Source organism: Pelmatolapia mariae, linkage group LG6 (assembly GCF_036321145.2).
Source record: "Pelmatolapia mariae isolate MD_Pm_ZW linkage group LG6, Pm_UMD_F_2, whole genome shotgun sequence".
NCBI classification, from domain to species: domain Eukaryota; kingdom Metazoa; phylum Chordata; class Actinopteri; order Cichliformes; family Cichlidae; genus Pelmatolapia; species Pelmatolapia mariae.
In genome coordinates this window covers 32294071-32366159 of record NC_086232.1, presented here as the reverse complement: position 1 = coordinate 32366159, position 72089 = coordinate 32294071, and the positions used below count along the sequence as shown (strand labels likewise).

The following is a 72089-nucleotide window of genomic DNA, read 5'->3' as shown; positions in this document are numbered from 1 at the left end:
GTGTAATAGTTAAAATTACACATCTTGTTATAGATGGTTGAACAGAAAAATCATTTCAGTCTCATTTCTCGGTTTGTGCAGTAGTGGTTTTTGATACGGGCGACACGGGCGGTTGCATCATGGTGGGGGGCGGCATCACGGGCATCAGCAAAAAAAAAAAAAAAAAAAAAAAAAATTGCTCGTACTCATGCTGCCCCAACATCAGCCCCTACGCCCATTTGCTGGGAGTAGGGGCGCCCTCCGTTTGCGAGGTGCGCCTGCTGCTTGCGGCACAGGGAGGAGAGGGCGGGGCTGCGGGGGATTCTCTGGCTGGCTGGAGCAGCATCTAATAACCAACTCGCAAAATAAAACAAAATAAAAACAAAACAACAAACACGAAAACACCAGACATTATGATACTGACTTATAATTTGCACCGATATTTTTTCGAAATTCTATCAGCGGAAAGTGAGCGCGAGAGCCCTCGGTGCGCCTGCTCGCTGCTGAAGTCAAAGTAAACTTTATTGTCATCTCCGCTACATACAGACCAGTATATGGAGAGACGAGACGACAAGGATCCAGTTACAGCAGTGCAAGTAAATAAACAATAATAAAAGTTCAAAGCAATCAGGTGCTCAGTTTAGAAAAAAGAGAAAAGAAGAGGAGGAGAAATGAGCAAAAGATACAGGTAAGCAGATGTGTCATTGGATAATGGCAGGTCATGTATCCTGAAACAATTAGAATCATAATACTTTATTAATCCCTAAGGAAATAATGTGGATTACAGTTGCTCCAAAAAGAAATGGTAAAAATAGTAACAGTAACAGACTAAACTCCAAACAATACATTATATTACAGATTTTAATATTAATTAGTCATTGTCAATTGTTGATTTGTCCTGTTCTCATTGTATGACGAATTATGATGGCTGTTTGGTAGCTGTTTGCATACAATGCATACTCTCTCTCTCTTCATGTGTGTGTGTGTGTGTGTGTGTGTGTGTGTGTGTGTGTGTGTGTGTGTGTGTGTGTGTGTGTGTGTGTGTGTGTGCGCGCGTGCGTGTGTGTGTGTGCGTGTGTGTGTGTGTGTGGGGGGGGGGGGGGGGGGGGGGGGGGGCGCCAGAGGGAGTGTTCGCCCGGGGCGCCAAACAGGCTAGGACCGCCACTGGGTTTGTGCATCCTTGACTTCTTTTCTTCCCTTCTCTCCTCTCTTCCTCCTTACTGCCTCTCACCCCATGTGAGAGGAGGTGGTCAGGAAGAGCATGGGGAGAGAAACTTTTATGCAACGAGGGTTTAACAAAATTTGATATATTTTTTCTTTTTAAGATTAATCACGCATACAAATAGTAAAGCACAGAAAGTTTAGTCCTGGATTGGAATTATATATTTATTTATTTTTTTCAGTATTTTTTGTGTTATAATTGTGTGCCATGCTCTTTGTGATACAACAAGACTGAAAAGCAGGTACATCTACATCTGGAGGATAAACAGATGCTGAATAGAATTAATAAAAACTGAAAATTAAAACTTGATTAGAAAAAGCTTCTGAAATAGATCAATTTCAGCTACTGGAACACCCATCTTTTGGTTTTTTGAATGTGATTGAATCATTTTTTTTAGTTACTCTTTCTTGTTTTAAAGATCCAGTGATGGCAGGATAACAATGGAAATGAACTGAGAACAGTGATTGTTTGCTGATGCTTGGCTGAGACACTCCAGATTTGCTTTTATGACTTACTGCTAACCGCACATCCATATTAGACTTTGCTCCGAAATGTACTATCTTTGTACAAACCAAAGCCATACAGGTGGAGGTGAGTAAATATACCACAGAGACAATAAACCCAGCTGGTATATTTGACTTGCACTAAATTGTATCAAAACATTTTTAAGGTTGTTCAGTTCTGTTGAGATTTTTGTGTTAAAAACAGAAGGCAGCCTTTTGAAAAAAGAAAAAAGAAATCATGTGTTTGGTGATAAGTTTCAAAAACACAATATGCAAACAGGTTGATGTAAATTCTACAGTAACTTCCTGGCAGCCAGTTACTATAAAAATGCTCACATTAAATTTACAGTAAATACTTTTTACAGCAATAAAAATATTGTGCTGCTAACTTGAATTTACGACAATTGTTAATCTTTTTATTTAAAGGGAAGTTATTGTAAATGTAATTACAGTAATTTATTGTACTTATTTAATGTATTTTACTTATTTATTTTATTTTATTGTACTGCATTTTTATTTACACTTTTATGCTACTCACTGCTTGTATCCATCCATCCGTCTGATCAATTCTCTTCCACTTATTGAATTCAGAGATGCAGGGTCAGCTACCATAGGGCGAGAGGCGGGGTACACCGACAGGTCATCAGCCTGTCACAGGGGCAACACAGACAGGCAAATAACCATTCACCCTCACCCGCACCTGGGTGGTGGGAGGAAGACAGAGTACCTGGAGAGAACCCATGCAAACACGGAGAGAACATGCAACTCCACACAGAAAGTTGGTCAGATGGTGGATTTGACCCCAGGACTTTCTTGGTGTGATGCAACAGAGGACATCCAGAGGATAATAAAAAGTAAATGTAGGATCCATACATAATAATTGATATTTATTTTATATTTTTGTGACTCTGCTTTGTTTGTTGACACTGAAATGTTTTTACCATTTGGAAACAATGGAAAATGTTGGCTAAAGGTTTTGCGGTTTCAGTGAGGAATGGCTACTATTCCAAAGGGCAAGGAAAAGACTTTTTCCCATAATGTGACAAATATTTGGTTAAAAAAAAGGAGAAAAAAAACACAAAAGTTCAAATGTCGAAGCAAAAAATTGAATCAAATCCTCATAAAAATCTTAGACTGCACCACTGCTATGAAACCCTTTTGGCTTATTCCCGTATTTCTTGTCTCCGTATGACCTGAGGGCCAACAAACATATTATAGCTGACAAACACAATCTTTTCCATCATCATTTTTAACCCTCTATTCCATGGGACAGCTGACAGATTTTCATGGTAGCAGCTGCATGTCAATACCACAGCCTGTGTATAGAAGACTTTAAATGTCACAATAAAACCTCAGCTTTTTGTCAATATGAGAACATGCGGGAGATGATAGGGTTTCACCAAACAGATGCATGTAGCCTGTCATACCTTGAGAATGAAGTAAAGCTAATACTGAGACATTATGTGTGCTGTATGTGCCTCACCGCTGAAAGTGAAGCTGCCTCCATGCCACTGAGGAGACATTTAAAAAGGGCTAAATCTAATAAAATCTGAGCTGTGAAGACTCCTATTTGTCAGAAGTGGAGTATTTCATTACCACAGGATGCTTTATCTGCCCTTGGCATCACTCATATGCATGTGAACCAAACCTGCCAGAGGGCACGTGATCAGAGAAATGGAGATAAATGCTGAAAGAGCGCAAGAGGGAAAACCTTTTATTGGCACATCAAGTGAGTTTTTTGGAAATGACTTATTAAAAGATATATGTGAAGTCTATAATATTCCGCTCTGCAAGTTTTTATTGTATTTCAATAATGATCTCTGAGACTGTCGGATAATTTGGAACAAATGAAAGCACTTTTTGAAATAAAGAGAAATATGAAAAAGTGTGATGTTTCTCGTAATTAAAGAAAGTTCGCAAAATTTCTGATTTCACCTTTCACTTTAGTCATTCATCAGCAAGTCTTCACTGTTTTGCATAAATATTAAAATGTTCTTCCCTTGTAAAACTTGCTAGGAAATTATGACACCTCAGGGTTCACCTGAATTTGTCTCTCTTCTGCTCAGACAAGCCTTTGTTGTAATCCTCTCTCTGCTCCAGAGACCTGATAAATTCTGTGAGGCGGCCTCTTCCTTTGCCCATTGATTTTCTGCAGCAGCTTGTGGTCTAATTGCCCTTATCAAAATCATGACCTGCTAAATGATGGCTGCCTTTAATCGCCTGCACCCTTGCCAGCAGCTATCTGACATTTAGTACAATTAATTAATGCAAAGACAGCAGGGGGGTTGGTAACTGGTCCATTTGGCTATGATGGTAGCTTTCTTTGCATAAGAAGGTTAGGCAAGGCTTCAGAATGGGGGGAAATTATTAGCTGATATCTTACTTTCAGAAATACTGGTCTCACACAGAGAAGATGCTTAATCAATATCGGCTGGTTTGAGTGGAGGATAAAGCAAAGAGTTGTATAGGAGTAATGCTAGAGGCTGAGAAATGATCTCCAACTGAATGTTTCTCCAAATGTCATGTTTTAGAAGTAATTTATTTATAAAAATTGCCCAGTTGCTGACAGAAATGTGAGGCACACTGGTAAGCAATAAAAATAAAAGGCTTTAATCTTAAATTACAGATGCCCAAACCCATTAAATGAAGATGGTAGAAGGTAGAAGGAAATCCAACAAAATAATAAAGTTAAAAAATGATAAAAGTAGAAAATGGAAAAGGTAGAAATTTTGAAAACACAATAACAAGCTAGCAAAAACTGAGAGAAGATACACACATGCCAGGAAGAAGTGATTATAAGGCACAGATATTAAAGAGGGTGGCAAAAAGTGAAAATACACAGGAAAACTAGTTTCAAAATAAAACTGGTAGTAACCAGAGGATAAAGTGAGTCCAAATGATCTGGAACAGGATTCCACCATCTTCAGCTAATGAACAATTAAACAGATAGTATGATGCATTAACCTGCCTGAGCCTAGCACTGCTTCCAGCTGATAGCATGGAGACACTTTCTGAGTAATAAGAAAATAATGACATGACCTGCTTAGACCCTCAGCATGGTCAGCAGATCTTGTGCAGCACTTTTCAAAGGCAAGGATTGCCTAGCAAGTTACTCTAGAAATATTATTTTTCATTTTATTTGTCATTTAAAAAATTGGAAGTTTGAAGCTTTTAAATGTGAAATTGGATTTATACATGATGTATTTTTGAAGTGTGTTTTTTTTCTTCATATTGTGTAAAGTGGAGTAAATTGGAGTGTAATAAGTTTGTCTTGGAAAATAAATTAAATTCCAATCTCTAGCAGATCAAAGGTAAGGCCACTGACTGTTGTGAACACCACACAAATCTCTTGTCTCTTGATGGATGGTTTTGTCATATTTCGGAGAGCTGCATGTTAGGACCCAAAAGCATCACACACACTTTCAGAATTCGAAACAAAGGACAAAGTTTTATTATTGCTGGTAATCCAAAACAGAGAATAGCAGGAAACCCAGGGAAGCATACAGTGCAACAGGCAGGTAGGGGAACAGCACAATGTGGGAATTCAGGCAAACTGAGGCTACTTATACACACACAATGTAATGAGGGAAGTGGAGACAGCTGGGCCAAATTAGCACAAGCGTAGATAATCAATACAATGAGGCAGGAGTGGAAATAGAACTGAATTAAATGTAGACGCTTACCAAAAAAAACCAGGACGTGAGAACTAAAAACTAAACAGGAAAATGCACAAAACTAAAACGAAAATGACACAGAATGAAACTTAAACAATAGGCAAAATGCGATTCACACAGAGGATATTAAACAATAAAGTGAGCTTGAAAGTCCAAGAACACAAAACACTGGGTCAACAAGGCAGGACCATTGCAGTTTCAGGAGGCAGGGAGTCAGCCCACAAATAAAGTCGCTAAAAACTTGTTGAATTTTCAGCCAGTTTTATTGTTATAGTGACTGCTCCACACTTGTAGCAATCCAAGGTCATCAGAGGGTCTCATCTCACATCAGGCAGTGCAGCGAGTGTACACGTGTCTTGAAATTGTCATTGCTGTCACTTTGATCTGTGTTGCTTCATCGTTACTGGTGTAATGATCTGCACAGTTCTTCAGAGCTCCAACTGTCGTTCACATTCCTGTGGTACTGCTCAATTAATCATGCACGAGAATTATTACATTGTGAGTGATATTGGTTACGCAGTTATTGACATTGTCATCACTGACATTTGTCTGATGACTCGATGCAAATGACAATATTTCTGTGAAAAACTACTCACATGTTACTCTTGCGGGCACTGGACATGTGGTGGTGCATTAATTACCAAATGTTATATTTGTCAGATAATAAATTATTCTGTTTCTTGCTACAAAGATTACTTAACCCCTTCATTCATTCATGCATTAATTATGACCACCAGAGGCCATTTTTGTGTGTGTATCTATGCACAGTATATCTATGAAAATATCAATGTTTTAATACAGAAATTGTTTCAGAGAGATTTCAGTAAAAACCAACCCAAACTACAATGTGGAAACTTTGCACTTTTAAATTGGTATAGCTTACAGAAAGAAACAGACAATGTCTCACTCTTAATGCACAATGCACAATACTAGTCTTAGCATTTCTTATAAACACATTTTACATTTGAATGGAAAGGATGGTGGTAATGCAAACTCTACACAGGAACGTCTCAGCCCATCAGATGATTCAAACCTAAAACCTTCTTCCTGTGAGGTGACATTGCAAAGGATAGCACCACCACAATTTCTCCCAAATAAATAACAGAGATAAATAACAGAGAATGAAGAGGAACTGAGTAATATTACTATAGACAATCTCATGCCTGAGATTAACCACATGATATTAAAAGGTTAAAAGGCCACTGAAAACAAAACTAACCAGAGGGTAAAAACGAAGACAAATGAGATCGATTAGAGAGCGCAGCGCCCCCTGAAGGACAAAGGTTATACAAAAACTGATGTTTTGTGATGTTTTTATTACAACATACTGATGTCAACCTGCTTTTATTACATTATGCTGATGTCTAACCTTTGACCTACAACCTTGAAGTATTACATACCAAAAATTATACTAAAATGATTATCTTTATCCATGATTGCAGCAGAATTGTCATTATCACATTATCACATTATCACAGCTAGCTACTCATGTCCCTCAAGGCCTAGTTGTGATTTTTCCATATAGAATTTTGATTAATAGAGTTTTTACTGATTTTGACATTTGGTGTGACCTTGACCTTGATCCACTTTTCACCCAAATTAAATCAGCTCGAGCTGTTATTGGTATCTACAATCACTGGACACTGAGATGCTAACAAACAACCCCCCCCCCCACAAAGCTCAACACTTTACTGCCACACGTCCAACCTCCAAACGTGAATTTTAATGCTCCGTAAAAGAAGACCATTCAAAGAGATTCACAGGTGAAGTTTAAATCAGGGGACATGGAAATAGCTTTGACTCAAACAAATATACCTTTAAATCTATACTAAACTAAACAGCTCAGCTGAGCCAGAATATTTTTTGAATAATGAATAAGAAGAATAGAATAGAATAGAATAATCCTTTAATTGTTCCACAAGGGGAAATTTGGTTGTAACAGCAGCCAGAAAGACACATATACAACAAACAGTACACAGAACAGAAACATACACAATTTTTCTTACATATTTACATCAAGGACAATGGTTACTATAAACAGAGTACTGTACAGTTATTAAATTAAATAAAATTAACTACAGATAAGAGGCAAACCAGGTTGTAGTGCGAATTGGTTGATTAAATTATTGCAGTTACAGCGCAGATGTAAACATCTATGATTGTTGGGAGCAGTTTTGATTGTACAGAGAAAATATAACTTGGTTGCTTATCACAAGGAAACTCCACTGGGCCTCATTTGCATTTTATATTTAATTATAATTAATTATTAATAATATTCACGCCAACGATCTTTACTGCACTGCTTCTCCTTTGCCTCATGTCTAAGCATTATCACAGCTCTCAGCAACTATACATTTGAAACCTTTTTGAAGCATTTTCATTTAAACTGAGCTGAAAAATAAAATGCATCACAGACAGAAAAAGAAAACTGCTTCTTCTATCAAATAAATCTCCTCTGATGTCAAATTTATGAGTAGAATGAAAGGCAAAACAATTAAAAAGCCACAGAGCAAAATCAGTGACAGTACTTTTTTTTAAACCAAGATTTGATTGGTTCATATTGGTTACATGAGAACTGATATGAGCTAAAAGAAATGACTCACTGGGGAAATTAATATGACTGTTCCATCCTAATATTACAGCCACAGGCTTGACACTGATGCGGTGCACATGTTTGTTCAGAAATCCAGGCATTTGAAAACTCTGCAAAATCTCATCAAATTTTTGTAGATTGTTGCAAACGTTGAACAGGTGTAAGTAGCAATTAATGCTTCATTAGTTGTGTGTTTGTTTCATTGTGTTCTGGCTCTGTCTGCTTCTGCTGCTCTCCATCTGTCATAAACAAACACATTTCCCCTCAGGTGTGAGTGGCCTCTTGAGTTATCTCTGTTTGTGGTATCTTCAGGTGCTTCATTTATTCTGCTTAAATTTGTTCTTTTGATCTCTTTTTACCGTTTTTTCCACTGTTTGCTAGCTGCATGGCTTCATTATGCAGCTTGTCTGTCCCACTTGCCCTCTGCTGAGTGTTTAATTGGTCTTTTATATGAATCCCAACATGTTTCTCCAAAATGAAGAGAACATTTTACTCCCCAGGGCATGGCAGTTTGTTTTTTAATCTAGTAGCCTGTGTGCTTACAAGTTTTTAAGCATTAGCATTTGTTTTACAATGAAAACAAATGCTAAATTCACATCTGATACTTGTCTGAAGACAGGTGCTGTGGCCAACACAAATGCATTGTCACAGCAGCTCGCGGCTACAAATTCAACACAGATGCTGTTAAAGTTTGATTGCCTGCTGAAAGATGTAATTATTCGCCACATTGCATCTCGCTCCTTTCTGAGCAATTTTAGTCTTGCACTGCTAACCAAGGATGAAGCCAGTCCTACTCCCAATCTTTGTTTGAATGTTTCATAAAACTTCGATTTCTAAAATCACTCATTGCACAAAAGAAATGGAAAAATAGTCCCCGTTGTGCACAGTAATATTAGGGCAGGCATGAAGTTAAAAGTTGGAAAGAGATGGATAGTTACAGTGCACAGTTAAAATTCAGCCAGGAAAAACCCTAAAAACAAACCACACCAATGCATATGACTGTAAGTAAAGTTGTGCCTTTTTTAATACATAAAGACAAAAACAACAAGCAAAAAAAGACCAAACTGAAAGCCAAGCTACTGCTCTGGAAGCTGAAGTGACTACATTCGAGGACCATCTGCCAAACAAACAAAGGAATTAAAAGAATGTTTTGACCAAAATGGAAATCTCTGTTCTCTTTAAGTCGCCACTAAGTTAGTGGAGAAAAACAACATTAATGGATGATGGTGCTTGGTGAGTCTTTTAGCCTCTTTTACTATTTTTAACTGTTTTCATGACCTAATTGTTTTAGTCACTGATCATTGTTTTCATGTTTTCTGTGTCATTAAAGGAGTGGCAGATGCTCTCTGTGATAAACCACCCACCTTTTAAAGAAAATTATCCACATCTTTTGTCGAAAATCAGACAGACAAATGCTGCTCAGTCTAAATGGCAATTTCGCTTAGCAATGTTGGCTTCAAACCTTTTTCTGTTGCTTTCAAGCTTGTTAACCAAATTAAGTAGAAACACATCAGAAAGTTTGGACTTTTCTGCTGAGAGTATATAATGTTGCCATTTGGCTGCAAGGGCTGGAAGTGGGAGATTTATTAATGCCACAGGAGCAACCAAAACCAATTGTTTATTGCCTGCATTGGGACCGAGCCTACATGAGTATACTAAAAATGAGGAGACATGCTTGTAATGCCACTGAAACAATAATTGTTTTCTCTTTAGCATGCAAAACTTCATGTTGTTCAGTAGCTATTACCTGGGGAAACAGCACCCTAGTATTCAGAAATTTCTCTTGAATTTAAAATAATTTCAGTCAGTAAAGTCAGTAATCAACTCCTTCAAAAGGATAACTGTTAATTTACACACAAGCTGAACGCATGTTCATGTGTCCGCTGTGCGTGTGGCACAAATTTCCGTGCTCAGTTTGTTTTGAATCAGATTAATGGCTTTAGTGAAGCTCAATATGTCTAATATGGCCTTGCTGAGGATTGCTGGAAAAACAGAAGAGACATCCAAATGCCTTTTAATTATGTCAATATATTTGTCTTTGTGCTTTGGCAGGAACTTTGTCTCTTTTTATTCATCAATTTTGTTGACTACCTTCTGCCTCTTTTTCTGCCTCCCTGTATCTTTCTGGTTTAAAATTCAAATACTTGTAGAACATGAAAATTTGTTATTAAATGTTCAGCTTCAGTCACTAATCCTTTTTCACTTCACCTGCACATTTAGTGCAGTTTTACACATTTAAATTTAAAATAATTAATACTGGATAAAATGAGCATTTCCCCCATCAAAAAATATTCACAAACATAATGATGACAGAAAAGTTTGGTTAAAAATAGTGCTGTCAGCGTTAATCTTGTTAAAATGATGTTAACGCCATAACCGCATTACGGTTAACGCGTTAGGGAGTTATCGCGGATCGCCCCGTGCGTGGGGCTGGATGGCGCTAACGCGTTAACGAGGGATGGCTGTAGCTTAGGAGGTAAAGCAGGTCATCCACTGATCAGAAGGTTAGTGGCTTCCTCCAGTCAAGTGCCAAGTATGGGCAAGATACTTAGCCGATGCATTCATTGGAGTATGAATGTGTATGAATGGAAGGACTAAGAAACTTAGAGACATGCGGCATGTTGAATAGAGGACTTTGAGTACTCCGGGCGAGTAGAAAAGTGCTAGAATCAGTCCATTTACCATTTACGAGCTAACCACGCTGTGCTGACACCGTGCAGCCCCATGCACGGGGCGATCCGCGATAACTCGCTGACGGAGATTTGCCTCGTTATGGCGTTAACGTCATTTTAATGAGATTAACAGCACTAGTTAAAAATCAAAACTGAAACACCTTAATAACAAAACGCTTAGACTCTACTCTAGATTTCTAGATGCGTGCTCTTTGATTTGCTAATCACTTAAATGGACTGAATAAACTGGACAGAGGTTGGAAAGATTCACACCTGTGTGCACGTTTCCACGTTCCCTTACATGTCAGGATAAATCTTGAGGCATACATTTCAATTCTTTGAAATGACCTGATGATGAAAATGCGGGGAGACACAAATCAGAGAGAAAACTATTTCTAGAGCTTTATTTTTTTTTCTCAGGAGAACATCTGCCTTAATAATTGTGATATGGAAAGAGTTCATAACCAGAAATCTTCCTAAAGTTGGCACTTTGTGACAGACGTGACTGATAACTCTCACTCTGTCCATGGCAGAAATTGAAGAAGCTGCCAGAAGGATAAGTGTCTCAACAAAATCAATCAAATCTTTATAGCAGGAAGAAGAAACTATAACTGAAAGGGACATGGCAGCCTACTGGAAGTTAGCCAGACTTAACTATTTGTGCAGAACATTTGCATGGCAGTAGCAGAATCAACTGTAGGTGCTCCTCAATGAAAAGAACCAAGAGACTGCTCAGAATCCAGGGGGAGATGTTAAAAATGCAGCCAAACACAGAAAGATCTCTGAAAAAAACTCCAGATGATAAAGACCGGAGAGTAGGGCTAGCGTTCAACTTTCTGCATACAACCATGTGAAAAAGTTTTCACAGGACTCTATGCAGTCCTGTGAAAAAGTAAAGACACATTACTGCTTCTATAAAAACAGGAGAAGAAAGACGGTAATTATCATCAATTTGCTGATCCGGGGCATTCAGGTGTGCGTTAACACAATGCTAAAGTTGTCTAAGACATCAGCAGCGACCTTCGAGAAACAATTGTTGTCAGTCTGGGCAAAGTTAAAAGGCAGGCAAAAAAAGAGATACATATCAGACTCTACAGGCCTCATCTAGTGTGGTAAATGTTAATCACAGTACAATTGTTCAAGACTGAAAAAGCACGGCTTATTTGCAAGGGTTGACAGGAGAAAGTCTCTTCTTTTTGTAAACAAGGTGACAGACTGCTTAGGTTTTTGAAAGTTACATCTAAATACACCACAAGACACCTGGAACAATGTTATTTGGACAGATGAGACCAAAGCAGTGATGCGGAGAGGTTTTGGCCATAATAAGCAGTGGCATGTTTGGTGGAAACCAAACACAGTGTATCAGCACAAACACATCAGACCAATATATATTAATCCAATCTCATGAACTGACAGTATGAACGTAATGGATTGCCCACACCCAGCCAGTAAACTTACCCAAGGAGACTGGAAAATGGCTTCTTACAAAGTATTGATTAAAGGTCTGAATACTCAGGCAAATGAGAAACCTCATCTTTTTATTTTCAATTTATTTATAGAAATTTCAAGAAATATGCTTCAGTATGATTTTATGGGCTACTGAGTATGGATTGATGGGGAAAATTGTCTTTTGTGTTCATTGTCTGGAGAATTCATGGCATTATAAGTTGTGCAACAAATGAAGGTACCTGAATACTTTTTGAAGCACTACAGGGAGCAGTAGACACTGCATGGCACAGTAGCCAGAAATACGACACTGTGAGTAAAAGTTTTTTGCTTTTAAATCAATACAAGTCTTTGGAAAATATATAATGTATATAATGACAAGGAGCATAAAGTGCAGTTGTACTACTTCTAATCAGAACCCTGCAGTGACCACCGACCAATGTGTACGTCAGCACGACAGGTCTAAAGAGAAAAGCTTTTTCCTAGAACGCCTCAAATCAATCTCATAAGGGCGAGAGGGGAGGAGGAGGAGGAGGAGAGCAGTGGAGTGGGGGAATCACAGAGAAAGCAGGTGGGGCGGGAAAAACATGTTCGCAATGGTTTCATAAACCCAGGTAGAAAGCAATCTTGAGAATGCTCCTCACATATCGAAAGGTGCCCCTGTTCTCACTCTGCCTGCTCTGTAAAACACCAAATGGGCAGATTGCTGTCTTATGAGGTTGTTGTGGTCAGACAAGCTCTGTGCCTCACCGAGGTGAAGATCAGAAGAGAGGTACTTAAACAATACAGGGTTATTGTGAGCTGTGGGGACTTGTTACAGTGGAAGGTAAAAAGAACGTGTACGGACTGACGATAGTGCAGGTGAACTAATAGTTGTTTGGATCTCTGAAGAAAGAAAAGTGGCTCTCTCTAAGGACAGGGAAGGTTCAGAAAACAAAGCTACTACTAATTCTTTTCTGTATCTTTCGGCTTTTAGATTTAAAAACCAAGAAGGGAGCTTTTATGTTTATTCGCTTTGTAAAATAGATTTCTAAAGTAGCTTATTAGCTTAGCTCAGCATAAAAACTAAGAGCTATAACGTCTTCTATGGGTGCCTAAAAGGTACTACTTTTCACTTGGGAAGTCACACCTGTCTTATCCAATTCATTTGACATGAGAGATTGGCAGCCACGGGATCCTGGTGAGCAGGTGGGTTGGACTCACAAGAGACTACAGCAGTGGCGTGGGATTTAGCTAATTTAGTTAGTTGAATCAGTGGAAGAAATGGCAGCTGTAATAACCACACAACTTATGTGATTTATTTATTTAGTTATAGAATGGTTAGGCAATATTACACCCATGAACAAAGAGTTATATTATTAGATGCAGTTTTAAAGAAAGACCCATCAGATTTGAGCTGATGGGTCAAATCTGATGGGTAAAGATAAATCCAGATAAATCTGTGGTGTTGTCTTACCAATGTGTTGGTCACATCACTCAGGAGAATAAGCTGTGGCACTGAAAGTGAGAGGTCATTAGTTTTAGTGGTAAATCTTTCTTGTTTCTTATTCTTGCCATGAGCTAGATTTTTGTTTGTTTGTTTCAATTCTTGAAAAAAGTAATAGCCACACAGTTTTGAATAAAAATGTCCAAATCAAGGATGCTGAGCAGACAGCAATGCAACACAAAGTCAGAGCATATGCAAGGTTTTCATGGAACTACAAAGCAATCAAGCTGAGGCTTAGAGGAGCCTCCGGAGAAGACAGTCCACTGTTTTCTGTGAGACAATAAGTGTACAATTTAGTTTTTGGTCTTTCTGTTTTTTTGTCTGACTTTATTGTTAGTAACGTTCAGGCGGCAGCTCTGAAGACAAGAAATGCATAGTACAATTACAAGATTCATAGTTTAGTCAATTCACATATCAGAAACAAAGAAATGAGACAGCAGAAACCAAACCTTTTCTTTTTACAGACCTGCTGTTTTTTCACAGTGTTGCCACTTACAAGCTCGGTAATGATCCAACAACAACAGCAACTAAACACAAGCAAGGACAGAAACCTCACCATCTGAAATTATGTTCATACAATAGCTTTTTTAGTGTAGGCTGATATTAGGGAAAACTCTCTTCTTACTATACCTAACTATTAACTATATAAGTAACTATATAAACTTTCCTTGAAAGGCATTTATGGAAGTCCAGCTATAAACATGTTACTGTCGTAGCCTTCTTCCATTTTTCCAGATTTCATATTAAAGCACTGCATGATATCAGCTAAAGATATTACGAGAACCAACACTTACAATATGTTCTGATGCCGAAAATATGAAAACATGTCATTGTTTTTGGTGCTCACATGTGTACCAAGGCAGAAGTGGAACTAAAAGGGCCAACACATACCGACAAGTGCTCTAGTCTATTGCTACATGCTGAGGAAGAAGAAGAAGAAGAACAACGCTCACAAATATAGGAAAAACTACGTGTGGAAGATTGTGACCCGTGCAGCTGCTGCGAAAGATTTTCCCCAGCTTGTTAAACATCTGGCACCACCATGCACCTGATTTAAAACACTTTTTAAAAAAAAAATAAAATATGTTCAAATACAAATGATAATGTTGTTTTAGTATCAAATGAGTTGTGCCATTCTACTATATTAGTAGTAACTACTAATGTGACTACTGACTGATGGTACTGTGACATCCCTAATATCAGCTCACTCTGAGCATCAGCAGTGTTGAGATCATTTATTGTAGAGTGTAGATTTATTCTTTTGACATTATGAACCACATTAGCCTCAATTAGATATTGTGATAACGAGTACGGAAGACAGGAGAACATGTGACTGGAGATTTTAAACTGGTACGTAAATATCTTCTCCAAATTCAGCCCCAGGTGTAACTATCATAATTACATAGTAACTACCATATTTACTTGGGTATAAAATTTGTAGCTACTTATTAAAATATCTCTCTATACTACAAGGCAACATTATTATAACGAATATAGGACTACAGATTTTTTTTTCTGTTTGTCCTCAGGCATCAAAAGCTGGGACACCTAAATGTAAAGAATGAATGATGTATTAAAAAAAGAATAGAAAGAAATCTAATTCTCAAAAAGCAACATTTTGAATGACAGTAAAAATGTTTGCACACAAATATCATTTTATGGAATAATGTTAGGGCATTTTTGACTTGGCATACTTAAAATAAATGAACAGTAGCAAAACAGGAAATGTGCTGAAATTCTTCATGAAAATCAGAAATCCATCACTATATCCATTTTCATGTATATTCATGCAGTGAGAAGGTGAGCCATAATTTAGCAGAGTGAGATTGCCTCTCATTGGCTGAAGTATATTAAAAAGCAGGATTCAAATCTGGAAACTCTCTATAGCCTCCAGAAGCTGAGAGGTGGGCTGCTTGGCTTTGCTGTCACGCCTTTGTGATTTTAAGAAACATATTTTTCATGCAGAAAGAAAATAGATTATAGGACCCTGTTTGAGAATATGGTGAGAGACGATTTCGAATAAGATATTATTCACTCACTCCTCACACGGCTTCCACACCTAACGATACACAACTTTTTCCTCTCTGCACATTTGCATAATGATATACAGACGGTAGATGATGTTGCATAAATTTTAAAAGCTCCTCTTTTGCTACAGTGTATTAATTCCAGACCAGTTCAGGATGGCACGATGATTGAGTAAAAACTATTTTACTGCTTTTTTGAAAATGTGTCTCTGTCATCTCTTTCAGTTTTCAGAGCTGCCGAGTACACCGAAACACTTTGTTTTCAGCTCATGAATGTTTTATTCACCCATGGTCAACTTCACCCAGGGGGAAATGTTGACTGAATTATTACGTGTACAAAAGCTGATCATCAGAACAGGTTTTTTTTTTCTGGATCAACCTTGCGAAATTCATGACTTCATGTTCTCACTGAAATGAAGCAGTAATGAGTTACGTGGTAACACTGCGGATGCCATCTGTTTTCAGCAGATGACACCATGGCGCTGCAGTCAATATTCAGATTTTACCTGAGGTCAGATGATTTTCAATTTATTTGCAAAACATCAGTAAATCAGTGAAAAAAACAGTTCCACTGTTTGCATAACACCCTTTTGATAACACGTTCGGTGTTTGGTGAATGGATTGATGAAGCAATACTAACTATTTAGCAAAACATAGTGAACATTATGACTGATGTGCAACATTGATGAAAGATTCTCTCTCATAAAGGCTGTAAAACTCAACTTTGCAGTCCTTGACGTCTTCGTCACTTTGCAATTTTGAAACCTTTCTAAACACAGCTTAATAGTTTTACTCTACTTTGATTTAATATAGTCAGCCAAAAGCTTGCATAATATTTCTTTATTGCAAATTTATTCTTAGGCATCAAAGTTTCCCATTCCTGTATAATCAAGGACCACATTACTATGGGTGACATTTCATGATTCCTATTTATGAACCCAAAGAGATTTACAAAGACTGCAGCTTCACACAGTGTTATAAAGCATCTTTCAGCTCACGGCTGTGTTTTACAGCCCACAACTTTACTGTTTACTTGCTGCCTCCAAGAGGCCAAAAGTTTTGCAAATGCTGCTTTAAATTATATAAAGCACTCTGAAAGTTTTCCACCTGTTTTAGGCACATATTTAAACAGTTTTAATTAACCTTCAATCAGGATCTGCATCCATCATTGAAAGCTTTGATGACTGAGTGCTGTTTAGTGTGCAAATATATAACTGAAGCCCACACAAAAAAAGAAAAAACACACACACATCAAACACTTTAGGCTTTGTGATGTGTCTTCTCCGAGGATGATGGTTTATGTTGGTAGTTGTAATTTATAACCATTAGTGAAATGATTTTCCTCGACACCAGATTTATCATTGTTAGGAAGATTTATCCCACCATCATGCAGAGAACAGATGAACTGGAATCAAAGAGAAATGCTCCTCGCTGTCATCTGGCGTTGCTACATTACAGTATATATGAACATGCATCATGCATGTGGGCGACACAAAATCTTGTCAGGGACCTGAGAACCCAGACTCTCTGTACACTGTGTATTAAATGCAGCCAAAGCTTGTGTTTGATAGTATTATATCATAAAGGCATTTCTCAGTACCTGGTTTCCCCAAAACATGGTGGAGGCAATTGTGACCAAAAAGTTCAATTTGTATTTCATCAGATGAGAAGTCTTTGCTTGTTATGTTCTGAGAGTCTTTAGCTGTCTATTGGCAAACTCCTAGCAGGCTGTCATGTTCCTTTTAGTGAGGAATAGCTCGTGTCTGGCCACTCTGCCATGAAGGCCTGATTTGTGGAGTGCTTCAGTAGTGGCTGTCCTTCTGTAAGTATCTCCATAAGCGAACTTTGGATCTCAGTCATCGTGACTTGTCTGACCACATCTTTGGAACACTTTCAATTTTGTGCCTTGACACACTCCTGTCACTGATGTACAGAGAAATCTCTTAGCTTCAGAGCTTCGTCTAAATGCATCCTCAATCATCCAGGTGTTCATCTGGACACAGCATCGAAAACACTACGTCCAGGCTTCAGAGCTTAGGTTGTACACAGCATAGACCATTGACAGTGCGGCCTTCTGCTGACAGGTTCATGTTTTTCCTTCGTTCAGATTAATTCAGTAGTCACAGGTGGCCTCCATTTAAGGACCACTGATAAAAGTGGGAGCTGTAGCACAAGTGATCATGTGAAAAAAGAGTTAATCGAGTTGATATTAAGATGAGTCTGAAAGAGACCTAAAAATCGAAATGTTCTGTAAACATGAGCTTGTCCTGAGGCATGACAATTAATATTTGTCCTTGAGGGAGCACGTGCCTGTGAGCTCTTAGTCAAGTGCCATTAATGCAATATATTTGCATCCTATTGTACTGTCGTGTCCTCATGAAGTTGTACTGTTGGGGCCCTCTGAGATGTTCTGAGTTTACTGTTATTTATATTCAATACTTTATGATAATCTTAAATGCAATTTAGTAAGTTTTCAGAAATGTAGTTTGATTCTAACCCCAGAGCAGTCTATTCTCATTCTTGGGACAAAAATATTACAGTTTTTTCAAAGTCCCTGTAATACACTGGACTAGGACAAAAGCCAGGCGGCTCACCTTGAATAATACATATATCGTACATTGTTACGTCCCTCTGCAGCCCCTAATCTCCTCAATGTTTTCAGCTGGTGCTAATTGGCCACACCTAGTCAGGTGTGGATAAAAGCATACCTGAGGCAAGCTTCCCGGGAGCTCACTTGTCTTTGCCTTGGTGCCACCAGCCATTTTAGCCAACCTGGTATTCCATTTTAAGATAAACCTCTTGTCACTAACACTCTGGTATTCATCTCTTTTTTTTTAAATGTATTTTGCTTTGTTGTTTTAATTTGTTGTGTTTGGTGGCTATCCTGGGTGGGGGTACGCTTCAGAGTTTGGTAGGAGACTATATCTCTGGTCTGCTGCCTGCTCTCGAGTTCGCGTTTAAAGTTGCCTCGAGTCTGGTACACCACTGAAGACTAGGTAGGGTAGGTAAAGTTAGGGCTTTATTGTTTTTAGCGTTTTAGGCTGGGAGTTGCACATAGTAAATCAGTGGCACCAAACTTGGCAGGAGGTTTGAGACCATTCATTAATTATGGTCTGTAGCTGAGGCAGGTAGGTCGTTTTTAAGTTGGCATAGTGTGTACACCGTGTGTGCATCTAATATGTCAGTGTTGATGGATGCTAATGAGATCGTCGTGTGGTGAGTGTTTTGTGCTGTGACCTTTAGTGTTGTGGGGAATATGGCTACTTTTGTTGGATCACTTGTGAGTGTTGTTGGCCAGGTGATGGCAGTAACACTGTGGGGTGCTGAGTCACCCTTGATGTGATCATTGTGTGGCCATAGCTCTCCATTTTGTGGTTGGTCATTAGTATGCTTGCTTTACTGAACCTTGTGGATTAAAGTAACTTGTGGTATGAGGCCACTTGTATGTGACCGTTTGTGTGGTGGAGACCACAGATCGCGTGTGTGTGTGTGTGTGTGGGTGTGTGTGTGTGTGTGTGTGTGTGTGTGTGTGTGGGTGTGTGATTATTCGTGGCTGCTCTCATTTTGTGTTGTAGCAGGTTAAGTAATCATTTTCGGTTTGTGACTGTGCTCCTTTGTGTTGGTCACATGTTACTTTTTGTGTGTGTTCAGTGTGGCAACTTCAAATCCTCATGCAGGGGCATCCATGCTTAAAGATGCCAACTATAATGTGAACACTGTGCTTCTGTTAGCTTTTACTTTTTTCAGGTTTGTGGGTCAAGGACCTGAAGGCTTTAGAGGGGCTTTTAATAAATTTAGGGGTCCTAGAGGAACCCTTTTGAGGGAGGTGGTGTTACGTCCCTCTGCAGCCCCTAATCTCCTCAATGTTTTCAGCTGGTGCTAATTGGCCACACCTAGTCAGGTGTGGATAAAAGCATACCTGAGGCAAGCTTCCCGAGAGCTCACTTGTCTTTGCCTTGGTGGCACCAGCCATTTTAGCCAACCTGGTATTCCATTTTAAGATAAAACCTCTTCTCACTAACACTCTGGTATTCATCTCTCTTTTTTTTTTTTTTTTTTTTTTTTTTTTTTTTTATATATAAATGTTGCGGCCTTTGAGCCGGGTCGTAACATCATACACATTATGTATAGATTTCATTTTGTTTGACTATTGAAAAAGGTTTTAATCCGGTTGGTACAGTTGTTGTTTGGTTAGATCTTAGTTGAACTGCAGCGCGTGGCAATTAAACGACATATTTTAGCTATTAGCAGTGGTTCATGGTCAAAGTAGCCATTAATTTTACCTGACTCCTTGAATCTCTTCCTTCCCAATTATGTACTTCCTCTGTCTCGTCCTCACTTCTCCACAGCTGGTGCTAGCAGCAGCAGCCTCCTGTGACTGTGAGGCCTGATTATTAGTTGCTGCTGGCAGAAGTCGCCAAAGTTCAGAGATTCTGTACTTAAGTAGAAGTACAGATACTTTGTTACAAAATGCTCCAGTAAAAGTACGGATTCAACTTCTTTACTTAAGTAAAAGCAAAACAGTACAGTACTCTAAGCAAGAAAGTTAAAAGTAGCTCCTTTAACCTCTTAAGCCCCAAGCCTACCTGATCTCCTGCCTTTTGCCCCCGTATCAGGGGTCATTGGGGCTTAAGAGGTTAAGGACAATTCTACCATCTATTTTTATGCAAATGTAACTGGACCTTTTGCTATACAAATAATACAATCATTTTAGTACTTACTTTCAAACTTTATAACTTCTCTTCTTCCTCCTTGTCTCCCGTCTTTTCTTCTTTCTCCATCTCTGAGTGAAGTTAGCGCTCATTGTTTTCTCTCCCTGGGAAATACTGCAGCTGGAGATTTAGCTAGCAACACACTGTACAACAAACTGTTTCTGATGTTTGAGATGATCGAAATGCTGCAGAAATGTTATGTTGTATAGAAACATTACTCCCTTTATGCTCATTCCTACTGTAGCTAAAAGCTGACTACAACATATGGACCCCTGCACTTATTCTGGCCCACTTTAACCCCCGAGTATAAACGCTTTAGATAATACGGCTGAAGTAACAAGTCTGTTTTGAAAAAGTAGAAAGCACAGATATTTGTCTTAAAATGTAGGGACTAAAAGTAAAACGTTATCTGAAAAATAAATACTCAAGGGAAGTACAGACAGCTGACACCTCGGGTTGCTGGTACTACAGTTAGTTCAGCAGCCCCAACAGCTAACAATTCAGTCAATTTGGCACATTTTGCTGCATCTATTATTAGTTTATTTTTATCGTTTTCTCTCAGCTTTTCAGCTCCACCTTTTCGTCACTTCTTCTACACTAAATTTTTCGACAAGGTGAGTGCCCAGCAAAGGTAGAAAAGGGACTGGTCGCATTAATTAGTTTGATTGGGCGATCCAGTGTCAGTAATGAAAATGAGCAAATGGGCTGTTTACAGTGCTTGTAAGGCTGGTGTTAAAAACCAGTCGTCTTTCTGCAAAAATAGAATCCATCAACACAAATCTACAAATACAAAAAAAGACCATAAGTGGTTGAAATAAAGCCATCGGAGGCTTCTGTGATAAAAATGACAGCAGAACATTTCGTCTCTCTGATTTTGATGTCCAGAAGCAATGAGTGCATCAAGCGTCAGTCTGCTCTAAAGACTCTGTTTCTGAGTCTTTTCCTACCAGAGCCACTAGTAGAAATAAAACAACTGTCCCCCACTAGTAGAAAGAGGGGGATATCATTTTTTATCTTATCTTACTTGTCATCTTAGACAGTCAGCTTTGGCTGTGACTAGTTACATGCACTTGTTCAAACCTTCTGTTTTCGAGGGCCACAAGTGAGAAGATGGTTAAACTAAAGAGAAAGTGTCCTCAGATGGAAAGGAGCTGAAATGACATGTAAATTGAACTGATGGGCTGCTTAAATTCACAGTACAAGATGAAAAAGGATTTACTGAACTATGAATAATGCTAAGCTGTTCTAAGAAGTTCAAGAATACAAAATATTAGAAGTAAGCATAGTAGTTCCGCTAATTTACATTTTTGTGTTTTGTGTGTCCCATTTTGTCTTTTTCAAAATTTTGATGAAATAAATGTTTTCAGAATTCTAAAGGAAATAATGTGAAGTTGAGTTCACCATAGGTGGTTTATAATAATGATTAAAAAACTAAAAATGTAAATAAAATAAAAAAAACATACTACAATATGTAGTATAAAGGGTTTTTTTTTTTTTACATTTTATTCCAAGCACAGATCTTGTGGCGCTCTTAGTTGTGCTCCCACTAATGTGGGCTTCACTTCATTGGCTTCTGTAAAATCATGGATTAAAATCCTCCCCTTTACTTAACACTTCCTGATTGACGAGGGAATAATATAGCTCAAAATTCTCATAGCTATGTAATATCACAACAGTTCAGGCTTACTGTTCCCAGACCTGTGTGAGGCAGAGCCTTCAGCTGTCAGACGCCTCTCCTGTGGAACTTCCCATCATGCCCTGAGCACCTCTCCTCTCCTCTTTTTCACTTCTTACGGATTTAATGTGTATTTCATGCAGCCCCTGCTTCATGTCATTAAATGTGTGTCTCTCTCTAACATGCTTCATCTTGTTTGGTTGAGCTTGGGATGAGTCTGGTCATGTTGGAGATTTCTTAATGGAACTTTACCTTGATAGTTTTACCTGTCAGTAAAAAGTTCCTGGAAATTACTGTTGTTGCAATTTGATGCTATATAAATAAAATGAATCACTTGAGTTGCCGATTTTCTTCTGGCCTCTCCTTATCTGTTATGTCCTGTGGAGATCCATATGGGTCTTTTAAAAATACCAGGAGGTAAGTAACTAGGAAGCAATAACAAGAAACCAGCAGGAAGGCAGCAGTGATTTTAAGCGTTTCTAATCTCTTATAATCCTCTCTTGTCATTTCCTCTGAAGGCATATTAATGACAGTGATATGTCACACAGCATGTTCACATATTCTGAATAATCCCCACTTATTAGTTCATCAAGCTAAATGTATTGTCATTGCTTGACAAGGTTATCTAAAATATATTTTATTCTTATATTTTATAACGACCTTCTATTCCTATGCTGCTCACTTATTGTAGCGAACCATCTATTTGCCATACTGATGTTTCCATATAGACGTTAGCGCTAATGTTCTACTTTATGTTTTAAGTTTTGACATGAGCTGTCCTTAACAGAGTTGTGCACAAAGATCATATTAATCTCAGCTGTAAAGTACTGATTAAGTTGCAATGCATAAAATATATTTATATAAAAAAATGAAAGTATTAGAGCCCCAAATAAGTAAGTTTTCAAAATTTATTTCTAAGCTTGTCCTTGCCTGCTGTGATGAATGCAAGGTTTTCTAAGCCTCACTTCTAAAACACTTTGAAATAGTACAAAGAGCATTTGAATGGAGTTAATCAGGCTCTTGTTGCATCAGATCTCTATTTGTCCTTTGACAGCGAATCTCAGTACACAGCTTGGTGAGTGACTTTAAAAACAGTAATGAGTGGACTAATGGTGAGATCTTCATTAAGTTGCTCACATCCTGAATTTACAAGCATCCTGTGCCTGGATAAAAAAGATTAACATTAGGATAATTAAATGCAAAATACTACCAGACTAAGGTTAGAAATGGTTCATGCATCTTGTGTGACCACATCAAAAATTAAAAGTAATGATTCCACATCTTGCCTGCCACACTCAAAGGCAGCGCAGACTGAAAAGCCACCCATAGTATTAAGTGGGAGAAGCAATTTTGTAAAAATATTGTACGCATTTTAGAAAGAGCTCCTGTGTCATGTATTCATAGTATTTATTTATTCTGTCAACATGAAAGGTGACAGACACAGACAAAGGAGCAGAATTAATGCTCCTGTTCTATGCATGTCTATAGGATTTATTTAGTATATGTTAAGTCTGCTTTACCCCTGCAGCAATGGTTAAATAACATGCTATGATGTGTGCATCTTGGCTCCTGGTAGCTCCTATTTTTTTTGTTCTGCCCACTTTCCAACACTTTTATTCTTTGTGTCTCTGCAGCAACTTGCAACATATGCTGTGAATCTGGATCAAAGTGGCATACCAACCAGCAAACTGCCACTGCAATCCTTATAGCCATATCCACCTACTCAGATATAAGACTGACTCCAACGTTCTTTCTTTTTGCTCTCTCTTTTGATACAACTTAGAGGGGAACATGTGACCTCTTTGCTATTTTTAGCTTCCATTCACATGTTAAAAAAAACATCCTGCTCTGGGAATAATAGTGAGAACTTGTGCATGTATGACATGCTGATATATCATAATCTTAATGTTCCTTCTCATATGCACTGGATTTGTCGTCATTTTCAGAGCTGCAGTGGTAACATGCATAACCACCTCTGGACAGAACATTTTCTGACAGCACAAATGTGTATCAAAAGTTTGCGATATTAGGCTGCAAGTCATTCTTGGTGTTTAACTATATACCCCAAGGCTATACCTTCTCCCAGGCAACTTAGATACTCTGTTAGATACTCTTGTCCTGAGGATATACTTGGAATAAAATTGTTATTTTCTTTGCTCCTAAGCTTTATATGAAGCAATGTGAGATAAGAGATCTGTTTGAAACTTTGTGTAATAAGAGACCAATCACACAGAGACAAAACTTTAGACAAAACGTCATTTAGAAAACTGCTATTACCTCATTATCTTTATGAAAATAAATTATTCTGTAAAGATAACAATGACAATATAACATGACAAGATAACAATATGTCTACCACTGAATGTATAAAGATAGTGTTGTTAAGATATTTGTGCTCTTTTTGATACAGATGTCAAAATGTGAACTTTTAAAAGAAACCCTAACTGCTCAGCGAGCTAATATACACACAGTACACACTGTGTATATATAGACTTTGCAGATTCCAGGTTAGACCCTCTTTTGCCTTTCCTTAAATCTTTGTGGTACAAATTGAACAAGGAGCTGGAAACATTTCTCAGATAATTGAGTCCGTATTGACAAGACTGCACCCTGCATCTGCTGCAGATTTGTCTGCATCACATTCATGATGTGAATGTGAACATTTACTATAGTGAACTCATGTTCAAGAAAGCAGTTTTGAGATTATTTGGTTTGTTTGCTTTGTGATGCAACACATTATCCTGAGAGAACACTGTGGTCATAAAGGGATGGACATGGTCAGCAATAATACTCGGGTAAGCTGTGGTGTTTAATAGATGCTCAGTTGGTACTAAGGGACTCAAAGTGTGTCAACAAAGTTTCCCCTACATCGTTACACCAGCAGCAGCAGCATGAACCACTGATACAAGCCAGGATCGATCTATGCTTTCATGTTGTTTTGATGTGTACACAAAATTCTGACCCTACCATCTGAATCTTGCAGTAGAAATCGAGACTTATCAGACTGGGCAACAATTTTCCAGTCTTCTATCATCCAGTTTAGGTGAGCCCATGTGAACTGTAGTTTCAGTTTCCTGTTCTTAGCTGATTAAAGTGGCACTCATTGTGGTTTTCTGCTGCTATAGTCGCCTGCTTCAAGGTTCAACATGCTGTGCATTCAGAGATGCTCTTTTGTACACCTTGGTTGTAAACATGGTTATTTTAGATACTGCTGCTTTGCTATTAGCTTGAAGCAGTCTGACCATTCTCCTCTGACCTCTGCATTCAGTAAAGCATTTTCATACAGAGAACTGCTGCTCAATGGATATTTTCTCGTTTCCAGGCGATTCTCTGTAAAGCCTAGAGAAAAACTGCTGAAAAATCAGCAGTTTTCCTAAACTGGCATCAGACAAAACTGGCACTAACAGTCACTTTAATTTCATAGTCACTTAAGTCACCTTTTGTCTGATGCTTGTTTTGAGCTTCAACACGCTGTCTTGACCATTTAGATGCCTAAATAGATTGAATTACTGCCATGTGGCTTACTAGCTGCCACTGGGATTAGATATATCCCGCAATGACAAATTACACAGGTGTACCTAACAAACTGGGTGGTGAGTGCAGCTTCCTTAACTGCAGAAAGAAAGAGGGAGACCATGACTTCTAAAAACTAAATGTTTAAAAGTTCTGTCCCGAGACAGAAGATGTTCAGCAAAATCCTACAACTATCCTGAATTCACCTGCTTGCTGCATACATGCTACTACTGCACATTCACCTAATGTATATATTATCTATAATGTTCTCTTCCCCCCCCCTTTGCACAAGTCGAGGAGCGTGTCAGGTTACATTTCACTGTGTGTTAAACTTGTATAACTATGCATGTGATGAATAAAGAACCTTGAACCTTGAAGATGCCTCACCTGTAGTTAAGCGTGAAGCAGTCAAAGGCTGTCTAGTCAGACTGTGGAGTGCTTACCAGTTTGGTAAGTGTCAAAGCTACACATGCTTATGTGCAAGACATATACACACACACATACAAAATAGGCTCTGAAAAATGTCTTTATGCTTGAGCTTCAATATGCAAGTATGAGGTGCTATAGAGTCAGTCAACCACGACATCTCATGTCTCCCAGTAGAGGCACAGTTGGAGTGCCTCTTCAGATAATTGGCTGTAAATATGGCATATTGCTGAGATTTTCTTTACCGCATCAGTGTGTGCATGCTTCCATATATGAGTTCATGCTTAACATTTTTGTTAATCTCTGGATGCCAAAGCTGACATCTGCTGAAAAAGAATCCGATCTGAGCAGATTTATCTCAGATGCTTCAATAATAAAATCCTGTCAGGTGCTGAAAACAAATGCATTGCCCAGGCTGTCTCTCCTCTATTTTGTGCTTCCCGTTTAAATGGGATTCAGGTGAGACTCTTCCCTTGCTCACTCTCTCTGCCTAGCTCACACTCAGAAAATTAAATTTGGAGAAATAAAGAATGGCATTAACACTCTGATGGATCAAAGTTAGTCTCAAAGTGTATTTACAAAGAGGTAACTGGAGACTGTTACTGTGTGACTCTGCCTGGAGGAGCACTTTCATACGGCTCTAGCTACAATAATGGGAGATGGTTTCCATGACAATGATGCGCTTTTGAGGGGTAAATGAGCAGGAGCTTGAATATGAACTTTCAAATACCCCAACCCCCCCACCACCCCTCCCACCTCTAGGCAATGAGCTCCTCTTGATTGCTTTTGTCGCTGTGTGAGGTGGAAAAGAAATGTTTAATTTGCAATCATGATGACATACTGTACCGTTAGATGAATCTGTGCACAGAGACACATTTTCAAGATTGCTTTTCATTTGCGTTTACCTTGTATCTCATCACAGTGACTGAGCATATCAGTTTTCTATTCCCATCTTAATCCTCTAATAAGATAAAAACCAAAGTAGTAATAGTGCAAAACAAAACAATCACACCAATCAATAATAGCATTAATACTTGACTGTATAATGTATGAAGAAAAAACTACTCCCAAGTTAAAATTCAGCCTCATTTTAAGATCTTTGGGCTAATTGTTTTGGCATTCAGTTCAAATGTTTATTTATCTGGTTCAGTATCACTGTTCTCTGTAAACTAATACCTGGGTCTAGTCAAGGTTATGACTGTACCCAAGCATGAAACTTAGCACCTGCCTACTATCTCCAATCAAAATAGGAAAAATGGAAAAAAAAGGGACTCATCAGGCTTAGAAAACTGTTAATGATCAATCCTGTATCCTTTTTTCAGAGTAGAGATGGAAATGAGCAAGCGGCTGTAAAACAAACCTCTGTAAGCTGTCATTGTTCCCAACATCTACAATACTTTTTAATAAAGAATATTTTACTGGAGTTCTACTATGAGAAAAATGCTTATTAATTAATTAACTATTTTATTGATTGATTTTTGGTGCTTTTACGATGTGAATGCTGCTATGTTTGCCAACATTTGCCCAAGACAAATTTCCCACGCAGGATAATAAAGTTTATTCTTATCTTATCTTACCTTGCAATATTTAGTGGGTCAGGAGCAATATTTCTGTTGGAGACCAAAACACATAAAAGAGTGAACAATGAATGTGGATTTGGCAGATGAACAGATACTATCGTGCTTGGGCTCAGATTGGACAAAAAAAGAGGGCAAAAATGAAAGTAAGTGGCTCAGTAGAGAGGTCTCACAACATGAACACGATCAGGAACTGCCAGATGAGAGAGGAGGTGTTAGGAGTGAGTAAGAAATTTGTGATGTAATTTTGAGACCTTACTTGTTAGTTTCTCAGATAGGAGATTTGGAGGGTCAGCGATGGCAAACAGCTGGATGGCTCAGGTATGAGTGGCTGGCAGCGTTTGTAAAACTCCTCAGGAGAATTGGGATCCAAGATAACAGATTTGTCAAGCAGGCTTTGGACAGCAAACTGGGAAACAGATGGAGAAACAGGGTTACAAGACTAAATGCAGAAGATCTCGCATGTTTCAAAGAGGGCCTGATTATCACCACACTGGTGATAACATTGACAGAGGAAAGCTGCCCTTAAATATCATGAGCTTGATGAGTTAACTCTGAGCATGTGTGGAAGGATAACCCTTACGGAGAAGCTCAACCCACAGGCGGGCCCACAACTCCACCTGAGACTTAATGTTAATGTTACTCTGTGGCCTCTAAATGAAAAAAATAGTAACTTTGCTAAGAGCCATAGCACATTTTTAATGTTATGACGTTAGAGACGTGGTTACACAAACTTACCAAGTTAACTTTAGCTACTATGCAGCATCCCCTTTAACAAATTCCTTGCTATTCAACACTTCTTACTTCTGATTCCAGGAAGAAGTGTACTTAGCTACCCATGACTTGCTAACACAATCTCTGGAGAAAGCAAGAAGGGCTCTTGAGGACTTAGAGAAATGAAAAACAGGGAAAATGGGTTACTGTTTTTCAGGAAAGCTATCTACCTGGAGGAAGGCGAGTGAAGCAAGACAATGAAAAAGAAGTGAAAAGAAACAGTATGAAAAGAGGAGCAAAAGAAAGATGAGCAAGAGAAAAGCATCTTCACTGCATGAAGTAGAATTTCTATACTCGTGACAAGTGCAGGCAAGATGAATTGTTGTAACCCACGTGTGTAATTGGATGATGGGATTGTCCTGCTTGTACGTCAGAAAAGAAAAGCTGCCTGAAGAATAGAAATCTGTACACAAAGGGAAAAGACACACAGAGTCTGAATGTGTGGGAAGAAAAATGAAGGAAAATCCCATGGGCTAATAGTCACCGCATTAGCTGACTACCATCTACCTCGGCTGACCACAAAAGTCTCTCCACGGGAACTATCATTAAACCCTCCCAACAGGTGTCTGGGTGAGTGATTTTAACTAGAGTAAACAGAACAAGATTAATGGTGCGAAATAACACACAAGGGCCAGAAAGACAGCGATGCAACAGTGACCGTGTCAATGAAACGATTATTAATGTTTGGAAAGGTGCAGACATTGTCGTTGTCACTCTCATGCTTCTCATTGTGTGTTTTCCTGCTGTAATGTTTGGTGCCCTGGATAAACTAAGTATGTGTGTTCATGTGATCGAATGATTAGGAATATATTGAAAAAAATGGAGCTGAAGCAGCATGTAGGTAAATGATTTACAAAACATGCTATGTAAACACCTCATACAAACATGTATTACTCTATAAGTTTTGTCTCAGCCTATTAAAGCAGGAGATGAAGTGAATGAGATAATAGTTTTTATAGCAGAGCTAATCAAAATACTTTATCATTGTTCCCTTTGTTGAATCTCTAGATTCAGCTGTTCAGCCCAGGCTGGTAGGGACAAATCAATAGCAAATTTAGGATGTCAGCGCTGAGCCGGTAGCTTATTACATGAGCCAGTGTTATTTACTAGCTTTGGGCTGCCTACTCCTCCTCGGCCCTCCCTCCCCCTCTCTCTCTCCTCTTCTCTTCTTCTTCCTCTGCATGTTCCAGGTAGTAGTACAAATAGTCCACCACACAGTAAAACCCACTCCCACTCAATGCAACCAGGAGATGGTTCAGAGAGAAACCAACTTGTTACATGCCATTTTCATCACAAAGCTTTAATATTAATCCTACAGCCCCAAACACCAGGCCTATAGCTACTTGTAGCAGCCAGAAGATCACTGGCTGCTCTCTGCCCAGCCTGGAGGTCATTGCAAACTCCCGGTACCTCAGCAGAGCTGGCAATATCATCAAGGACCATTCTCACCCCAGCAATCAACTGTTTGAACTTTTACCGTCAGGCCGACGATACAGGTCACATAAAACCAGGATAAACAGATTCAGGGATAGCTTCTTTCCCAGAGCTATCACCGTTGTAAATAAGCACAAAAACAATTGAACCTGCTTAGCCATACCATACTGTCACTGTCATTATATTATGCTGCTATTCATACTGTCATTATATTAATGCTGCTATCCTGTAAATATCATACTTACTTTTGTTGAGTACTTACGTTTGTTTTATTGTACCTTTTATATTTTACATTTATATTTATTATTGCATTTTGCACCAAGGGAGTGGCACTCCAATTTCGTTGTACCCTGTACAATGACAATAAAGGCTATTCTATTCTATTCTTCTTCTATTCTTCTCTCTATTTGCCACAAGGGGCGCCTCCTGTGGTATCAAAAAGAAGTCACTGCATAAAGTCTATGGAAAAAAGTTCCCAGCTTGCTTGATTTATGACCTCTGTGAACATTTTCCTGATGAGTTTATGATCTTAGTCACTGGTTTCAGATCTTAGTTAATACAACATGATGTTCTTTTTTGTAAATTATGGCCCCCATAAGAGTCAAACCCACGATAAAGCAGGGTTTGGAATAGGACTGGCTAATGGCCCTTAGCTTCTCAGTCAGATCCACACCTTGCTCACTGGTTTCATAAAGCTAAATGATTATGGCCAAAACAGTTAGCTTGTAGCATAACAAAGGGAAACCAGCGGGTCATGGTTGCTATGTCCACCATTTACATTTATGAGATCACCACCCCATATAATGTCTATGCCACAGATGCTATTTAAGTATTATGATCGCTGCTATCCAAGAATTTAAAATTCACAGTTCTAAAATATTTTTGTGTTCTTGTTTTTATGACAGATTTTATAAAAAGTCTAATAGATTTGTTATTAGACCATCTGCCCATAGATATATAAGCACTACATGGTCTATTGTCAGTAGGTATGAGAGTTCAGTGGGAGGTCATACACTGTGAACCAGGACATATATGTGTACATAATGCTACAGTGTGGCCATATGCAGCTCAGATTACCTCTCTTTAGACTCTGATCCATTAGCTCATAATGTGCTCTCAGTATGCATTCACACAAGATATGTAGTAATGCGGGCTCTTACTAGGGTCTATGACCTCAGTCTTCTCAGAAGATTAGACTGGGAATATACAGTACTTTCTGTCTTAGTATCTCTTTATTTTTCAAATAGCCCTTTAGTGCAGAAGAGATGAAAATAAATGATTTGGTAGTAGAAAATGAGACGAAGTTGTTAAAATCACCAATGTCACAAATAAAGGCTCCACAGCACAGTAGATCAACAAAAATACATTTTTAAAATGAGTCACAGGAAAGAAGAGTGCAGCCAGGATTTAGTATTGTCCTTAGAGAAGCAGTTGTCTGAATTCAGTAGGACTGGAAGCCAAGCATCTCTTTCTCTGCTCTCTTTCTTTGCTGAGTTAAAAACTCTTATGTCGAAATTTATTTCATGGCAATGTACTTTTTAAAATTTAACATACTCAAGTACTAAACTTCGATACAGCTTTCTATATGTCCTGTTAGTCTTGCATCAAGGAGCACAGGTTCATTGGTCCTTGTTAACCAAACATGGAAACGCCCATGAACATGGGCAGTGGCTCGTAGTCAAGTGAGTTTCCAGAAACACTGGTTAACTGTGCCAATGAGATGGCAGTAGTTTAAATGATGGATGCAAGTGTGCAATAAAGACATCCTTTGTGTTTTAACTGATGTCTGTTTTTGGATATCACTGGTCAAGCACTGATTGCTATTTCTGTCCCGACTAAATATAGATAGTGATATAAGCTTATAGTATGATATAACACATTAAACTTCGCCACAGTACATGAAGAAATTATGATTACCTTCGCCTTGATGAGCTGTAACAACAAACGGCTGCTTTCCCAAGCATCAGTAATATGAATCCAATACTGTAACCTCACAGTGCACTGACAGGAGTGCTTTTGTAACATAATCAGCAATGTTTTTGAGGTTTTATACACATTTTTAAGATGCATCCCATTTGATTTAAAAAAGCACCTCATTTTCACTCTGCTTTGTAGCATCAGCTAAATGTTGAGAATAACTAGGAAGTAGTTTGTGTTTTCTGTGATTGTTTTCATTTATTATGCCTTTTACTTTAAGTGCAGTCCAGTAATTTAATTAAAAATACTTAATGATTTAAAAGATAAATCATAGATAAGAGACCAGAGTAGATCAATGGCAAATTGCAGTCCTAAGGTTTGTTTTAAAATACACATATTCAGAAATAAAATGAGTCATCAATTGTTAACACATCGAGAAAGCATGCATGTTTCTTTTGGTTTGGTTACCTAGGCAGCTTGGCCTGCTGTGCACCGATCATCCAAATGTTACTGAACGAGGAGGTGGCTGTGATTCTGCCTCTTCAGTGTTTACACACAGCTGTTTAACCAGGGAACTTTAGCCCACAGAATGGCTTGCCGGCAGCATGGCAAAGGTAGGATTATGCCTCTGCCAAATGAGGCAGAACAGGCTAATTCTATTTGAGCTTACTTGAGTCAACTTTACGGCCCAATTAGCTCCATGTAGGAGGGTGATGGTGACAGGAAACAACAATGTTCCCTTTTTGCCAGCACAAAATAAGAGATATTAAATAATTCCTTCTTGTTTATTGTACTGGCTGGCTTTAACTTGGCATGGTGGAAAATTGGTCACTGGCCATATTGGTTTATGCTCATTAAAGAGGAAATAATACCCTAATTTCCAGCTGGTCGTTTTGATTTTAGAGCGTCTCTAGAGCAGCTGATTTATTTCATGGTGCCTGTTCACTGTCTCTGTTTGTTTTAATGTCCGGTATTTTTGTCCCATGTAAGTTTTTGTCAGACCCTGTTGTCTTTTTTTCTGTTTTTTTTTTCTTTTTGCAGCCTTTCAGCAGGTTTGCTCTCTCGGTAATATTACATTTGGTGGTTACATAAATTCAGATTAAATAAATAAATACATTTGACAAATGAAAGTGCTCCAAAAGGCATCACAAGCATGGTTATGAGAACAATTCTTGCAGACAATCCACAGCTGCAGCCATATATGTTGGCATCAAAGTCCAACTTTATTGCAGTTGTTGTTAAGGAGTGATTTGGCTAAAGAGGCCAAACTGTTTGTTGCGAGTGAGCTGATAAATGTGGCTATTTATTTTGTAGATTTTTCCATTTCATAATGGGAGTATACTGTAGACTGCTTTTGGAGCCTACATACATACATTTACCTAATAAGCCAGTTCCTTGAAACCTGCTCAGAGGCAGCTGTCTATACTCATGAGTACAGAGTTCTCTTCTTCTCTGTTATGTTCTAAAACACAAACTGAATCCGTGATAGGTAACGTTTGGTTTTTGGTTGAAATGGCATATTTCAAACAATAATCCAATCCAGAATATGAGTTAACAGTTAGACATCTACAGCAACAAACATTTAAACAAGATGAAGGTAAATTAATTCTTTCAATCAAAACATCTAATTTTCAATGTAGGAAGATTGTAACAAATTCCCTTTAAGTGTTCAAACAGCTGGTGTCAGATTTACAAATAGCAATAGTTTAAAGTCTGTTTCTAAAAGTTTGGTATAAAGCTTAAGCTAAAACAGAAATAACATTAACATAAAATAACTAAAACAGCTTAAAAACTGCTTTGAGGTGGAATTGGAAATTTTAGTTAAAAGTAAAAGTATGGTAGATGACGAGGAATTCATTTTCATCATTTGAAGTTTATCATTTTTTATTTTTCAGATCAAATAACTATAGACTGAGAAATTATTTTAATTTGCTTTTCGAATAATTCTATCAAACTATCTGCCTTTTCAGACTGTTTGATTCCTTCGAGTGTAGCAGTGGCTCCAAAAGTCAGGGATTTGCCATACCATTTATTTCGCAGACATTTCTCAGAGCCAAAAGACCATTTTAGCAGCCAGTTGGAGGGTGTGGGTGACACACTGCTGGCCAGGAAGTCCTGCATCACTCATGATCCTTTTTTTGGCGTTGTCTTGGAAGGCAGTGCGAACAGAACTTTTCGTGCCGGCAATCATCTGAAGCATATCATCACTTGCATTGCTTGGCTAGTGAACAATCCCACCCGACTGCTTTCCAAATAAAATGGCTCAGCGGAGCAAAATTCTCTTTGTTTCACTGCCCAGTTAAACTGATGAGACATGAGGTGACACTGCTAGTCCAAATATCAGTGGTGATGCTAAAGGCCCAATTTCAGGCAATAGACTGTTGGTGTTTTGTTTTGGTTGTACGAATTAACTAACACAGTGATGACTAGTCATTTATACTTGGACTCATATTCTCTGAGAAGGCAGTAAATAATTTACTGCCTGTGTATAGTAAAGATTTGTTGTGAGAATAAATATGTAACTGAAAGGGTGAAAAAATACCACTGAAAAAAGAAAAGCTAAAAGATATTTATAACATATTTAGAAATGAAACTGACATACTGATTTGTAAATGTTTAAGGAACAATCATCTTAGAGCCTCCTCAAGTATATTGTTTTTCATCTCAATATACATGAGGAGGTAAAAGGCAACAGTGAAAGGATCGTGAAAAGCATACTCTCATGTGGAGAGAGTGCAGAGAGAGTTAATTGAGTATCACATTTCTGTTGTTACTATCTTTAGTAATTTCAGTCTTTATACAAAGAATGAAAAAAAAAAAGTACAAATAATTGGATATCATTTCTATAGATAGCCTACTCCCGGCAAGGCTTTTAATCTGTTATAGAATAATGACTCACAAGTATATAAAATTATCTGCTGTCCAACTGATTCTTTGTTTAGAGATGGTCACAGATTTCTAATTTAATGCAATGTCTTTTAAAAGTCACATAAAGATAATTACAATTGTCTAACCCTTTAAATCAGGAAACAAACTCAGCTATTAATACAAGGAATTTTACCTTGCATCATCCATTGAAACAGCTTCCTTTCACTTAAAAAGGAAATCAAATTAAAGGGTCATATTTGAGATTATTTGGGACACTCAGTAGCTGTCACTAATCATTGTGCATAAAGCATGAGTCTTCATAAATGTGGATTTTAACAGCAAATGAAAGGCTCCCAGAGAAACACGACCACAAGCTGGTAAATCAAGGAAATGCATTAGTGTTGTGAAGTTATTGCATCTTAAAAGTGATATTTGTATCCCAAACAGTGGAATAAAATCAAATTTAACACTGATACTCATTTACTTTTTTGCAGTGTACACCCATGTGTCCTTCAGTGCATTAAAAATGTACCCTGAAATGACCATGAAAATATTTAATACTTAAATGATGGACTGGAATAAAGGGGCAATAATTCAAGTTTTAACAGGGAAGAAGAAATAAGATTCAAGATTCAAGATTCAAGAAGTTTATTGTCATGTACACCGCAAAACACAAGTGGCTACACAGAGAAATGAAATTCTTACTTTGCAGGTTCCCTTCACACAACTAAATAACAACCAACTAAAATAAAAATAAACTTAACCCTGAGCATAGAAAATAATAAATAAAGTGAAACAGTGCTTTGTGCACTTGTAGCTTATGTAGCTTATGTGTGGGTGTAGTCAGAATTTAAAGTGCAAGTAGCTGCAAAACTGTCACAGTGGTAATAAATATAGATTATGCAATATTAAAATGTTATGTTATGGTATATATATTTACAGAATTGCACAAATGTACAAAATAATTTTACCGTAAGTTAATTTAAATATTACCAAAGTAAGTTTATGCAGTCCACAATATTGAACCATCCATGATGCATGCCCATAATGCATAATAAAAAAATATGAAAAGCCAAGGTTAAGCCACTGTGTAATACAGCATGTACCCCTAAAGTGTAGCATATTTACAGATTTACAGTGTAAATTGCTTAAATATAATTAATATATTTGAGATATATATATTTAATATAATTATTTCCTCTAGCTGACCAATGATTTAAAATCTAATGGAGTTTTTGTCTCAAGCAAGATTAAAAACCTCTGCAAGAACTTGCAGAGGTTTGCACATGGTCTGGAGTTGCGACTGTTGTGCATTTGCCGTACATTGGAGTAGTGATTAAGGTAATCTCCTGCAAGTTTCAAGCCGCTGCACAGCGATTTTCACTGCATATCAAGCTAAATGAAATGAAAACAGATCCCTGAAAAGAAATCAATTTGGCATCTACAGTTTGCTCTGGGAAATGTTAGGCAATAATGCACAATGTGTAAGTTATATTGAAATAGATGTAATTAGGCAGAATCACCACAATAATGAAACAGATTTTTCTGTGAGCATAGATATAAAAACAGTAATCAGTGAATGCATTTCAATGACTGTGAAGTCTGCTGGCTAGAATATAAAACATTTTAAGAGAATATGAGCCATTTACTCTCAGCACGGTTTGGTAAACAGGCATTATTCTTAGAAAAAAAAGCCTCATATAATTTCTGCTAATGACACAAGTAAAAATTAGAAGAGGGTAAAGTGTCATTGATAAATAATGGATCAATACATATTATAAAGATTCAGTGTCACAAAATATTACAGTATAATATGAATGCAGTATAGTCCTGTTTGCTGTTAAATCTGAATCCATCTCCCAGTTTGCTTTATAGAGGAAAAAAAATCAATGCTCATATAGAAAAAAAGAAGATACAGAAAATTGTATTTACCATCCTGCTTTCACTGCACTGATACTCCCAGCCCCTACTGTTCACCCTCAGCATTTATGTTTGGAAACTGGGCAGGGCGGGACAGTAAGGAAAATAGTTTTTCTGTAAAAATAAGTGGTTTACCACATGAATGATAATCACGGTGCTGTTGGTTGCTTGGTTACCATCACTTGAAATCAGAGGTTGTCAAGGGACAGGAAAGGGTTTTTTGATCCTCTTGGGGTTTGTGTGTTCCAGTGTCTTGCATAGTGCGTCAGATAAGGACAGTCATGTTTAGGTTGAGAATTTATTGTACATTTAAAACAAATATTATTTGTATCAATATTATTTAAATATATTAAAATAACATATATTGTTATTTGCATCAACTGTTGACTGATAGCTCTGTCTGATCCCATTTCCAGGTAGGAGTAGAGAAAAACAAACATATCACTGAAGTTCTCTGCAAAAATTTCAAACACACTTAACCAATGATTTCACTGTGTGGGAGAAGTTTAAATGGATGTTATGCAGGTCGGTGCGGCAGTTTGGGGCCTGAATAAACACCTAGCAACAACCTCATCATTTAACTAGTCATTAATATTTACATTCCTTCAAAGACCCAATATGCTCTCTTTTCTAGATGACTGATTACAATTAAATATCGTTCATTAAGCTTTAATGAAATGCAAGACTCTGTATATTGCTCTTGCCTCTATAACACAAGAGCAATGTGAGAAATCATCAACCAGCTGTAAAGGGTAAAATCAATCACTGTTTTTCATTTAAATGCCAGGCAAAGAAGCATAAAACCATAGTGAGCGTGTTGATTACACAGCCTTAGACTAACCAGCTTTCCGGAGAAAGAAATAGACCAACATGGTTCATTTCTCAACACCAATCAAACTTTCCAAGGGCTGCAAATTTTCAGTTTCTCTGTTTTGCCCTTGAAGACGCTTCCACCGATTCAGCGTAACAAACCCTCGATGAACGGGCTGCAAGGGCAGCCATATAGACATATACACTTTACGGAGTTTAGTTTGACTGTCTACTGACTGAAAATTCTGCTGTCAGAGCCTAACACTATATATAATTCTTTAAATGTCTCAAGATGCTGTGACGGGCCTGGGGATGAATATAGGGGCAGGAGTTCAGAAAGTTGTACTGTTTTAAGACAAAAAGACATTCTGGTTTCAGTGTGGCATTAGAGCACGAGTATGCCAGAAAACGCATTTGTAGGACATGTCTGACAACTTAAGGCAAATGCATTTATAGCAATTCTGAAGAGCCACACTGAAGTGATGCAGTATGCTGACAGTGTTTTCTGTCTAAAGTCATTCATGGTGTTTTGCCTATTTGTTCGCATGAAAAGTTAAAAAAAAGCAATCTCTGTATACTGGGACAGAATCTGGTTAAGGTTTACATCTCACAAGATGTGGAAACTTAAATTACTTTATACAGCCTTTTAAATTCAGACATTTTGCAGGGGTGGAGCAAAGGAGGGTTGAATGTTGAAGGTTTTGTGAGCCTAGCCAGGTTTCACAATGAGCTCACCCAAAACCCTGGCTGATTGGGACCCACACCCGCTTTCACACCTTGGCTCAGGTGATTAGAGGATCATCAGGGGGTCCTTTTGTCCCTCTTTGGGGGGATACTCCCACTGGGTTTAAATCTGGGACTCTCGGCCATTTGACCTTAGAACTGAAGAAGCTTCTCGGATGAGAGGTGAAACGTCTTCAAGCAACTTAAAGAAGTCCAGATGCTTTTCTTTGCAAGCTCCTTTGACCACTTAGCTTGCTATGCTAATAAAAACTGGAAAGTTTGGAAATTATTTCTGTCTGGTCAACCCTTTAAGTTCATCAGCAGTTACACAGAGAATGATATAGAGTTGCAGTGAATATACCCCTCATTAAAAGAAGTATCATGAGAGCAGTGATGCAAAAAACAATGAGAACTGACTTCATGAGATTTGGGGAAAATGGGACCTTTTCTGAATGTGTCCTGGCAGTTTGCTGTGCGCCAACATCTTGCTAAGAAACTTTATATAACTTTCCCTGTAACTTACATATATATTTGTGGCCATTCCTTTTAAATTTTGCCTTCAGCAAAAGCAGATGGGCCTGGATCTTTTGACAAAAAAATCTAAAAGAACTCAACCCTTTTCCTTCTTCACTAGTTGGGGGCATGAAGAGATGAACACATAATATCTGTTGCCAAATTTAAAATTCATATCAATTTAATGCTTATCTGAGCTCAGTAAAGCCTGAGCTTAGAAAAGAAAACATTAAATAAAATTTTAATTTAAAAGTTTATGTAATTCTGTGTAAATATCACCAAAACAACCAAAGCTCTGGGTGTGGCTGTCAGTCTGTCACTACACTTGTAACCTTTGCAGCCAGTATGTGTTAGGCAGTGTTTTTTTCTAACTCGAAACCAGTTTGGCAACAATGAGATAAAACTGACTGGTGCATGCCAGAATCCACTTATCGTGGCACCTGATTGGTGCAAAGTTTTATTGCAATTCAAACTAATTCCATGGTAAGTGCTATTCTTCCACAATTCTCTTTTAGAAATCGAGCTTATGCAGCCTTCAGTGGAAGCAGTCATCTATAGAGTGTACCTGAAAATGAGCAGATTTTTGTAGCTTCACCCTGTTACTTGCCTCCATTATATCACTTGAAACACCTTGACAGCAAACAATTCAAAGGCTCTGGTGGCCCTGAGAAGAAAACAGTCTCTGCGGTCCTCTGTCACCTCCGACCGTCTTTTGCCTATGTCTATAAACAAACACAAGGCTGCTGACAAAATTAGTGGTCGCATTCTTTTCTGCTTTCCCTGAGCAGAAACTCTGTTTCACCATCTGTGGCTGGATTTTGAGTGCAGGTGGGTGATTTCCCTGTAAATGTTAGTCAGTTGGCTGCAGACCTTCAGCGTTCTGCCAGGTCTCAGTGTAGAGGATTTGGCTGAGTTATAACTTGCATATGTATGCTGCTTTGCGAGACTGGACACCATCTGCAGAGTGTCAGCTGTCCCTCCATGTGTATGTATGTGTGTGGGTGTGTGTGTGTGTGTGTACACAGCAATAAGACTTTGTAAAGGGGCTGGATTTTCATGGGTTGGAAAATGGTATTTAAATCCTAACTGAATGTAATTGTTATTGTCATTTTAAGTAGAGATTTGGTTTTTGCTACACATAGAGGCAATTTTATAGAGGCAAATTAATTTACAAATTTTATTCAGTCTCTTGAAAAATGTTTTTGGCTGCATGAGGGTTTTTCTTCTTTTTCTTCTCATCACAAATCATAATGATCACACCTGGCGAGAGAACGCACAGCTTGTCGCTCAGTGCTTTTCAGTTTAATTTCGAGAAGTACAATTAAACCTATCGTACTGAGGATTCCCACAGAACGCAAAGTGAATTTTAGAGGCGGCATGGATGCATGTCAGTGAAGAGACATAATTATATGGAAATACACACTTGACCACATGGAATATTTGTCTAAACTAAAAAGGTTTCTTCATGAGCAAAAACACATGTGAATCCTGTGTTTCAAAAACATACAGAAAATGGAATTAAAAATCAAAAAACAAAACAAATAGAGGAAAATAAATTGAGGTGGGTTAATCCAGAGGCAGACTGAGTTGAAGTGTCCTTTGCTACCTAGTTTACAACTAGTGTACAGCTGGGATGAATTAACCAGGCGTGAGGAGTCAAAATAGTGTGAGTGATGTGAAGCCAGGGTTTTCTTTGCTCACTTTAAATATACTTTGATGCTGGCAAAAGAAGGACAATGTAACATCAAAACATTTGACTGCAAAGAAATGAGGGGTGCAAAGGTTGGAGGCACCCCTCATTTCTTTAATTTGCTTCCAAGGAGTTAAGACTTTCTTGTAATGTTTTAAAAGTGCACCACACTTTCTCAAGTTTCTGAAGTTCAAAGTTTCTTTGCACATTGGCCTATCAGTCATCAACGAATTATTCATTGGTCATTGCTTTGATGGAATCTATGACAAATGCCAAAGACAACACAATCTGGGATCATCTTGACAGAGAACTGAACAAAAGACAACCAACGTCCAAAGAAGAGCTTTGGAATGCACCCCAAGAAGCCTGGACAACTTAAATAAACTACAGGAATGGTTCCCTTAGACAGTTCAGGTTGTGTTGAAGAACAAAGCTGGTCATACAGAATCTTAAACTTGTAAAGATACTGTTTTTGTCGTATATGCTGCATGCCCATTTATACTGGTACATTTTTCAATAAAACCAATCTCCCATTTACTTAGAAAAATATAAAAACAAAAGCATGTCATTTTCTCATACAGTAACATAGTTTCTCTGTCACTGCTTATGGGTTTGGTTCAGATATCATGTTCTCTTCTGTTTTAAATTTCAATATCACATTTTGATGATGCCATCTGAGCAATAGTAAAGACGTACCTGAAGCTACTGGTGATGAGAAATGACTTCTGGTGCTTGTCATAAAACAAAACATTTGAAAGCTTTAATCACAGCATGGGCGACTGCAAAGGTTCAGATGAAGGATGCTCCAACAAATGAAAAATAAAAAACATTCTGGGTACATGACTGTGATTAGTGATTCTATGCTACACAGCATAGGTGTTTTCTATCTTGAGTCCTCTTTAATGTTTAAGAATGTAACAGCAAAATAAACAAAAAAATTCAGATTAAATAAACACATAGTCCTGTATGTTTAAATAGATATGGAAAATGGAAGCAAGTTGACAGACAGCTGATTTATTCACTGCTCTTTTTTGTTCACTATAACATGTAACTTACATCCACAAAACATTACATATGCACGATATATTATGATGTAATCATGTTGTCTATCAGCCACCTAACAACAGACTCAAACCACAGGCAAAATAATACCGCAGTATGGGCATGTACTAGCGAAATAGGATGTAATAAACCCAAATGTGAACTACAATACTGAATTGCTGTTTAAATCATTGCATTACCAGGAGTTACTTCTGATAGTTGAAAAGAAAAAACATGTTGATAATACATTTGTTTTACTTTGATTCATAAATAAAGTCTTGTATTAAAAGATTTAATTTTTCTTTACCCCTATGTAGCATCCCTTCTTTTTTCAACAATAGTCTGTAAACATCTGGGATCTGAGAGCCAGCTGCTGCACTTTTGGGAGAAGAACTGTTGTCAGATATAGGAGTCTAGCTGCTTAATATTCCTGGGCCTTCTTTATTGCATTTTCCATTTAATTATGTGCCAAATGTTTTCAGCTAGTGAAAGATTTGAACTGCAGGCAGACTAGTTCAGTTCCCAGTCTCTTCTACTATGAATCCATTCTGTTTTAATAGACGCAGTATGTAGTTTATCAGTGTCTTCCTGAAGATAAACCACAAGACCTTCCCTGAAAGCTATATGGAGCAAATGTTGCTTTAAAAATGTTTTCTCAGATGTACTATTGCCATAAAATTCAAAGTGAACTAATATTTTTCATAGAACAGTAAAATATTTGAATTTAAGCATTTCAACAATTTAAACATTTTAAATATTTAAACCTATTTTCTGTGTTTTATTGTGAATAAAGTATTGGTTTATGAGATTTTTTACATCATTGTATTGTGTTTTTTTATTTACATTTCACTCAGCATCCCAGCTTTTTTGGGACTGGGGATTGTTTTGTTTTTTTTGTTGTTATAGGTATATTGTGCATAATGTGACATACTTTTTAGGGATATAGTGATGGTTCATGCAAACTAAAGCACACATGAAATGAACAAAAGTAAACAAACTACACCATTGTTGATGTCACAAGCAAAAGGTTAAAGATGACCTTTGAAACCTTTTTAGGGGAAGGTGGAGAAAGGCAGTAAACGCACAACTTCTGCGAACCAGTGTCACTGCTCACCTCCTTCACACACATCACATAATGGCCATAAACAATGTGTCAGATCAGTGCAGAACATCTGAACAAAGCTGGTTGAGAGCAGAAGCAACGCATGTAATGGAGGTCAGCCATTCTTAACCTCAGCTACCCATTACACATCCACTCACTGAGCTATTTCTGTAGTTGTAGGTATGGGGACAAACACATACACACAAAAACAGAACTTAAAACGGATATGACTGGATTAACGGGGGGATAATGGCAGGTGCTGATGGGCTGGTTCCATTATTTCTTCCATCAACGGCTGCTTGGTGTTTGTATAACAGTCACAGTAATAGCAGGTGTTTTTACTTAAACCAGAGGCCTTTGAGGTACAGTTTAGTCGGCTGAGATAAAATCCTGATGTGTTTGTGATAACCATTAAAATAACAACAAAAAGCAAAAAACAATTGTGGTTATTAGGTGCAGAATATCACTTTACAAGCTTTGAAAAACAAACAGTGTTTGTTAAAAAATTCTGCAAATGGCAGATGCTTCATATTTCAGTTTTCCGACACAGTTTTCCTCAAACTTTTGCAAAACATGCAGTGATTGATTCTTGAATAAATTCTAATGAGCATAATTGATCTGATTAAAAAAAAAAAATTACATACACAATATCATGAAAATAGTATTTTCCCCCTCAATGATTTCTTTTCTTTTCTGGGTTATTTGTCACATTTAATGTTTAAAATCATCAAAAAAATTATATTATTTAGATAACCAAAATAAATACAAATTGCAGATTTTAAATGATTTCATTTATTAAGAAATCAGAAAGGGGGTAAACACATTCTCTGGCACTGTTCAAGACAAAGAATCATTTTTTACATCATCTACATTTCTCATCTCCACATTATTTCAACTATTGTGTAAGACTGAAAATAATTACATTAGAGGGAAGTATTTTGTTTTCAGATTTATGCTTCAAGATGTTCGAAGCTAATGGCATTAAGTGATGATCAGAGAATCTTAAACTTCACAGAAATACACCCCCCCCCCCCCCCCCCCAAAAAAAAGAAAAAAAAAACCCAAAAACAAAAACAAAAACAAAAACAACAGCCTTACTTTACTAGGATATTAGGGATGCAACATTAAAACTGAAACCGTAGTCATTCTTCATTTTCGTCTTATTGATCAGACTTTGATGGGAATAACCAAATTATTTCTCAAAGAATTTTGATTCAAAAGATCTTGGTGAGCATTTTGCTTAGAAATACAACCTTTTTTGTGAACCTACATCTATTCAGTGATAGACACACAGTAAAAAGCTCTGATAATGAAGTAAATAATAATGAAATTGTTTGACTTTGATAGAAAATGTTTTGTTCTGTTACTGTAAGAAGCTGATTCCAGCTAACAGCTGAAGGCCTGTGCAAACGTTTTATTCATGACAGTTTCTTTTCTCGTCAGACACAAGAAATGTTATTTTCTTCACGTAGGCAGAAAACTGCATTCAGAAAGTCTCTTTGTGAGACATTTAGCAATCTTGTACAATCTTACATGTACAATACGCATGTAAGTATTTGAATTTAAAACATAATCTCTAAATTTGGTTTACCATGGTAATTTCACAGAGGTTCAAAGATACCACACATGCATAAAATGCTTGATGTAACTATCTAGCAAAACAGTTGACATTTTATTAAATCTGAACATGTATCTTGTTTTGAATTTTGCTGCTCATTGATGAGCTTATCTTGCTAAAAAGTTAAACAATGTCACTTTCAGGCCTGACATAAAAGGAATACAGCACTAACGCAGTACTTCTTCTTCATAGCCACATGTTGAGGGCAGACTGGAATCTACACTGACTCTCTGTCGCCTCTTGAAGTACAAATAAGACAGGACTGAGTGAACTAGTTTGCATGCACACTTTTAAGTTCTCACTCGAAGTGAAGAGGAAGATGTCTGTGACTTAATGTCAAACCTGCCCTTTACCTCTAATAAACAAAAAGAGCTCTCTCTCGCTCTGTGTGTGTGTCTGTGTGTCTGTGTGTGTCTGTGTGTACGTTATTTGCTTTTCTTGATGACCTTTCATTGAATCTGTGTTGACATTAAACACTGTTAAAGTTAAACAATCAGTCATGACTGTTATTACTTTTCCTGACACTGATGTATAGAAATATTTTTCGATATTACTCTAACAGAAAAATTAGTATAGTGCTAGATAAGAGTAGGTAAGAGTTTCTATGATATAAAGTGAATGTGTTCACTTTTGTGACACATTCACTTTTTCAGTCTTTTTCAAATAGGTCATCTGACAAATAGGCTCTGTTATTATTACCTATGACATATAACAGCTGTATTGTGGAAATTAGATCTAATGATGAATGTAAGGATGAAATATTTAAACACTAGTTAAAGATATTATTTGTTATATTGATCAAGCATCGATCCATTCAGTTCCTTAACTGCTTGTCTAATTTAGGGAGAGGACTGGAGCCTATTCCAGTTGTCATGGGATAAAGGGGGAGTACACCTTGGAGTGCCACCAGTCTAGCACAGGGCTAAATATCATCAGAATGATTGACACATGAATCAACATAATAACTGCCTAATCAAAAGAATTAATTAATTAATGGTTGAAAAAATATTCCCAGACTACTTTCAAAATTGAGCCACATAGCGTGAGGGGTGGAGTTAACATTTCCTTAACTGTGCTGGTTATTCCAAACAGGATCTGTGTGATCTGTCTGAGTGGGAAGACTTAAATATTAAATATAGGTCATTCAAATGTACCTGGCTGATAATTTCTACCTTTCAATATTTTGGACTTCATGAAAAAAAACAATACTTATTACCTGGTATAAAAAAGTTTTGTGAATCTTTTCTTTATTCACAAACCTGGTAATTTGATCTTGCATGGCATTTAACTAATCTTGTCGCCTGCATGCAAAACTACTGCAGAGACCGTTTTATATTATTATTATTACTATTATTAAAATGTTAAAGTTGCACTTTTAAAGTTACTGTTAATCTTTCACTGGCTGACTGACTTTGTACATGGTGTAACAGGTTTAAACAGATGCTATCATGAGGATGTTTGTATTGTTAAACTAGAAACCTCCCGCATGAACAAACAAGAACAATCATGCTCAAGTACACGCTTTCAATGCAAATATAAAGAGAAACCCAGTTCTGAACATACATGCATACATATTGAAGGTTGTTATGCAGCACTGACGCAGTGATGGAAGTTGGATGACGGATGTTGAAGCGGATCTTCCATCTCCAGTTTGCGATACTACTGTTCATAGAGTGAATGTACATAGAGCAACAGAAGCTCCGCACCGTGTGAACCACAGTGACCGCACAGGTTAAAGACAAGCTGCAGAAAAAAGCATGCAGGATCACAATGTCTGCACACTGTTTAACTAACAGGACCATGTAAGGGACAGTCGAAAGTGAGTACCACAACAAATGCTGAGCTGAGCCTCCTTTAAAACTGCTTTGAAAGTGAGTTTAAAGTGAGCTCCCTTTATATGATTTTTGGCAGACCAGATTAGAAATTGAAGCCCTTCGGGGTTTGGGGAAAATACTCATTTTCAGCAGGTTGAAGTGAGTGAGTCGACCTTTTAAATAAACCAGGACTAAAGGTACCAATGTATTAGCTATTTTTGCAGGGGAAAAAATTGCTTTTGTGATGACTGAAGTTCAAAAATAATAACCCAAAATAATTAATATTTAATAGCTCAAGTTTATTTCTGTCTATGTGTAATGATAATGCAGTTCGTTTAATTTAAATCAGTTGTATGTATACAGCTCCAAGTTGCAGTAGCAGTTACCTCAATGTGCTTTATATTGTAGGGTAAAGATCCTACAATAATAGTGTTTGAGCAAACACTTCGGGACCTTAGGAAGTAAAAACTTCCTTTTAACAGGAAGAAACCCCGGCAGAACCAGGCTCAGGCAGGGGCATCTCCCACGACCAGTTGAGATGATAAAGATTTACACATTACTTTGCAATGCACATGCAATTGGTACTAGAATACCTGTTGCTATATTTTGCTAAAAAGGAATTTTTGCGAGAACTCATGCACCCAACTAAGCCCTGCTGATCTGTCTGTTACTTTTGTTTTATATGCATAAATTATGTTAGTCACATTTTGTGGATAAACCTTCCGATCCCACAATTGTGGGTATCTGTATGAAGTTCTATGGATGAAAAATGCTACAAAACCCGGTAAAAACACAACTTAAGCTACTATCGAAGTTTCTCAAATGTAAATCAAATTCATTAATCTCACAAATAAAACTTTACAAGCAGGGCTCGCTTCACTGGTGTGATCGCAGGAGGCAGGGTGGAGGGGTGCAATATAATTCATCTTATTACTTCAAAGAAAAATTACTATCATGTATTCCTCATAATGGTCTTATGATACCGTTTTAGTACTGCTTACTCTTAAATATAAATAATGAATTGTTGTAATTCTAATGATTGATTATTATTTCAGTGTTTTTGTGCACCTTTTGGCACTTAGTGCCCTGAAGATGGTGCATAATAAATGTGTATGTAGTGCTGGGTATGTTGTTGAATGTGAGTACGCTTTTAAAATTAGTGGCAAAGAAAGGACTCTACTACGGTTACCTACAGTCATATGAAAAAGAAGGTACACCCTATTTCAGTTCAAGGTTTTAGATGAGAGCAGCTTCAAACCGCTCTCGTGTATCTTGTCGGCTTCTAAAGTTTTTTCTGGATTCACTAAATCTTGAGTAGTTTTGAAATTGTAATTTCTGCTTGACACTCTTTTCAACTGTAATGGTGCAGTCGTTACTGACCAACACACCCTGAAGCTTCCTTATTTGATTCATCTGCTACCAAGGCTAGCCTCGCTAGCCTTGTTTTTTAGCCTGTCTGTTTGCAGCCCTCAATCCATGGCTGTCTGTGCTCAACCAGCACTCACAGTTACAAGAGGACTGTTGTCCTCTTCATAGAACTTTGCCCAAGTTCTTGAATTCCCCGAGGTGCTCAGGCCATGGTGGGGGAATAGCAGTGGTTTATAAGGTTTATCTAAGTTGGGTCCCATTTGATGCTTGTTCTTTTGACTCCCTTTACTTAGTATCTTTCAATTATAGCATCACTGATCATATCCACCACCAAAGAAGAGAAGGCAGAAAAGCTAAATGTAGATGGAAAAAGACTAATTTATCTCTATGTTCACTCCAATATCCATATGAAGGAGTTATTAGTCATACTTAACCAACTCATAAAAGATGTGAGAACATTTTTTTAAAAGTTTGATTAACAATAACAAACATAGTCCAAAGTTTTTATTTGACACCATCAGCAAACTTCTTAATTCTCCTTAGTCTGCTATCACTCCCATGCCTTCCAATGAGTTTGAAATTTTTTTTAGATTTCTTTACTGGAAAGATCAACAGTATCAGGTCACAGCTCAAGTCTGTACCTCTTCCATCAATATCAAACAGATATTTCAGAATTCATATTAATCAGCATATGTCCTCATCTGCACCGTTAATATATGGAGCGCCCTGGGTTAAATCCTTGGACCTGTTATGTTTTCCTTATATATACCCCTGGGCCAAAGAATTAATATTTTTTAATGGAATCTCCTATCCCTGTTATGCAGATGACACGGTTCTATTTTCCTGTTAGGTCCAACAACCTGAACAGCCTCTCCTGCTTCAATGTTTCTCTGCCATTACAAATTGGATGTATTCAAATTTCCTCCATCTCAGTTCTGAGAAATTGAGGTTCTAGTGTTCAGCCCATTCAGTTTCTCTAAGGAAGTATAACCCCTTCTCCATTAGTACTCACTCAGATCAATTCACAACGGTCTTTAATGGTTTTCAGGCTTTTCCATTAGGTCATAGTACCTGGTACCAGGTACAAAAATAGTACCTGCTAAGCCGGGGTTCCAAAGCGATCAACCAGGTACTAAAATGTGGCATCCTCAGACTCCATGCCACTGATTGGCTAGTCATTGGTGTCACTTGATGAGTCATTAGAGCTTCTCATTCAAGAAAATCAAAGTTGCCATTTTAGAAACTGGCCATTGGGGGAAATGGCTACAAAAAACAATACTGTGGTCCCTGAGTCTGATGAAAGCCACAGACCGAGCCGCAGGTATGTCATCGCCTCGATGTCTGCCTTTGTTGTGGCGTTCGTGTCGCATACTAATTACGTCACCGGATGCTTGGCCACATTGTTTTAATGACAACCACTCACATTAGGTGGTACTCGATTATAATGGAAAACCAGTCGAGTCATGGTGAGCCAGATCGAGTCGATCCAAGTAGGTACTAATGGAAAAGGGGCTTTGGTCTGTACATCGGCCCCCTCACCAATATGATCAAATCATGTTGTGACATCTGCTTGGTGACATATCACGCCACACCAGCTTTTACTCAACAGAAAAATACCTAAAATGCAGATGCAGTGTTTAAGCATACCCTTACTTGCTTCGATACAAAGGGTGAGTCGCAGCTAGGTACTGTTATTAAAATGCATATGATTACTTTATAAGCAGCAAATGCGGCCATCACTATAACAGGAGATGTTTTGGCAGTTTGTTGGGGTGGAGCATTCAGGTGTGTGCTCACACAATGCCAAGGAGCAAAGTCATCAGCAATGATCTTAGAGCAGCCATTTCAAAACAATATTAAATGATGTTCATCATTCTACAATGTAAAAGATTATACACAAGTGGAAAAAATTCAAAAACATTCTGGTGGAAAAGCTGATGTTAAATGTCAAATTTTATGCCTCTACAGTTAGAATAAGACTTAAACATGGCTTGTTTGCAGTGGTTGCCATGAAAAAGCCTTGTCTTCCTTAAAAGGAATGTAATTGATTACTTCAAACTATTTCTGCTAAAGCTGCTTCTGTAAGTTATTGAATCATGGGCTGTACTTGATTTTCAGGCTCTTCTTCTGTGTTTTTGCTTTAGTTTTGTCAAATAGATAATGACAAAGTGTGATTTGTCATGTGCTGTTGTTCATCCAAGGTGGTATTTACCTAGAACCGGGTAAGGGCCAGATTATTTTACTACATTCTGATATGTTTAACCTCAGAACTGAAACAGGGTTTATTTCTTTTCGCATGTGACTTTATTTGATGGTTAAATATCAGTGCGTGTGTCAAACAAATGTCACAAACTTCAAAAATTCTAATGTTTAGGTCAGTAAAGGTAAAAAAAACTTTGAAGCATACATCATGAGTGGAAGAGAGCCAGAGATGAATGATATCTCATAATTAAATACAGAGTGTGTAAACATATAGTGAGTGAAAAAGGGGACTGAAGAAATAACACTCAATGCATTATGGACATGGACAGGAATTAGTAAGCAACTGTCCTGGATGCAGTTTTCCACTTTACCATTTATCTGGTCCATGTGTGCAATAAAAATAAAAGTCCATATCCATGCTCAAGACTGTGTCACTATTTTCCTCCTCGGACATGTGAACTGAAATCAGCTAAGAGTAGAGAGGGTGTCTGCCTCCCAAAACCCGGACTGGAAGCTGGTTCCACAGAAGAAGGACCTGAAAGCTGAAGGCTCTGGCTCCCTTGCTACTTTAAAATATTCTAGCAACCACAATAAAGCCTGCGGTCTGAGACCAAATTGTTCTAACGGGGTGATGCAGTACTATAAGGTCATTAGGATAAGATGGAGCCTGATTATTCAAGACCTTGAATGTGAGAGGCAGGATTTTAAATTCAATTCTTACACTTACACATATTTCTTATTACTTGACTTTTATTGCCAAAGTAGAAAAACAGTTTATAATAAAGAAACCATCATCAACCAACCAGTTTAACTTTTGCTTACCTGACTAAAGACTCCATTCCTCCACATAAAGCCTCTCCATTTCAAGTTTGAATGTACTTATTGGTTTGGGTTCACCCCATTACAGAATTACAGATATTTTTAAGTGGGTGGAAGCAAAAGTACCTAAAGAGAAAATATAAACTCCACACAGAAAGATCCCAGAATGGATTTGAATCCAGGACCATCTTTCTGTGAGCCAACAGTGCTAGCAACCACACCCACTATAGAGCCCATATAGGCAGACAGGTAGGTGCAGGTACCAGATCAAACTAGTTCAGAAAACAGTGAGAAGATGCAGCACATGAATGAAAGAACAGTTTATTCCCCTTATTTACTGATTTTTTTGTTAGGCAAGATAAATCCGTCTGAGCTGTGAGTAATTATAAATGACTAATTATAAATGAGTTTATTGGAGTGTGGCCTTATTGTCCCAATAAACAATAATAGCATACAATTTTTTTTTGAATGCATCTGAAAGTTTAAAAAAAGGGTTATGTATGGTCATCAGTTTAAACTCATGCAATAACATCTATTTAATAAAAAAATGTGCATGATGCTAATTATCATAAAATTAATTAATCAAGAATTGTGAATAAAAATAAAAAATAAATAAAAAAGGTAATATACTATATATTAAAATACCCATAAATCACAAACATGATGAAGTTCTATGACCCTTTCAAACAAGTAAGTGAGTGCATGCAGTGAACAATCCAATATTTCTACTAATATAATCTGGAAGACAGATACCCATGAAATGGGAATCCTAGTATTGTAAAGCTTCTGGGCTATCAGTTTGTAGTGTATAAACACAGAACAGAACTCTGTCACCACCCCATAGGAGGAAGTACCATTGCCAAACTTTGAAGCTCAAGGGAACAGATAATGGCCAATGGACAAATGAACTGGAACAGCCATCACTTTCAATTCCAGATTAGTTTTGATTATATATGCTGATTGACATGGATATGTCAGCAAACAGACAATATGTTTGATCCCACAAGAAGCTCTTGCTGTAGCCATGACATGCAAAGGAATTCATAAAGCATATATATTTTCACGAGTTCATGCCTAATACAAGCATGAAAGGCAAAAAAAAAAAGTTTTTAAAATAAAAGAAAGGCTTTCAAAAAATAATATGGCATTTTGTGGAGCATTTTTTTTTTAATAATTTGTTTTAAAATTGAAAGACAGCACCGGAGATGTAACAGTAGATGTGTTCTGCTGACTGCTGATACAAAATCAAGGGGGAGATTGTCATATTTTTTTCCACACACACCTTTTGTAATAGGTGAAAGCTATTTATTTAGAGTTAATAAGCAATAAAACAACAGACATATCAACAACATGCCAAACATGCAACCCTTATACACCCCTTAGTAAAGTAAAGCTGTGCTAAGCTGTGCTGCTGCAATGACATAATTTGTATTACTACAATATAGTTTCTTATTAGTATGCAGAGCTGGCATACTGTAGTTTCTTTAGACCAAATACCTCCTCTCAGTTTACATGTTCACTTTGGAAGAGAGACCTCAAAACAGGTATGTACTAAGATTAACACCCTCTCTTAACAGACTTTGCCAGTGGCTGAATTTAATTCTACACTTTGGGAAAAGCTTTTTTAATCCTGTTGAACTTTGTGCTAAAAGTCACCCTCTGTGAGAAGTCAATGAGCTCAGATGGGGTACACATGTGGGGAGATTTTCCTGGATAATGGTAAAAAAGGAGAACAATATGTTTACTCCTGGCGACTCTTTGGACAATTCTGTGTCAGCCAGTGAGATCAATTCTATTTACTGCAGCAAATCTCAAACAGATTTACAGCATGGTTTCCTCTATTTGTGCCCTCTTCAGCTATGGCTTTCACCCCTTACATCCAATTACTCGTTCTGCAAATAACTTACACATTAAATATCTGTTTCACAGGAACCTGTCAAAGGCTTTATGTCATGCAAACTAAATAACACGACTTTTCTTTCTTTATGATGCCAGATTATTGTATTTGGAAAGGTCGTAGCATATGCCTGGGATCTTGTTTGTACACACACACACATATATATATATATATATATATATATATATGTAAACATATTCATGGCCATATGTTTTGCCTGTATTGTTGAACCTATTTAAACAAGCTTGTGCCACAGACCCGCTCACCAAAGTCATAAAACGTGTTATCACAAATTAACTTCTGCTTTTTCTCTCACTTTGAAAAACAGTTTCATAACATTTAGTGGACTAACACTCGAGGGCACTTGCTCACAATTATGGTGTATTTTAAAATATTATAGCGTGTCCTTACCTTCTTATTATATTAAGTTAAGTCGACATAAAGAAAACCCCACTGCATGCATGGATGAGGCAGATAGAGTCCTGTTTATAGGCAACCACAAACTCACTGAGGAACACTGGGTTTGTTATTTCGATGTAAAAGAACAGACTAAACAAGTGAATTTGTTGCTGTCGTTAACATGTCTGCATATTTTACACTGCAAATTTTAAATGTTTTCTCTAATATGAACTTAAGAAAAATAAGGATTGAAAACAACAAATAAAAGAATTTAATAGAACTGTAAAACCCTTGTATCTATCCAGTGATGATGACATGAAACCCCGATTTACAATAATTTAAAGTTATAGTTAAACAACTGCGGGGAATGTGCGTATTTGCTTTCTTGGAGAGTGTTAAGTGATTTTTACAATGCAGCCCTGAGCTTGTCTTACTCGTCCCAGCTATGTGAGAATGTTAGCGTCTCACTTAGCTGGGATCAGACATTAAAACGTCTTTACCCAGCCAGCTCCCTATTATCAAGTCAGGGTAATGTGTCATGTGAGAATTGCCATCCCTTGAATATCCAAATGTAGCATTTCCAATAGTGACGACACATCTGAAGCAGACATGTCAGAAAAGGCAACTGGAGAATGTCCTGACCTGATTGTCCAACACTGTCCTAAGCTTTACTTGTTTGCAACACACAGCATATGATTTACCTTAAAAACAGTAGTTTGATTATTTTGTAAAAAGAAAAAATTGAAAAAAAAAATTGAAAAAGAAAAATACTGAAATTTTGACTTTGCTTTACATGTAGGCAGTATTGAGAGTTAATTCAAAAAGCAAAATAAAAGACATGTATAAAGAAAATCCCTTTAATTTTGGTTCGAAACAGTAGGCATCTCCCTCTTCAGTACCTCTGCAATCGCCTTAGACAACCAGCAGATTCAAACCCAGATCCTTCTTGCTGTGAGGCGACATTGCTAATCACAGCACCACCATGCCTTTCCAGCATCAGGGAACAATACGTTTTGATTGTTCAGAGGCTCTTTCATTCAAGTAAGCTCAAAATGCAACACACAATGGAGCATAACCATATGAGAAATGTAATTTGCATGTAGATATATACAGTATGGCATAAACATGTTTTTAAATTTGAAGGAATTCCTGTCCAGTAATACTTATCTGGGTACTTGTCTGCGTAGATGAGATGGACAAGTGTCACTGTAAAATATCAATGACACTTTGAATTAAAATACAAAAACATATGTTTGTATTTTTGAAAGAGTAGTTAGGTTTACGTAGATATCTACTTTAAACTAAATTTTAGGGTCTATACCATTTTGGTTACAGTGCCCATTCAATTTCATAGTAACCTGCAAAGATGCCTTTTCACCTTCCACTTTTCAAATAAATGTAGATGTAAAGACCAGTGGTAATCAGAAATTACCCACAAAGGTTGAATGAATGCCTTGAGCTTTTTGGGAGAAAAAATATATTGTGTATGTCAGTAAAATCTCCTTTACTATTAAATAAAATTTATATTGCTGCTCATACAGTTAGCAAATAAACACACGAGGAGGCAGCTAGAAGATTAATGACAAAGAAAGAGAAAGAAAGAGGAGCAGAGCTAGAGAAGTATGTAGAGGAGGAATTGCCTCTCTCATTTGCGTAAAGAGGATAATTGGTGGCTGACCCTCTGATGTCCATCAACCTCTACTGAATAGTGAGGTGAGGATGACTAACAATGTTCTGCTGCATCACAAGCTATAAAGCACACTGCAGTTCACACTCACACACCCACAAATTCTCATAGACACACATTAAAACCTATAACCTCGCACACAGAGTCTTATTTGTATGTGTAGTACCCACTCACTGGAGTCATCACTCACTAATGCCTGTAATTAGGGCTCTTTGATCAGGCTGGATGAGTACTCAGTAAGTACACTGAGTAGTAATAAAAGAGATGTTGTAGCCATTTGTCGTGTGTGTGTGTGTGTGTGTGTGTGTGTGTGTGTGGGAGGGGGGAGGGGGGTGGAACGAGGGTTCATACATTTCTTTACTGATCTATTTTCTTTCTTTTTGGTACATGCTGTAAAAAAAAAGTTAACCTGTAGGAACTTGTAAACTAATGTGCTTCTCTGCAATCAATTTTAATATGCAGTGACTTGATCATCTAAGAGTGTTTGATAATGTGAGGTGATTTTCCAAAGGCAGGGAAAATTTAATTTCATATAATTAAATATTATGTGTTTGCATATGAGTCAGAGGGAAAAAGTGGCACATTTTGAGTTTAAAAACAAAAACAGCCATCATAGTGCAGCATGTGCTCGTTCTCCTGGATAACTCATCCAACAGGAAGCAATATTATACCAAGGACATGTTTGTATGTGCACTGTGGGTGTTGGCAGCCAACAGGAAGAGCTTCTCTGTACACATCATACAGATGACATATAGGCCTGATCAAATATCTGATGAAGCATCAGTTGCAGATAGGATAGCCTATAATCACTGAAACTGTGATTATAGGCTATTATAAAAGTCTCATGCTAGGCATTACGTGTTTGAATAAAATGTATGTGTTTTTATCCACAAATATAATCATTTATCATAATGTTAAAATTGGCCAGTTTTAGTTGATATGCTTGAAAAAGATTCCAATCAGCCTCAGCTGTGCTTTGAATTTTGTGCTGATCAGCAATCATTAGCATGGTAACACAGTTACAATAGTGGCAAAGGTAAACATAACCTTCTGTGCCAAATGTCATTATGCTACCAGTCAGGCTGGGAGCCAGTTCACTGATGTTAGACTGGCTACTGCTGGAGGGTAGAGGGTAGAGCGAACAGCATGAAGCACAGGCAGACACAGCTGCAAATGATTGTCAGAAATATTACATGTGCTCCTAGTGCCTCAGCACTTTTTTTTCACAGCTTGGTCAGTTCCTGTCGACATCTTTTATTTGGTTTGGTCATATTTTTTGACAGTCAGCCCAAGTGACTATCACTGCATGATAAATAGTAGAGTTAAACACGTTGAACATCAAATATTTACCTTTAATGTATTTGTGATTTCAATGTGTTTAGCTTTTTTATTTTTCCATTTCATTTAGGCCATTTCATTTGCCACTGCTGAGAGTTTTAAGGCAACAGGGTTTGAAATTGCCTGTACTTTCCAGTGACTTTGCGACTGACGGGCAATCAGGCACAAAATTAACAAATCTGCATACAGCACCTCCTACATTAACATTTAGGCTCAAGTGAATCTGGCCAAAAAATAAATAAATACATAAATAAATTGAACAAAATAAATGTAATTTCTTATCACAACAGGTACTTTACAGTGAGCCTCCTGCACATTTCTCAGCCTAGGTCGCAACATGCTTAGAGAATCATTAGACTGATAATTGGGCAGACTTGCAGGGCTATTTTTTCTGCTAATGCTTCCATAGCAGGTTGTTAACTCTTAAATCACAAAGAGCTAATTTTTCACATTGGGATTAGGTAGCTACCTCTGAACAACATAGTGTTGATTATTAGACGATGACTCACAATTCCCTGAGGTGAAATAAGTGTGATGACCCTCTAATAATAAAAATAAATTCTGTTATTATTGACGTTCATTGTGTAGACAGGTATGACTATGAGAGGACACAGAGGAATTATACTGTAACTCAAGAAAAGTAGAGGAAAAGATATCTTGTAAAAAGATACATTCCTTTTATGTGCGAGATACAAACTCATCAGCGCTGGATATTGTGTTGGTGTCACTTTACCTATTTACCTTGAGTACCAGTCATATATTATATTATGCGTCACAGATAACCTTGACAAAAGGACTAAAGAGTTTATTGATGTACTTGTCAACAAATGCAACTTCTCATGGGAAGCACTGGTAGCGTATATAAAACTGTATGACTGATAATACAGCATAGGTGTCGTATACAATGATGCTAGACCACACAACTGAAAAAATGTGTGACATGACATTTTTTCAAATTTCTCAAAAACTGCCAGAATTTCAGGCCACATCTAGAGTTGATCTGTAGTTTTTAGATGCATCTCATAAAATACTTGAATGTACAATATTTATGATATAAAACACTGAATGAATAATTCATACTCAAATATGAATGCAGAATATACTGTAGAAATGAGGCTCTCAGTAAACACATGCAACAATAGGCTGTTGTACTCAAGCACATACACTACAGCACATTCAGTTGGAAAAGACATAAATGAAAGCAGTATCATCTGAGATGACGAGGGATGCTGCCTCCATCTGCTGAAGAACGACTAGTACTGCAGTTTTCTACATGAGACGTTAAGCACAACAAGTTATCTGAATAATAAATAATTGCAACTCTTCTGAAGGTTCTGATCCATTTTAAAATCTGTTCCCCAGATTCCCCCTGATTTAAACAAGCAAATGAACATGTATGTGACAAATTTGCCCCTCATGATATACACTATCATTTCATTTCTGCTCTTTTGCACTCAGTTTAGATTCATCCTGACTTCTTTAGAAGATGCTTGATGGAGAACAGTGCAAACAGCCTCATTTTAAAAATACATTTTCCTACATTACCCCCAAATGACTAATTTTGTGCTAATATACACATTGATTATTGTTTGATTTGCATAGTATGTGTAAAAACTATACACTCACTTTCTTGAAGCTATTTTCATTGTTAGAATCTTATGTCATCAGTTGTGGTCATTCATGATTAACTGCATTGAAAATGCATTGGAAAAGGAAATATTACTGAAATAAAATTCCTGTTCATCATAACATAAAATGGTTAAGCTATAACCCAAAAGCTGTACTTTAATTTAGTGTAATATTAAGATGGATTTAGAATAAAAATTTAGTTGTTTATATTTTTATTGTATAATGATTTCATTAATGCAAATCACCTGTTGCACATTCTGAATTTGTTCAATGTATTTGTGTAACACTTGTGTAACTGTTTAGGAATTGCAACAATTTGTATACCGTTTCAGAGGTTCAAAAGCAGTTGGATAATTGACTAATAAAATGTTTTATGACTATGTGAGATTGGTTCCCTCAATGTTTAATAAAACATTTGACAGATAAAAGATCTGGAGTTGATTCCCAATGTCATACTTTCATTTGGTATCTGTTTACAGGAACACTCAATAAGAAGTTCAAAGAGACGCCGATGTAATTGGGCCAGCAGACCCACATTAACACAGAGCTTCACTGTTGATACAGGAAGGCTCTTTCACTGATCAGTATCAAATTTTATTAAGTCAGATCCTCTGATATGTAGCTTCATATAGATTATCTGTATGTGTGTTTATAAACAGTTGTCAGTCAGAAGATAAAAACAGAGCAGTCTGTGATAAACGTTTTATGATCTTTATCGTTATCAGTTTTCAATGGCAGTTACTTAGATTAGAGAAAAAACTCTAACCCTCTGAACATTCAAGTGATGCAGGTTATCAATCTGACATAACTTTTGCTCTTGGGATTACATGGAAATGCAAAGAAAGGATCTTTGACACCAATGCAAATATATACTTAACTGATCATACTGTTGAATGCAAAGATTATCGTTAAGCTGACAACAGAGCCCAGACACATTTCCTTTCTTCAGTTGTTTGCCTGATTGTTCAGTTTGGTTTATCCATGTTTTGAACAAACTAAATGAAAAGGAAATTAAAATGCAAAGGAAATAAAAAGAAAACACAGTTATGTAAGATGTTGAAAATCTGTTCTGCAGTTCAGATTTTGATGCACACAAAGGTCATCTTCACCATGATGTCCTTTTGTTCTTCATAAAACCATATTTTACATATTGTTTCACACTGATATGGTGACACTATCTTTCGTGCGTACCCAGTTAATTCCTTTAAAGTCTTTACTTAGGTGTAATCAAACAGGAACAGCAGGAATGTGCAAATGCAAAGCTAAAACCATTCAGTACTACAAAATGCTTCAGTATTCTACACTACTAGTTTGGGCACAGTCAGACAGTAAGACTGACTGCACGTGGGTGTGTCATTGCCAAAGAGTAAGAGCAGACAGCCTGGGATTTCATTTTCCTTCTTTAACTCAGGTTATTGCTGATTATGGCATTCTCTCAAACAATCATATTCTTTAATAAGGAGAGAAACTGCAAGAAAGACATGCAGAGGTACGATGTGGAATGTGTCTGTCCTTTGATGGGATGTCATGCATTCACATTTGCACTGTAATCAATGGGATTTGTAGAGGCTAATACTACTGACATAATAAGAGTATCAGTGTGAAGATTCAGAAATGAAGTCTACACATTCAAACATCGTCAGACTGACAAAAGAGTTCATTTCTAAGATAAACATGTCATTCTTATGGTCACTTCCAAATTTTTCATTTATTAAAACTGATACCTCTCCTACTTTTTTCTCTGTTATTCTGAAATATGCTTCAATTTACAGTTAAAAATAAAGAAATTCACAGTTTTTTCATTGATACTTGAAACTGTATTTTTTTTTCAAATCAGATTTTTCTGCATTATTATATCATCAATCCAAGGATGCAAAAAAAGTACAGAATTGTCTAGTGCTTCTCATTGATTTTATTGAAGGAATAACAAAACAAAGAACACGGGAAGTCATTCTCCTCTTTAATTTGTTTTGCTGATTATTTTTGCTGATGATTTGCTGGGGCGATCGTGGCTCAAGAGTTGGGAGTTCGCCTTGTAATCGGAAGGTTGCCGGTTCGAGCCCCGACTCGGACAGTCTCGGTCGTTGTGTCCTTGGGCAAGACACTTCACCTGTTGCCTACTGGTGGTGGTCAGAGGGCCCGGTGGCGCCAGTGTCCGGCAGCCTCGCCTCTGTCAGTGCGCCCCAGGGCAGCTGTGGCTACAATGTAGCTTGCCATCACCAGTGTGTGAATGTGTGTGTGAATGGGTGAATGACTGGATATGTAACGCGCTTTGGGGTCCTTAGGGACTAGTAAAGGCGCTTATATAAATACAGGCCATTTACCATGATCAGACAGGATCTAGTGTTTTAATACACCTTCTAACATGCAGTCTCAAGCTATTGGTATCTGACTATCTGACTTGACTGAGTAAGATACTGAGTGTAAAACTCTTTTTTTGTTGTCTGGTGGCTGAATATTGCACAGCAGGTGAAAAACACTTAGCTCCATATTTCATAATAATTACTTGTTAATTTGGGTCATATTTAGCCCTGCAACCTATGTAGGACAGCATTTGTAATTATCTGGGTTCACATCCAAATCTTTATTTGTCTCTCTTGGTTTTCATGGCCAGAGACTCCACAGCAGTGAAGAAGCTATGTGGTGTCTTTGTTTCCTCCAGTTTAGAGTCGACACAGAAGTCAGGCGGGATGAAATCCATGGGATTAGAAATACCAATTATCCAGTTGAAGGTGCTGGAATAGAAACAAAATGTGTTTTTTAAGATTTTTGATTTCTGATTATTAAAGAATGCTGTTAAGTGACAAAATAAAAATGTCACAGAATGAATTAGGATAACAGTATATAATGCACACAGGATCTGTTTAAGATTACCTAAATAGCATAGCAGTGCATGTACCTCTTCAAATACTTTCAGTTCAGTTATTTCTGCACTGACAAGCTACTTAACCCTTTAATGCCCAATGTATCGTATTTGATATATGTGTTTTTGTGAGTTTTTGACACTTCTACATCATCAGCGTGACTTTTTTTACCCTCAAAAATGATATTAATAGCATCACACATTTTTAATGACTAAGTTGCAAAAGTATGGCTTACGTAGCAAATGTGATACAAATTAAAACTCATATATACGCAGATTAAAATTTGATATATTTGTTTGTCTAAAGGTTCAACAAACACTCCATTATCAAAAAATTAAAGATTTGTGGCAGTTATTTCATGGTTCAGGTTTTAAAGGGTTAAACACTGGGTTTGAAATTTGGTTTGTGAAGTGCTCACTTTTTTATTTCAATTTCTCGAGAATAAGTAAAGCTTCAAAAGATATCAGAAAATATTTTAAGTTTTATTTAGTTTTCATCAAACAGTTTATATACATTTAAAGAAGTAGAAAAATGGGCTCATTACCTCATTGAAAAGCATCACTTGGTCCACAATGAAGGTCTGACCCGCAGTAACTCCAATACTTCTAAGCCGCATTTGTTGCCCCAAAGCACTGTAGGTCACTGATCCAGATGAATCCGTTGCCAGCAGACTGAAAATTAAGGAGTACGATTAGTAGGTGCAGAAAAAGACTCTGATTACTTGACAGGAATCCAACCAGGTTTGAGGAAAGATTATGAGTACACGAACTCCTGTTAATGAACTCACCATACTGAAGCTTCCAGTTAACAGCAGGGGGACAACTGTGGAATAGAAAATTGAAATAATAATCTGGGTTTTTTTTGTTTGTGAAGTAATTTATAAATGAAAGTACCTATGTAGCATTTTTCAAATTTCTTTTTTTCAATAATGTGAAATTTTAAAGTTTTCTCATCTCTGCAGTAATACTAAAATCTGCTTCACTTTTCTTAACATCACTTTTTAAAAAACGTACTAATGTATCCACAAACATGCTCACCACAGGGTTTGGGATGCTGGGCAACAGCAGCTGCCAGCAGCAAGCTGAGGCAGGACAGCACACTGATGGAGTTCATGGTGAGAAGCCTGAGGAGCAGAACAAGGAGAATCTGTAAGTGCTCTGGTTCAGGGAAAGCCACACACCTCTATTTATACCTGCTCACAGCTGGCTGCCCCAATGCCACTTGTTCAGTCCCACATGTGCTTTTTCCCCCTTAATGTCATATATGGCCAAATAATTAACAGCTCTCCTTTGTAACAGCTTGGCTCACATGTGATAAGATAAGATAATAAATCAATCACATGCTTAATTTTATGGTGTAGCACTAAGTTCAGCAGATCATCTGAAGATATCTAGATTTTATGTTTGCCCTTTAGTCTGAGTTGACCTTTAGATGCTGCACCTTGTAATTTAATTTTCCTTTATTCAATAAAAAACCATTGGTCCAATGTTCAAATGTAAAAAAGTTACCAACCACTTGTTTTCTCTGACCAGCCTAAAGAATCAAATCAAAATACGTCAAAGGCCTGAAAGCATTCTTGTACAGAACTTAGAGAACTTTTACATGTAAATAAAGCCTTTAAAATGTGTTGCAGCAAATAATCTGCACTTAATTATATTTTAACAACATGGAGACAGTATTGGAAATGATCAAATACTGCTGCCAAAAAAAATACCAGTAATGTATCCTTAATACTGTGCACTGATCTAATTATTTTAAAAGCTTGTGCACAATTTTTTTTATATTCTGAAATGTAGGTAAACTCTTCATATACTCAAATGTTTACTTGCATTAACAGGCGCACGCAGACTCAAACGTGTATTCCCACCCCCATATACACAACCAAATACTCGGCACTTACCCAAAGTGTAGACAGACACAAATAGACACTGCACAGACAATCACACTCCCCAAACATACTCTATATCCCAGGTCCAGGTACCCCCGCCCCCAGAGGGGCAAGCCGCACCTAGACCCAGGAGGTGTAACCCTTCTCTCTGGGGTGGAGGCAAGCGGACCGCCTCCTTATCTGCAGTAGTAGGGAGGCCCCGCATCACAGACCCCAATCTGACGGCCAGCACCTCCTCCCAGCCCCCCAGCCCTGACGGCTAACAGAACCGGGGTGAGTGAAGACCCCAAACCTCCCTCTGCCCGCTCATATGTAGTGTTGCTGTGTGCTGTTCTAAAATGCATTTAAAACACAGGAGGGCATGGTGCATCCTGCCAGAGAGCAGCACGGCTCCTCCCGAAAACCCTCAGTGTCTATATGCATTAAAATTGAGGGTAGGGCACCAGCGCCAGAGGTGGGTTGGAATACACCGACCATCCTCTGGATGCTGTAAAACGTGCCCACCCCCAAGGCCCTATATGTTTGTGTTATGTGAGAGTGTGAGTAATGTGGATGTCTAGGTTTCAGAATAAAATTGAGGCACAGGTGGCCAGAAGGGGACAGAGGGGGAGTGCCTCCCCTGCACCCTGGTGACATATCTGCACCCCAAGCCCTGCGTGTGTGGGTGGGTGTGGTAGAGCGGGAAGAGGGAGGTAGCTGAGGATGGGGAGGGAAGAAAGGGAGGGGCAAGCGGCCCCTCCCTGGGGCCAGCTCCCCCGCTGACCCCAGTAGGCACCCCCAACTCTGGAACCCACCAGGGCAAGGGGGCCCAGGCCCATCCGGACCGGGGCCCACAGCAGCAGCACCGCCCAGCCCTACAGAGTCCGGGGCAGCCCACCCGACTCCACCGCAGAGAAAATTGCACCCACCCCATCATCCAATCATCTCCCAAACTACACAAGACAATAGACACCCAGGTTGAGTTCATTCTCTACCTCTCCTATATCTCTCCCCCACCTGCAAAGTGAGCTCCTGTAGAGAGGAGACCACCTGCAAAGATATAACAGCCTCCCCACCAGTTAGAGAGCCCCCTAGTTGGGCTGATGCACCAGAGGTCCCCTGCACTGGGGCTGAGCCCCCCTGCACCCACCCGCCCACAGCCCCGGCGACACAACAGCCAGGACCCAAGCACCCAAGGCCCCGCCAGCACCCCAGACCGGGGGCGGAGCACCCCCAGACCCCTCCCCCTTCTGTTTTGTCTGCTTGTGCTTATTTCCTGTGGTTTGTCAATCCTAAGGAAACATTGCTTCACTTTGTGTGTGTGTGTTAAATTTGTGGTTAACATCAAAACAATTGATCAAGTTAAAGGAAATACACACGCATACATTTTCAAGTGTCTTTTATTATGTTTAATTTTTTAATTTTTAATTTTTTCCCCAGGATCCATGCAGGTCAAGTATCGTGCTGGTGATGTCATGGTTGACATGGACGGGGGTCTTTCTGTAGGAATGCTTTTTTTTTTTAAATGGATTTAAGAATATTTGAATTATTATTGAATTTTTAATTATTTATTTATAGGGAACCATTTAGCCATGAAAATGAGCTAGTGATAGATTACTGAGTGTTATGTGTTTCTCAGATGTTCATGTTGCTTTGTAGTTTTACTGGCTTACCATCTATTGGTATATCTAGACTAATTGGCTGTGTAGACTTCAGATGGGGAGAGGTGTGCTGTGTATGTTGTGTGCCTGTCATGTTGGTTAGTATATATTAATTTGTGGTTTCATTTATGTCTACGTTTCATATGTCACGTAGAATACTGTAAATCTTATCTAATCTACCCTTTTTTCATAACTCAATTTTTTTGCTGAGTCTGCCTATATACCTTCCCTTTACATTCGAGACAGACTCTCTTACAGTTACCTGACAGTGAGCCACCCAGATTGTGGAGTATAGCTTGTGAAGGACACAGGGTAAAGACAGTCGAATAAATGCCTGAAAACATAAAGTATAAGTTATATGTAAACAGGCTACCTGAGTGGCATACATTTAAAAAAAAAAGTGTTATTTTACATTTACTAAATTCTATTTCTTTTTATTTTGTCATAAATAGGAATTTACTCTTCTTGTCACTATGCTCGACATGCATGCACAGCCAAAGGTAATTTGGTCATTTAGTAGTACATTGGCTTAACCTAATAACTAGTAGGATAGAAAGGTTTATTTTAACATACTGCCAATCCCTTACTACAATGTCTACTTTAAATTGCCAATTAGTGTGTACATTTACACAAAAATAAATTAAAATTTGTCATCCAAAATAATGAAAATAGCACATAGTACTAGTGGTAGTATTCATGGCCTTTCAGCCTTAGAATTAGTATAGAACACGTTTATTTTTGCTTCTTCTTACCATTTTCTGAAAGACTGCCATACCAGGTGTTGGTTAGCACACCCATTCCCCAAGAGGAGGAGGAGCCCATGAACACCTGAACCATCAGTTTAGCATCAGGGGGAACTTGCATGGGAATGAAGGAGGAATCCAGCTTCATCTTCTTGCAAGAGAGTGTTTTCCAGTTGGACTTGTAATAGACCCCCTGAAAGGATGAACAAAGAGAGTGAATGCTCTTTGCCTGTTCACATCTTGGCTTGTATGCTGCCTCTGTAGTATTGTAGCCAGCATGGTCTTATAATATGTTTGCATAAATATCAGTGTGTTTTTGTCATTTTATACTTTCATTTTATTTTTTCAAATGTCACACTACGTTTATTTATTTTTTTTATTCTAATGATTGGAATTCTGTTTATGTGTTAGGTAAGACAGAAGAAATGAGTAATTTGAATGATATTTAGATACTTTTTGAAGGGGGAGGGATCATTATGAAGGAAAAAAAACACAAAACATCAACAGTTTAATGAGGCTTTACTACCTCGCTAAAAAGCATCAGCTGGTCCAGAGCAAAGTCCTGATTGTCACCAATTCCGAAGTTTTTAACTCGCATCCTCTGTCCCAAAGCATCATAGGTTATTAATCCCGTTGAGGAGATGAGTCCATCGCCAGTCATCTGAAAAGGAGAGCTAAAAGCCAGTTTTATGCATGACCTAAACATTACTTAATGGTCATTAAATTATAAACTAAAGACATAGCAGATTAAATATAAGTTTATCTGATGTCTGACTGCACTACTGAGAAAAGCACAGAGAACTGTAATTGATTCACAGCAAGCAACTGGATATCATGTGTCCATCCAAGCAACAAAACCTTTGTCTCAATGAAATGAAGTGTTTCTAGTTGTGAGAACTCATCTGAAGCAAGCAAATGATATCATCTTGTGAGGCTTATGCTGTGAGCATGTGAGAAAGTGAATGTCTCAAACATATTTTCCTGAACTTGTCTCTAGTTAATGTCTAAAACCCAGGTACTAATGTTAAAACATATTTCAGTACAAGTTGAAGTACTTCAACTTCAGCTTATTGATCAGCTGAGCTGCTGGTCTTTGTGGATCTAAACAGCTGAATTCAACAATACATCAGCAGCATAAGTTGTCCTGGCTGATTTCCATCCTTTATACTGACAGTAAGCTGTTTATGCTGTCTTCATATTATACTGTATACAGCCACGATCAGCTTAACGTCAAATTCATTTTTAAACTTCTGAGTATTTTCATGAAACCTTTAAATAATGCATTCAGTCTACCTCAGATTGTTTTGCAGCATGTTTCACAATATGTAAAAACATAATGCCACACATACAGACCCAATATTTGATTTAAAAAAGTGACGACTTACATGTAAACTTTGCATTTCCAGTTTATCAAATACCACTGCAATATAGTGGCACCAATATGAATATAGCTAGCAACACACTGTGTGACAAACTGCACACACACTCATGTGTTTGGCTAGATGCTGAAGTGCGGGTTAGGCAAACCAAGTATGCGACAAACCAAAGGTAACAAGCTTTTTTTGAAAATGCAGGGACTAGAAAGTACAGATATTTGTTAAAAATGTAGGGAATAAAAATAAAAAGTTGTCAGAAAAATAAATACTAAAGAAAAGTGCAGACACCTGAAAATTCGAGTTAAGTACAGTAATGAAATATTTAGACTTCATTACTTTCCATCTCTGTTAAAACCTAATCCGTACATATTAAGGCACAAAAAACTGCTCTGTTGCTGCATAATCATACTATTATGTGAGGAAATATTACATCCAACAGAAAAGGATTCAGTTGGCATAAAATACAAGAGAAGTTTGCTTAACACTGATCAGAGCAATAGAGATATACAGTAAGTTCCTAAAGATTATCTGTGGAGCACATCAGTGAACTCACCGCAGTGAGCCCTCCACTCAGCAGCTCTGGAACGACTGTGGAACAGAAAGTCAAAGTCATAAGCTTCATTTGTTATAACAATCTAAAATTGAATGCATAAATATACTAATTGGAGAACCTTAGCTTACTATACAAATTAATCTTGGCAGCCTAGTTTGACTATACCTGGTTTTTAAGATAGATTAAAAAAATATATCTGTGTCTCTGAGTAAAAATAAGTTTTCTAACATTATGAATTCAGTTTTTTCATATTTCTGTTTCAGGCACATTTAGCAGGTCTCTTAACACAGATATAGACATCGGTTTGAGTATCTTGTTCATCTAAATCCATACTCATCACAGGGTTTGGGGTATTGCCAGCAAGAGGCTCAGGCAGGATAGCACACTGATGAAGTTCATGGTGAGAAAGTTGCAGAGTCGCCGGACCAGGAGAATCTGTGAGCGCTCTGGTTCAGGAAACTCTTCCATATAAATCTGCTAACAGGAGGCAGTGCCCACATCATGTGACGTCAAGTGATGGCCTTGTGCATTTTTTGGACTATCTACTTCACTAAATAATTAACAGTTGTACTTTACAGTTTATAAGACATGGCTGTTTTTATGTTGAAGCATAAAGCTCATGACTTATCCTGAAAATAAAATGCAAGTAGGCTATTCTAATATGCCTTATATTTTATCTTAAATTTACATATCTTTTGCAAAAAAAAAAAAAAGAGTTTATAAAATGTACTTAAAGTATTAAAAGGTCCTTAAGCTGAAAAATAAAAATTAATAATAATAAAAATAAACATTAATAGTATAGCCCTTTTTGAAGGTTATTGCAAACAATGAATCCTTAACCTGTAATTATTTTGTTTTGCATGTGGAGATGTCCTCTTCAAAATTCTTCTTACAGTTTGTGCTATTCAAACCTGCAGATTTAGTGCCTTTCTCAAAAACACATTTACCTGTAAATCATTAGTTAATGGGCTAAATCGCTCCAATCTTTTAACTGCAGATGTAAATATACCCATGTTATACTAAATAACTCCACCTGCTTATTTCTCAGCCTTGATGACAAAAGCATATCTGAATGTCACACAGTGGCGAGTTCTTCAGGATCCTTTGGTTATGCACTTCTACTGGGGAACTAAAAATTAAACAATTGACTCACTTAAAAGCATCAGTTAGTACAGACCAAAGGTCTCATTGGCGTAGAACGTTTTTAACTTGCATACTTTAAAAGCATGATAGGTTATCAATCCTGCTGAGGTGATCTGCCCACTGACATTCAAGGTTTTGAATACCACAAGTGGCAACAATCATTAATACATCAACATTAACCAAAATGCAAAAGTAATGTTTACTTTATGTGTTGTGTCAATACATACAGATTATCAGAGTATCCATCCATCTTCATCCGCTTTATCCGGGCCGGGTCGCGGGGGCAGCAGCCTAAGCAGAGATGCCCAGACCTCTCTCTCCCCAGCCACCTCTTCCAGTTGATCCGGGGGAACACCAAGGCGTTCCCAGGCCAGCCGAGAGATATAATCTCTCCAGCGTGTCCTGGGTCTACCCCGGGGCCTCCTCCCGGTGGGACATGCCCGGAACACCTCACCCAGGAGGTGCCCAGGAGGCATCCTTGTCAGGTGCCCGAACCACCTCAGCTGGCTCCTTTCGATGTGGCGGAGCAGCAGCTCTACTCTGAGCCCCTCCCGGATGGCCGAACTTCTCACCCTATCTCTAAGGGAGAGGCCAGCCACCCTTCGGAGGAAGCTCATTTCCGCCGCTTGCATCCGCGATCTCATTCTTTCGGTCACTACCCACAGCTCGTGGCCATAGGTGAGGGTAGGGACGTAGATCGACCGGTAAATTGAGAGCTTCGCTTTTACACTCAGCTCCCTCTTCACCACGACGGACCGGTGCAGCGTCCGCATCACTGCAGCCGCAGCACCAATCCGTCTGTCGATCTCCGGCTCCCTTCTCCCATCACTCGCGAACAAGATTCCAAGATACTTGAACTTCTCCACTTGGGACAGGAACTCATCCCCGACCCGGAGTGGGCACTCCACCCTTTTCTGGCTGAGAACCATGGCCTCAGATTTGGAGGTGCTGATCCTCATTCCCGCTGCTTCACACTCGGCTGCGAACCGTTCCAGTGCGAGCTGGAGGCCTTCACTCGATGAAGCCAACAGAACCACATCATCCGCGAAAAGCAGAAATGAGATTCTGAGGCCACCGAAGTGAAAGCCCTCCGCCACTTGGCTGCGCCTAGAAATCCTGTCCATAAAAATTATGAACAGAATTGGTGACAAAGGGCAGCCCTGGCGGAGCCCATCACCCACCGGGACCGAGTCCTACTTATTACCGGCAATGCGAACCAAGCTCTTGCAACGGTTGTATAGGGATCGAATGGCCCGTAGCAATGGGCCAGACACCCCATACTCCTGCAGCACCTCCCACAGGACACCCCGAGGGACACGGTCGAATGCCTTCTCCAAGTCCACAAAACACATGTAGACTGGTTGGGCAAACTCCCATGCACCCTCAAGTATCCTTGAGAGGATAAAGAGCTGGTCCAGTGTTCCGCGGCCAGGATGAAAACCGCATTGTTCCTCCTGTATCCGAGGTTCGACTAGCAGACGAACTCTCCTTTCCAGCACCCTGGCATAGAGTTTCCCAGGGAGGCTGAGGAGTGTGATCCCCCTGTAGTTGGAACACACCCTCCGGTCCCCCTTCTTAAAGATGGGGACCACCACCCCGGTCTGCCAGTCCAGGGGTACTGCCCCTGATCTCCACGCAACATTGTAGAGGCATGTCAACCAGGACAGCCCTACAACGTCCAGAGCCTTCAGGAACTCGGGGTGGACCTCATCAACACCAGGGGCTCTGCCACCAAGGAGTTGTTTAACTGCCTCAGTGACCTCGCCTCCGGAAATTGGCGGGTCATTCCCCTCATCCCCAGACTCTGCTTCCTCCTCGGAAGACGTGTCAGTGGGATTAAGGAGGTCCTCGAAGTATTCCTTCCACCGCCCGACAATTTTCTCAGTCGAAGTCAGCAGCGCTCCGCCAGCACTATACACAGTGCAGGTAGAGCACCGCTTTCCCCTCCTGAGACGCCTGACGGTTTGCCAGAATCTCTTCAAGGCAGTCCGAAAGTCTTTTTCCATGGCCTCTCTGAACTCCTCTCACACCCGAGTTTTTGCTTCAGCCACTGCCCGAGCCGCATTCCGCTTGGCCTGTCGATACCTGTTGGCTGCCTCCAGAGTCCCACCGGCTAACCAAGCCCGATAGGACTCCCTCTTCACCTCTGGTGTCCACCATTTGGTTCGGGGATTACCACCACGGCAGGCACCAACCACCTTGCGGCCGCAGCTCAATGCAGCAGCTTCGGCAATGGAGACGCTGAACATGGTCCATTCGGACTCAATGTCCCCAGTCTCCCTCGGAATGCTGTTGAAGCTCTGCCGGAGGTGTGCGTTGAAGATCTCGGGACTGGGGCCTCTGCTAGACGTTCCCAGCACACCCTCACTACGCGTTTAGGTGCACCGGGTCTGTCCAGCGTCCTCCCCAGCCACCTGATCCAACTCACCACCAGGTGGTGATCAGTTGACAGCTCAGCCCCTCTCTTTACCCGAGTGTCCAGAACACATGGTCGCAGGTCTGGTGATACGATTACAAAATCGATCATCGACCTGCGGCCTATAGCGTCCTGGTGCCACGTGCACTTATGAACACTCTTATGTTTGAACAAGGTGTTCGTTATGGCCAAACTGTGATTTGCACAGAAGTCCAGTAACAAAACACCGCTCGGGTTCAGATCAGGGAGGCCGTTCCTCCCAATCACGCCCCTCCAGGTCTCGCTGTTGTTACCCACGTGAGCATTGAAGTCTCCCAGCAGGACAACAGAGTCTCCAGGTGGAGCACTTCCAGCTCCCCACCCAGGGACTCTAAGAAGGCTGGGTACTCTGAACTGCCACTCGGCGCATAAGCGCAGATGACAGTCAGGACCCGTTCCCCGACCCTAAGGCGCAGGGAACAAACCCTCTCATCCACCGGGAAAAACCCCAACGTACCGGCAGCAAGCCGAGGGGATATTAGAATACCCACCCCAGCCCACCGCCTCTCACCAGGGGCAACTCCAGACTGAGACAGTCCAGCCCCTCTCCAGGAGACTGGTTCCAGAGCCCAAGCCATGCGTAGAGGTGAGCCTGACTATATCTAGCCGGTACCTCTCAACCTCACGCACTAACTCAGGCTCCTTCCCCACCAGAGAGGTGACATACCATGATTGCCAGTCTTGACAGCTGGGGATCAGTCCGCCAGGGCCTCCGCTCCTGGCCGCCGCCCGGCACACAATCCACCCGACACCTATGGCGCCTCCTGCGGGTGGTGGGCCTGCGGGAGGATGGGCCCATGTCCCCTTTTCGGGCTGTGCCCGGTCGGGCCCCATGGACTAAGGCCCGGCCACCAGACGCTCGCCCTCGGGCACCCTCCCCGGGCCTGGCTCCAGGGCGGGGCCCCAGTGACCCTATCCCGGGCAGGGTAAACTGTTCCCTCGATGTTTTCTTCATAAGGGTCTTCTGAATCGCTCTTTCTCTGGTCCCTCACCCAGGACCAATTTGCCATGGGAGACCCTACCAGGGGGCAAAAGCCCCCAGACAACATAGCCCCTGGGATCCCTGGGACACACAAACCCGCCTCCACCACGATAAGGTAGCGAGTCAGAGTATTTGTATAAAAACAAATATGATAGCCACCACTTTTCAGTGGCCCAACTGTAGCTGATTGAAAATGTCATTATTTCAGATATTCCTCTAATGTTCAGAAATTCTAACTGTCACCTCCTTCTTATTGTAAGGAGAAGAAAGACATTGTGGACAAAACAGGACACCCCCCCATAATCTTTAGTCACAATATTATAGTTAGTTAAACGGTCTGATTGTTCAAATATGTATTTTCTTTGATTGTGGTAAAATAATGTGTGCCCCAGTCTCCAAAAATGACATAGTGCAGGAAGGGTAGTTATTCCGCCGTTACACCACAAGAGGGAGTATCCCCTAAAATGAGCAGCTCTAGCGGGAGTAAATAAGCCCAGCCACTAACCATAAGGCAGTGCGCCTATAAGAGTTGTGTGAGACTGCAAAAGTGTGTAACGTTGTGCTATGTCAATATATTTGCAGGTAAGCAGATACAAGATGGTAAATAACTTAAAATGTATCTACAGATGAGTCCACGGGGTTGCAGAGAATGTGGGAAAGTTGGCCGTTAATCCCCATTATGTGTCATTAAGTTATTGGTAGCGATGTGAATTAGCTGTGATGCTAACGATTAGCAGCTAGAGATAATTCATTAGTTTGTGCGGAAACCTCGTGGCGCTTTTGTGGATTTATACCTGTACCGGGCTTTAATCACAGCAGATATAGACTGGTGGATCACACTATCTTTTGTTTATGTTTATTTCATTGTTGTACTGTAAGAAGTATTAGTGTTTTGAGTTTAAAGACTAACCATAAGGCAGTGCGCCTATAAGAGTTGTGTGAGACTGCAAAAGTGTGTAACGTTGTGCTATGTCAATATATATATTTGCAGATACAGTAAAGGCGAACTCACAAAGCCACACTGGTTTCAATTCATTTTAATCCAAGTGTGCAACATTATTCTTCCCTACAAAACAAAATCCACAAGCTCACTTTAATAAATATAACTTTTACCTGTATGTGAGTGCGATTCATGACCCCCTTTAATCAGGGCATTAGAGTTCACACAAGGCCAATTTCCAGTGGAAAGAGAGTTGAAAAAAAAATGTATATCAGCATATGCATGTTCAACATATATATAAATCTATCTTTAAACAATTATCTCTCAAATTAGCAGAATGCCTAGTGGTAAATAAAGAAGGATTATCAAATACTTTACCAAGAGAAATGGGTGAAAAAGCAGAAGCTATTAAATACATTGTATGCGTTACTGTTAGC

At 38.6% G+C, this 72089-nt stretch overlaps 1 protein-coding gene across 1 annotated transcript; it reads right to left on the bottom strand.

Moving 5' to 3' along the window:
* Window positions 1-59652: 59652 nt before the first annotated feature.
* LOC134629764 (ependymin-like) lies at window positions 59653-68204 on the bottom strand. The gene is made up of 6 exons (XM_065471230.1): window positions 68066-68204; window positions 66133-66167; window positions 64730-64864; window positions 64236-64396; window positions 63723-63794; window positions 59653-59803 (listed from the first exon to the last, which is right to left on the bottom strand). The coding sequence occupies exons 1-6, from the start codon at window positions 68202-68204 to the stop codon at window positions 59653-59655; spliced, it is 693 nt and encodes a 230-aa protein (XP_065327302.1).
* Window positions 68205-72089: the final 3885 nt, after the last annotated feature.

Bases quoted from the DNA above. Each gene is read 5' to 3' on its own strand.
- LOC134629764 (XM_065471230.1), bottom strand. From the start codon at position 68,204: ATGGTTCTCAGCCAGAAAAGGGTGGAGTGCCCACTCCGGGTCGGGGAT. The intron at 66,168-68,065 runs GTGCTGCGGCTG...TCTGTTCCACAG, and splicing joins GGAGATCGACAGACGGATTG to TCGTTCCAGAGCTGCTGAGT. The intron at 64,397-64,729 runs GTAGTAAAGCCT...TCATCCTTTCAG, and splicing joins AGCTGATGCTTTTTAGCGAG to GGGGTCTATTACAAGTCCAA.